Raw genomic sequence first — 72,089 nt, forward strand, 5'->3', positions numbered from 1 at the left:
GCAATATCCGAACGTTTAAAATACGGGGTATAACAAATAACTTCAAAGGAAAACATAGAATAGGATCATAAATCTCATAAAGCGTCAATTCATACACTTTGGAGCCTGTAGAAATAGGGTTATCATCAATGAATAAAATAGAGAAAATCAAGAAGTAGCTCGACATTCTCATATTAACTTTGAAATCATAAGTTTGGGATTCTTAAATATAAAATCATCGTCATCATGATCATCATAGAAATATTCTCATCTTTGACATCATCATTATCATTGTAAAAACATATCCATCGTTGTTGTCATAAGAGCTTACAAAATCGTAAATCTCTGGTTTGGAAAATACGGACATTTTGGAAAGCATTTATGGATTATCAAAAAAGGAGTCATGCCCTTGAATCATGAACTTCTAACTTTTAGAAACAAGGAGGTTATGGAAACATTTATGGAATCATAACATAGGAATCATGCCTTTAAAAGAAAAGGGAATAACCTTAACATACCTGGAAGATAATTTCTCGACTTCCAACTTACTTCCTATCTTGCAATTCACTTAAGATCATTTGTAGCCTCGTAATCTACATATACAACCATTCATATTATTGTTAGGCTCATCGTCATACACTCGTCTTAAGCCCTTAATTTAAATCCATCTAGAATCTGCCAAAATTCCAGCAGCATCTCCCCTGTTTATATGTCTAGCGCGAAATCATAATATCAACAACCAATCAACAACAACAATACCAACATCATCAACACCATTGTCCATACCAATACATTTCCTAAAACATCCCACACGATGTTTTCCAAATTTCTCAACTAACCAACTTACTATACAATTATTTAACGGCTTTATCTCCATAAATAAGCCTTAAAAAATACCAAAAGCGAAAGATTCATACATTTTTCTTGTCAAAATGATAATATCTTCAAGATTCCACCTTGAATCCAAGCTAAATTCAACGCAAAATAATACCGTGATCACAACTACGCACTATCTGAGACTTGATTAGCTAAAATCACTCAATTCTCTCAACCTTTTATGACCAAAATACCCCTATATGTGCTAAGCTCCCAATCTGATTTTTTTGATGAAAAAAATGGGGTTTTTCCCCTTTTATAAGGTTCAAATTCGGGTCCGGGGTCACTGTAGCATTTTACTGTAGCAGGTCGGTACTATAGCAGTACTGTAGCACGCGTTTCTACTCTATCAGCCTGACTTGTAACGTTCATGATTCACTACTCCGACATCTTATCGATGAGCGATTTGTTGCGTTGAAAACTAGACTCGACGAATTTCATTTTAGGCTTTTGAAACACTTTAAAACTCCTAATATACCTGGATATATACTCCTCCAAAATTGACCCAAAATGTTATCCTTAATTCTGTCAACTTTTTCCAAATTTTAGACAAACTTATTTTCTTTGATTTGCTTGGTCTTGAAATCTTCCAAAACTCACCCTATATGATATTTATCATTTATTATACTGGATAATGGTAATGTTCTTGTGTTTTCAAGATTGTCCTTCCCGGTTACGACTCACGAGATCATAATTCGTCCTTTACTTCGTTGTTACGTACTTTCCATGGCTTGTACCTTCCAAAACTTCATGCGACGTCTCCTATACTCCATTACTACGGTGAAGTACGTGGAATGCTCTTGCTCTGAAAGTGCAGGGTGTAACAGTCTCCTCATACCAAGTCCCTCAACCGGTATTCTTCAATCCGGCAAGCCAAGCACACGTACCGGCCCCACCGGATGGACAAACCACCACTATCCCGTTTAACTATCTCACCCACCAAGTGTTCTTCTTCACTCCCAACATCCCAAACGAATCCTCCCTAGGGCAAAAGGAGTTGGATCATTACGAGGAAATGGAAAAGACTTGGAGAGCTAAACAAGACCGACGTGAAAGAGACAATGAGGAGTTGTTGGAAAACTCTAATAGGTCCGCAAGAAAGGCCACAGGCCTGAGGTTCGACCACTTGTGCATGCACCCAGATTTGGACCTGCCAGAAGTGTTCAAAATCCAAAAATTTAATATGTTCAACGGGACACGAAATCCAAAGCACACCTCCGGTCATACCGTGACCAATTGGCCCGAGTAAAGAAGAATGAACCCTTAATCATGATACTATTCAGTTGTAGCCTGACCGGTGAGGCAGCTGAATGACTCGCCACATAAGACATACACCAATGGCTCCTTTGGGAAAACCTAGCGGAAACCTTCATGGAAAGATTTCGATTCAATATCGAGACCGTGATAGACCGCTACTACCTCGACAAGATCAGGCAAAAGTCACCAGAAAACTATAGAGAATTCGCCAGCAGATGGAGAGCTGAAGCAGTTTGTGTGCTGCCGCTAATATGTGAGGGAGAGCAAGTCTCCATGTTCATCAGGTAACAGGAGCCGGATTTCTATAATAGGATGTTGTCCATTTCCGGGAGACCGTTCTTTGAGTTGGTAAATATGGGAGAGGCCAAAGAAGATGGTCACAAATCTGAAAAGAACGTCGGTATCTTCAACAAAGCGTCTGGGCAGGTCGTTGTGGAATTATTTCACAAAAAGAAAGAGGATGTGGCGAGCATATCCCATATTTTGAACCAAAACCAAAAAGGACCACCATCTTCTTACCAAACTCCACCCCTCCTGAATTACTCTGCCCCTCCATACAGCCCAATACCAGCGTATCATGGATAGCCAGTCTTCACTACTACTATACCGGCATACGCAGCTCCACCCAGTGTCTGTGTGTCTGCTCCTGCATATCAACCCCCACCACAACAAACATACCAACCACCACCCCAGCAAAACTACCTCCCACCGCCAAACAACCCCTCACAAGCCTATCAACCCCAAAATTACCAAAATCAACCACCACCCCTAGCATATAAAGCTCCACGTCCAGCTTTAGAGAAAAGGCCATTAAGAGAATTCACGATGCTTCTCGAACCAAGGGCTTGACTCTTTGAGAGACTACTAACTGTAGGATTGATTCAAAAAGTCCAACCAAAGCCAGCACAGCCCGAAAGCAAATTCTACATGGCCGATCAGACTTGTGCCTACCATTCAAGAGGGAATAGGCACAGCACGGAGGATTGCATAAACCTGAAACACAAAATCCAGGATCTGATTGACAAAAGAGAAATCATCCTGGAAAATGCAGCTCCCAACGTAAGCACGAACCCGCTGCCAAATCATGGAAATAGCGGGGTCCACATGATAGAGAAGGATGAAGACTGGGAAGCTTGCAGAGCATTGTCTCCCAAAATTATCGAGTCTCTTAAATAGATAGTTGCTTCCCTCGCACTCCATGAACGACCCAAATTCAAAGTCTTGGTCCCCAGTCCGGAAGGTGACAAGGCTATACCAATGTTCAGGACTTTGGTTCCAGTGCCCGTGGTAGCCAAGTGGCACAACGGATTGTACCTGACCCCAAAAAAACAATCATTGTGCAGGCGGCTATGACCCAAGGCATGACTCGCTCAGGAAAATGTTACACTCCTGAAGAATTGTCCCATAATGCCATAAGGAAGGAAAACACCCAGAAAAGGGCGATAACCGAAGGAGAGGCCAAAGATTTCTGGTAGTGCTTGCAACCAAAAGATTAACCCATTGTTGAGCATTTGAAGAAGACGCCGGTGCAAATCTCGATGTTGTCATTGCTGGCTAGCTCACGCTCACACAGGCATGCTCTCATTAAGGTATTGGATGACGCACATATACTGGCGGGTACAAGTAGTGAAGATTTAGCCGGGCTAGTAGCTCATATCATTGGGGAACATAAAATTTGCTTCTCCAAGAAAGAGTTTCCCGTCGAAAGGACCTCTCACAACAGAGACCTCCATGTCACCCTAGAATGTCGTGACAAGGCCATAGGAAGGGTACTTGTGGATAATGGATCGGACCTCAACATTAACCACCTTAACACAGCTTGGCTGTGACATAGGCAAAGTTCGCCAAAGAAGGATGAATGTCAAGGGATTTGATGGATCCCTAAGTGATTCTTTGGGGTAGATAGACCTAAAAAAAAGTCGGACCTGCATCCTTTACAGCAGAATTTCAGGTCATGGCGATTATTGCCAATTACAACATGCTCTTAGGAAGACCCTGGATCCATTCTGCCGGTGCGGTACCATCAATTCTTCACCAGGACATAAAATTTGAATGGCAGGGACAAGAAATTATGGTCGAAGCTAAGAAGGTTGTCCAGAAGCATCCTTACAACAATATACCAGTAATCGAAGGGAGTCCCAAAACACCAAAATTCCACGTGGTGGAATACGTCAAGGCCACCCATTCAGGAGGGGAGGTCGATAATCCAATGCGGGCAGTCTATAGAATGATCGCCTCCACAATGCTGAGAAATGGTTCTGAAGCGGGAAAAAGCCAAGGAAGGGACCATGAAGGGATAACAGAGCCTGTCCCAATCCCGAAAGAAAATTACCGCTTCGGTCCAGGATATGCTCCTAGCGAGGGCGAGCTCGCGAAGGCTATCAATAGAGAATTCAGAACAAGGAATCTACCACAGCCAATTCTGGGGATGCACCAGTCATTTCCCAATAACAAGCCAATGCTGAACAGAGGAGAAGTTGATTGGGGTCTCGAGTTGTAGTTTCAAGAAGAGGGGTGCTACGTAATCACGTAGAAAAGACAGGAGGCGCCTAGGGTATGCAAGTTAAGGCTAGAAGAGTGCATGAAGAGGAAACTAAGGTGATCAACCTCGACAGCGAAGAGGATGTCAAAGAAACGCGGATCAGTGCTCATTTGGGAGCTTTACAAAAGGAAAAGCTCATAGCCATGTTAAAGGAGTATGTGGATATCTTCGCCTGGTCATACGTAGATATAACGGGGCTGAGCACCGAAATAGTGGTCCACATATTGCCCATCAGGGACTGTTTTGTCCTGATCAAACAATAATCGCAAACATTTATGCCAGACATGAGTATCGGGATAAAGGATGAAGTAGAGAAGCAGATCCAATCTGGAATAGTGGAAGTGACGTCCTACCCACTTGGGTAGCTAACATAGTGTCCGTACCTAAAAATGATGGAAAGATTCGAATCTGTGTGGACTATCGGGACCTCAACCGGGCCAGTCCGAAGGATAACTTTCCTCTCCCAAACATCCACATTCTAATAGACAACTGCGCCAAGCACGAGCTGCAGTCATTCAAGGATTGTTTATCCTGGTGCCATCAAATACTCATGAACGAAGAAGACATTGAGAAGATAGCCTTTATCACCCTTTGGGGAGTCTACCATTACAGGGTAATGATGTTTGGCCTCAAAAACGCTGGTGCCATATAAATGAGAGCTATGACCACCCTATTCCATGATATGATGCATCGAGAGATTGAAGTCTATGTGGATGATGTCATTATAAAATCAAGGGAAAGCTCAGAACATATCCTGCACCTGCGTAAGTTCTTTGACAGGCTCGCAAGTTCAATCTGAGGCTGAACCCTGCAAAATGTGCATTTGGAGTGCCCACTGAAAAGTTATTAGGATTCATAGTCAGTTGCAGGGGTATTGAACTAGATCCTAACAAAATCAAAGCGATTCAGGAGTTACCGTCGCCCAAGACCAAGAAAGAAGTCAAGAGTTTCTTGGGAAGGTTAAACTGCATTGGGCGGTTCATAGCCCAGTCAACTGTGATTATGAAGCCAATCCTTAAATTGCTCAAAAAAACGCTTCCACGAATTGGATGGAGGAATGCCAAGAGGCATTCGACAAAATCAAAAGATATCTTTCGAATCCTACCATCTTAGTGCCGCCCAGGCAAGGAAGTCCCCTGTTACTGTACCTGTCAGCATCAAAAAATGCTTTTAGGTGCATGCTCGCCCAGTATGATAAAAAGGGCAAAAATGAGCATGCCATCAACTACCTAAGTAAGAAGTTTACATCCTGCGAGTCACGATATACGCTCGTGGAGAAAACCTGTTATGCTCTGACTTGGATCGCTCAAAAGCTAAGGCATTACCTATTGGCGCTCACCACTCACCTTATATCTAGAATGGATCCGTTGAGATACATTTTTCGGCAACCAATGCCCGTGGGAAAGTTGGCTAAATGGCAGATGCTACTAAGTGAATTCGACATCATATACGTAGCGCAAAAGGCAATCAAAGGACAAGCCCTGGCTGACTTGCTGGCAAAAAGCCCCGTCAATGACGAGCATGAACCTTTACGGACTTTCTTCCCAGATAAGGAAGTAATGGCTATGGAAGAAGATGTGACAGAACCATACTCAGGATGGAGACCGTTCTTCGATGGAGCAGTCAATTACACAGTATCCGGCATCGGGGAGGTGTTAATATTAGAAATAGGACAACACTATCCGATGGTCGCAAAGCTCAACTTCAGGTGTACCAACAACATGGCAGAATATAAAGCATGTGTCCTCAGCCTCAGGATGGCATTAGATATGAACATACAAGAGTTGTTGGTATTCGGGGACTCCGATTTACTCATAAATCAAGTGAAAGTGAATTGGGCAAACCAAAACGATACAATACTCCCATATGTAAATCTAGTGCAAAGATTATACGGGAGATTCAAGGATATTGATTTTAAGCATACTTTGAGGGCTCAAAATGAGTTTGCAGATGCATTGGCTATGATAGCCTCCATGATCTAGATCCCGAGAGTGCCCATATTGACCCTCTGGAGATCATGTTAAGAGAATAACAGGCTCACAACACCCACGTCGAGGCCAAGCCAGATGGCTAACCCTGGTATGCCAACATCAAGGCATACCTAGAGAAGGAAGAATACCCCCAGAGAATTCAGCAAATTAGAAGAAGACCATCAGGAGGTTGGCAATGGTTTCTTCCTGAACAAAGAAGTATTGTACAAAAGGACACCTAGCCTCGGGTTACTCGGGTGCATGGACGCAAAGAGGCTACAAAATTACTGAAAGAAAAGCACGCAGGGGCATATGGACCCCACATGAATGGATTTGTGCTCGCAAAGAAAATCTTAAGGACAGGATATTATTGGATGACCATGGAGCATGACTCTTGTAAATTCGTACAGAAGTGCCATCAGTGCCAAATACGCGGGGATCTAATCAAGGTTCACCCTACATAATTACATGTGATGAGCTCACCTTGGCCGTTCGTGGCCTGGGGGATGGACATCATAGGACCTATTGAGCCTCCGGCCTCCAATGGACATTGTTTCATTTCTGTTGCCATCGACTATTTTACCAAATGGGTAGAAGCAATTCGCACAAGTCAATAACCAAGGGAGTCGTGGCTGACTTCGTCAAAAACAAACTGATATGTCATCTTTGTGTATCGAAATCCGTCATCATAGATAATGGTGTCAATCTGAATAGCCATTTGATGAAGGACATCTGTGAACAACTCAAAATAACCCACAGGAACTCTACCGCTTACCGACCACAGATGAATGGAGCCATAGAGGCTGCCAACAAAAACATCAAGAGGATCCTGAGGAAAATGATCGACAACTACAGGAATTGGCACGAGCAGCTGCCTTATGCTTTGTTAGGGTATAGAACAACAACCTGAACCTCTATCGGGGCAACCCCGTACCTCCTTGTTTATGGTACAGAAGCAGTCATACCCGCAGAGGTAGAGATCCCTTTACTCATAATCATCCAAGAGGCAGAGCTGAATGATATAGAATGGGTCAAAAACTGCTACGAGCAGTTGGCTACGATAGATGAAAACAGAATGGTAGCGGTATGCCATGGACAGCTGTACAGACAAAAAATGTCTCGATCCTTAAACAAGCGGGTCAGAGCCCGACTCTTTCAAATTGAACAACTTGTACTCAAGCGATTCTTCCCTCACCAAGAAGAATACAAAGGAAAACTTACGCCAAACTGGCAAGGACCATACATGGTCAGAAAAGTTCTATCAGGAGGAGCCGTAGTCCGAGCTGAGATGGACGGACTAGAGTTGCCCAAAGCCATCAATACGGACGCGCTTACGATATATTACATTTAGGATTCCATTTTCCTGTAATCGCTACATTATTTCCATGTAATCATATCTTTTGCTTGTAATCGTATCTTGTAATAGAATAGGAAAAACAAATCTGCAATGTAGTGAACTATGCAATGACCTGACTTCCACAGTGGGATACGTAGGCAGTCCATATCGGACCCGATCACCTTATTAGTAAAAACAAAAACTAAGTTACTTTGTTTTCGAACCAGGTTCAACCTGAATTCCTGCTGCGACAGGAAACGTAGGCGCTTTCGAGCTCGGTCGTCATAACAGAAAAAACCTAAGAAACCCTTAGGGAAACCTCAGAGACAATAAAGCGGGAGGAATTAAGAAAATCAAGCTAAAAGGACTGGCACAAGTGTCAGCCAGCGTCAACCCTACACTGGAGGCAGAATTTTTTAGAGAGTCTCAAAAAATCCTACTAGAAACAATCGACAAAGAAAACGGCAAAACAAAGCCATACACTGGGGCATAATTTTTTAGGGAACCTAAAAAATTCCTGCATAACAAGACAAAGCAAGGGTCACTCAGAATAGATCCGGAAAATTAGGGTCAAATTTTTGAAAAAGATCTCAAAAGTCCTATCAGTTCAGAGAATCAGCAATCATACCTCTCGGGAGAGTCGGAAGACCTCGTTCAAAGACACATGTCATTACAAAAGATTTTTCAAAATATATATATAAAACGACACGCACTTTATAAATTTTACTTTAGATTTTAAAAATATACCCATTAGTATAAGTACGCTCTAAAACCATCTCTCAAAATACCAAGCCCAAGAGGATTCGAAAGAGCATCAAGAAGAGCCGCTAGACTGGAAGACAACGACACTAATTAGCCTCTTAGGAAACTCATAATTTTTCTGTGGATGCAGGTTTGTAACAGGGCAACAGAGCCGTCGTCAACTGGCTCACTCTCAACTGAGGCGAAAGCAAACCCAATCACGAAAGTCATGAAAAAGAATGAACTACAAAGACATATCTGACCACAAGGGTCATACAAAGAATGAGCAACCAAGACATATCAGGCCAAAAAGGTCACAATGAATAAGCAAAAAGACTTATTCGACCAAGAGGGTTCTGACAAAGATAAAGGGGCATATTCGACCACGAGGGTCACAGCCCACACTACGGACGAAAGAAAGATTATCCAGCCAAAAAGGCCATATCTGTCATCCCCATCATATTTTTCCTGCTGCCCAAAAGGTCATTGCACGTTTACTTTCTCGTTGCCAAAAGGGTCATTCATTCATATAAACTGCCAAGAGGGCCATTGCACGTTTACTTTCCTGCTGCCGAGAGGGCCATTTATACAAACTGCCGAGAGTGCCATGGCACGTTTACTTTCCTGCTGCCGAAAGGGCCATTCATACAAATTACCGAGAGGGCCATTCATTCGTACAAATTGCCAAGAGGGCCATTGCACTTTTACTTTCATGCTGCCGAGAGGGACATTCATATAAACTGCCAAGAGGGCCATTACACGTTTATTTTTCTGTTGCCGAGAGGGTCATTCATACAAACTTCCAAGAGGGCCACTGCACGTTTATTTTGCTGCTGCCGAGAGGTCCATTCATAAAAATATCATGAAAATATCTGCAATAATATCGAATTTCAGAAGCAGGTGCACAACCTCCAAAAAGGAGCCAGCTTGTTGAACCAGATCCAGACAAATTGCGGAGCAAACATGGAACTTTTTATTAAGCAACCGATCAAGATAGGGTGCTCATGAGAGTTAAGATCTCCAGTTAGGAATTAGAAGCCATTCAATCTCATACTAAGCCACAATTTGTCTATTTTATTAAAACCGCGATCGGTCAGCTATACACCAGGAAATCTGAAAGTATTCCCGCAAAAGGGACATACGATTCTCCAGCGAGTCCAACTATATGTGGCCTGATTCCAAGAGACTAGGGATAAGTAGGCGGGCTCAAAACTAGAGAGTCAACCGCACTCTAAACACCGGGAATCTCGGGACTTTGCGGCAAAATCACTTGAAAGTCTTCAATTGAGTCAAACTACAGGTGGCCTGAATTCTCGTATAGCCCGAGATATGTAGAAAACCCAGAAGCCAAAGTCCGGCCGCATATGTGAATTGCATCAAATGAAAGGGTAAGATGAGTCGGCTCTGTCAAAAATTAGAGTTTGTCGAATTTCGTTGATCAGGTGACACCTAATTTTTGACCTCCTGTAATTTATTTTAATTACTCAGAGTCCTTGGATGACAAACAAAATAAGTCGTGCATCTTAGAGGGTCTAAATAATTTTTATATAATATTTCACCCCTTTAAATTAATGAAGAGATTTTCAGGACATGATGAATTGTGTGAAAATTAGTTGATATTTTATGATATTTATGGAATATTTGGTTTGAATTAATCAAAAGCAAAACAATTTTTGAATAATTATTTACTTAATTGATTAAATAAAAAATCAGATTAGTGAATAATTTATTCTATTTATTGTGCAAGGTAATTTGAATAATTAAAAGAATTGACCATTTTACCCCTCAGACTCTGATTCTGTGTGTTTGCATAGTTGTTTAATTAATAAATTATCTTCATAATTAATTTGGTTAATTATTGGGCCATATCTGCTATGGTTTTAACAAGTCGTGTTTTAGATTAATTGAGTCCTAATTGGTTAATAATTGTCTTTTTTAGGATATTTATCCTCGACCCTCCATATATATATATATATATATACACACAGCATGTATATACAAATATACATTGTCAAAAGACCCATGAGTTTTTTCTTTTTAAAAAGGACCAGGCCCAGTCCATAATGGACCAGACCCGGTCCATCAAGCATTTTAACGGGGGGGGGGGGGGGGGGGTACATATATCCCCTCCATCATTTATTTTTCAGACCCTAGGGGTCTTGTATGCAAAAGAGGGAAAGGGGAGGCAGCTAGGGAAAAACCCTAGCGCCGCCTCCACCACTACACCCCACCCCCGCATGTCCTCATCGTGTCCCATCACATGTGGCGTGTATAATCAGAGGAAAGGACGAAGCATCAATGGCTTCGTCCTTTTCTCCATGAAATTTGGCCAAACAACCCTTAAGGTACAAACTTTCCATTTCTTTACATTTTTCGGCGATTACAGTGGTATAAAGTGAAAGGAACCATTGATTTTGTGTTTTTTCTTTAAATCTGGACCGTGTATGTTGGTTTCGGGTGAAGACTTGTGGAAAATCCACAAGTCTCACATCGTTGTTGTTGGTTTTGAGATAAGTTCTGGGGTTCTATAAATAGAGAGGTTGAACACCTAAAAAAGCTTGAACTTTGAGTTTATTACTCGAGATTTAAGTTTCATCAGTGTTGTTAAGCTTAAACTGAAAAGTTCGAGTCGTTCCTAGTTCTAACATTTTATTTCTTTTTCTATTGCCTGGTATTTGGTGGCTAAGTTTGATTTTGGAAGCACAAGAAGGCATCCAAGTCCATTCTTGCCCCCGATTGCACTTAAAAAAGGAAACCACTTATTAGTTTATTGCTTTCATTTAAATTCCTGTCTATTGTAACACCTCAGACCTTTATCTTAAGCCTTGACCATGATCCAGACTTAGAAAACCAACTAAAAAATGTGAGAATTGAAAATTTCTCTTCAGCTGTCAGATGGGGATTTACGCCCCAGAATACCGACCGTAAACCAGTATACGGCCCGTATTTCAAGTCGTAAAGTGATACCCCAAATCACTGTGCATCCTGAAATTTGGCATGTGAAATTTTATATTGTTAAATACAGATCGAATTTTGAAATACGGCCCGTAAAGTGGGATCGTATTTGAGAAGGAAACTTAAAGCGGTATTTCTATTTAAAGCATGTTAAAATACGGTCCAGGTTTACGAACCGTAAATTAGTTTACGGACCATATTTTGGCCTGTATTTCCCAACCCACACCAGAACCTATAAATACCAGCCTTCAGTTATTTTATTTCATTTTTCATAATTCTAAGCCTTAGAGACGAAGTGTTCTTCTCCCAACAATCCAAAACAATAAGCTAAGTCATTCCAAACTCCTCCAAATCAATTCTATCATATATGCTCTTAATCTAATCATGAAATCATGTTCTTAACATAGGGTTTTCAAGAAAACCCAATTAAAGAGCATAAAGAGCAAAACCTTGGAATTCTTTTTCCAAGACTAGATTACTATTCAAGTTTGAAGCAATTCCAGGTATGTTAAGCATACTATCTACATAAGGAACATTGTTTAATCATCCTCATAACTCGATTATCATAATTCTCAGAAATCCAGCCAGTTCATGATTTTGCCCTAGTTCTTGATTTTCGTAACATAGAGTTAGCTCAGTTTTCTGATTATGTTCATACTTGTTATGCATGCTATGGACCCTAGCTTAATCTAAAAGACTTGTAATTCAATCTATGAGTCTCAGAATGCAATCTAAGCCATCAGTCGGGTTACAGAGCCAGTAGTCAGTTTTACACCTGTTGCTTCATGTTTGATTGGGCCTAAGGCCATAGTTGTGATTCATATGCATATGTAATTATTTTGGTCCTGAGGCCATAGCTTTGAGATCTCATTATTTATTGGGCCTGAGGCCACAGTTACATGATATTTGCACAGGTAGTTTCTATACAGATCAGCTCATGAGATGAGCATTCAGTTTTATTATGCTTTATTGTTCAAATCCTTTATTATTGCTTCAGTTGCTTATCATACTTGTACAATTCAAATATACTAACGTCCTTATGCATGGGCCTGCACTTCACGATGCAGAGTCTGACTTTCAAGAGGATACAGCAGTCACTTAGCTTCCAGCGCTTGAGTACATCAGCTAGTTGGTGAGCCCCTCTCATCCAGGGCTTCCCGTCTATTCCTAGTTTTTCGAGTATTAGTTAGTTCATTAGTAATTAAGGCATTTCAAGGTCTTGTCCTAACCTAGTCATTATTTTAGTATTTTTATCATAGAGGCTTCATAGACACAAACTTTAGTCAGTTATGTTGGTTTTGCCTCACAACATTTATTTTCGCATTCATTATTATATTTGAGTTAGAGGATTCTCTTGCTTCCATGATATAACTGTTAGATTCAGTAGCCATGGGTTCGCTCGGTCATAAAAGTCAGGCACCGAGTGCCGTGTCTCTCCCAAGACATGGTTCGGGGCGTTACAAAGCTTGGTATACGAGCAGCTAGGTTCCGTGTCATAGGAATCTATGAAACCGTGTCCAGTGGGGTCTCCTTTATATGTATGATGGCCACATGCATATAAATAGCTGACCACCAGGACACATTAAGGAAGTCTCACTTCTTTGTATTCTAGATCATGTAACTAGAGCTATAACTTCATGATGTCTTCTTAATTCTTGCGTTTATGTAATTTCAAACGATTATGGCTCCAAAGAGAAAGACTACCAATAGTTTAAGGGCAGCTTCCAATGCTGCTTGTCGCGAGGCTATCCGAGCAAATTCTGATTAGACGTCTATGCCAGAGACTACTCGTACTGCTCCAGCTCTGACAGAGATTCTGGCTCCTCAGACCGAAATAACTAACGTGGATGTCGGGAGTGCTATTGCAATGCGCACACAGTTAGTGGCTGCTCAGGCCTAGTGTCAGGAAGCCGGGTCTAACTTTGGAAATCATGAAGAATCCTCTAGGGCTAAAGAGTTCTTGAGAATGAAGCCCCCAGTCTTCTTTGGGACAAAGAAGGAAGAGGACCCTCAAGATTTCATTGATGGTCTTCAGAAGATTTATAGAATGATGACTGTGACGGAGATAGAAGCAGCTATGTTTGTAGCTCACCAGCTGCAAGGAGTAGCAAATGCCTGGTACGAGACTTGGGAATTATCCCGAGGTAATAACGCTTCTGATGCCACATAGGATGAGTTCATAGAGGCTTTCCTGGACCATTTTATGCCTATTGAGGTTCGAGAAGCCAGAGCTGAGCAGTTCTTGAAGCTCAAACAGAATGGGAGGACTGTTCAGGATTACTACTTGGAGTTTATGAGTCTGGCAAAATATGCTATTGAGCTTGTTCCTAACATGATGGCCAGAGTAAAGAGATTTGTCACTGGTCTTGATTCTCACTTATATGATGGGATGAATATTGCAGCCCAGAATGGAGGTATGACTATCGTCAAGATATTGAAATTTGTACAAGGAAATGAAACAAGGCCGAAAGAGGAGGAAGCTATGCAGAAAGAGAAAGACAAAGAGTTTAATAAGAGGGTTACGTCAACCGAGCAGTTCAGCGACAATAGTGGAAAGAACAGAAAATTCTTCAACAACAGGTCATCTGGACCCGTTCCTTCATCAGCCAGTGCTTCAACTCCTAAGTTCAGAGAGAAGCTTTCGAGCGTCAGGCTCCTAATCTAAAGGAAATTCGAGCAGTCATGGCTTCCACCCAGTTTTTAATACTTGTGGGAAGAGACGTTCAGGGACATGCCATTCGGGCATGGATGGTAGCTTTGGATGTAGCCAGTCAGGTCACTTTTTGAGAGATTGTCCATTTGCTAAGCAGGGTACAGGTGGGACCATAACTCAATCCACCAATTCGGTTGCAAATAAGAACACTCAGGCTCAGTCTGGTAGAGCCCCAGCGAGATCGGGGGATGCAGGTGGTGGTCCAAACCGCTTGTATGCAATAGGTGCTCGACAGGATGCTGAGGGTCGTGCCGATGTTTTCACAAGTACTATCACCATTTTCAGTTACGATATTTTTGCACTTATGGACCCAGGATCCACCCTTTCTTATGTAACCCCTTTTATTGCTAAAACATTTGGAGTCAAATCAGAACCATTGTCCAAACCTTTTGAAGTGTCTAACCCTGTTGGTGAGGCAATTCTAGCCAGATATGTGTATAGGGGTTGTCCGGTGAGAGTGTACCACAAGTTGACAATAACAGACCTTCACTAGGTAGAAATGGTAGACTTTGACGTTATCATGGGGATTGACTGGCTATACTTTTATTATGCGTCAGTTTGTTGTCCGACCAAAACAATCAAATTTGAATTCCCAAATGAGCCAGCCTTAGTTTGGTCTGGTGATTTAGTAGCACCCAGAGGTCAATTTATCTCTTATCTGAAGGCCCGAAAGATGATTTCCAAAGGCTATATCTATCATCTAGTCCGGGTTAGGGATGCAGATATCCAAACCTTGACTCTTCAGTCAGTTCCAGTAGTCAGTGAGTTTTCAGAAGTCTTTCCAGAGGATCTTCCGGGAATCCCTCCTAATTGGGAAATAGAGTTCGGAATTGATCTACTTCCTGGCACTAGGCCTATCTCAATTCCGCCATATAGAATGGCTCCAGCAGAACTCAAAGAACTTAAGGGTAAGTTAAAAGACCTCCTAGATAAGGGATTCATCCGCCCCAGTGTTTCTCCATGGGGCGCACCAGTTCTATTTGTTCGAAAGAAAGATGGTTCCATACGTATGTGTATAGACTATCGCTAGCTCAATAAAGTCACTATCAAGAACAGATATCCTCTTCCTAGAATAGATGACTTATTTGACCAACTTCAGGATGCCCAGTTTTATTCTAAGATAGACCTCAGATCTGGTTACCATTAGTTTAAGGTCAAGGAAAAAGATATTCCTAAGACAACTTTTAGGCCCAGATATGGACACTATGAGTTTTGTGTCATGTCTTTGGGGTTGAGGAATGCGCCAGCAGCCTTCATGGATCTTATGAACAGAGTGTTTAAGTCGTATCTCGATCTCATCGTGATTGTCTTCATCGAGTCAAATCATGTTCAGCACCTCAGAGTAGTATTGCAGACACTTAAGGACCGTGAGTTATTCACAAAACTTTTCAAGTGTGAATTTTGGCTCAAATCCGTGGCATTATTAGGCCATGTTATTTTCGGAGAGGGTATGCGGGTTGATAACACTAACATTGATGCGGTCAGGAGTTGGCCCAGACCTATTTCTGTTTCAGATATTCGTAGTTTCTTGGGTCTGGCCAGTTACTACAGGCGTTTTGTAGAGGGATTTTCCTCCATCTCAGCTCTGTTGACTAGATTGACTCAGAAGAAGTCTAAGTTTCAGTGGTGAGATGCTTGTGAGCGCAGTTTCGAGAAGCTGAAAACAAGGTTGATTTCAGCTCCGATTTTAACCTTGCCGGAACAGACGGAGGGGTTCGTAGTTTATTGTGATGCTTCGGGCGTGGGTATCGATTGTGTCTTAATGCAGCATGGTAAGGTTGTAGCTTATGCATCTCTCCAGCTCAAGGTTCACGAGAAGAATTATCAGACTCATGACCTAGAGTTGGCAGTTGTAGTTTTTGCACTTAAAATATGGCGTCATTATTTCTATGGAGTGCATGTGGATATTTTCATAGATCATAAAATCCTGCAGTATATTTTCAAGAAAAACGAGTTGAATCTTAGGCAGAGAAGATGGCTCGAGTTGCTTAAGAACTATGACGTGGATATTCTTTATCATCCAGGGAAGGCGAATGTTGTAGCCGATGCTCTCAATCGGCGTTCCATGGGAAGTTTAGCTCAAGTTGATGCAGATAAGAAAATTATGACTAAGGAAGTCCACCATTTGGCTAGTCTTAGGGCTCGACTATTGGACTCCGAGGATGGCGGTGTGGTTGTTCAGAATAGATCCCTTTCCTCCTTAGTCGTTGAAGTTAAAGAGAAGCAGTATAAAGATCCCCACTTGTTGCAGCTGAAAGAGGGGATTCACAAGCATAAGACCATGACTTTCGAACACGGGGGAGATGACGGAACCTTAAGAAATCGAGGTAGATTATATGTTCCAGATGTAGATGGGCTCAGAGAGAGAATTATGTCTGAAGCTCACCACTCCAGGTATTATATTTACCCATGTTCCACAAAGACGTATCCCGATCTTAAAGAGATTTATTGGTGGAATGACATAAAGAAGAATGTAGCAGATTTTGTGGCTAAGTGTCCAAATTGTCAGCAAGTGAAAGCCGAACACCAGAGGCGCCTGGTGGCTTGGCTCATAATATTAGTATTCCTGTCTAGAAGTGGGAGATGATAAATATAGATTTCGTAGCAGGTTTACCTCGTTCAGCTAGGAGGCATGATTCAATTTGGGTGATTGTGGACAGACTTACAAAGTCAGTGCACTTCTTACCAGTTTAGACCACAGATACAGCGGAGGACCATACCAAGTTGTATCTTCGCGAAATAGTCAGACTTCATGGGACTCCAGTGTCCATCATTTTAGATCGTGGTTCTCAATTCATAGCAAAATTTTGGAAATCCTTTCAGAAAGGATTGGGTTCAAAGGTTAACCTTAGTACAGCTTTTCACCCTCAGACAGATGGCCTGGCAGAGCGCACTATTCAGACCCTTGAGGATATGTTAAGGGCATGTGTCCTTGATTTCAAAGGTAATTGGGATGATCACCTATCTCTTATTGAGTTTGCTTACGACAACAGTTACCATGCTAGTATCGAGATGGCACCGTTTGAAGCTCTTTATGGGCGGAGGTGTAGATCACCGATTGGTTGGTTCAAAGTTGGTAAAGTAGAGTTGTTGGGACCATATTTGAAGACGGCCCAGAGTCGCCAGAAGTCTTACACAGATGTGAGACGGACAGATTTAGTGTTTGAAGTTAATGATTGGGTATTTCTCAAAGTCTCGCCTATGAAGGGTGTCATGAGGTCTGGTAAGAAGGGGAAACTTAGTCCCCGCTATATTGGACCATACAGAATTTTGCAAAAGATTGGTCTAGTAGCTTATGAGCTTGAATTGCCACAAGACTTGGTTGCCGTACACCTAGTATTTCATGTGTCCATGTTGAGAAAGTGTGTGGGAGACCCCTCGCTGGTTATCCCGACTGATGACATAGCAGTCAATGATAGTTTGACTTACGAAGAAGTCCCAGTGAAAATCCTTGATCGTCAGGTTTGAAGTTGAGAACTAAAGAGGTAGCCTCAGCAAAGGTCTTGTGGAGAATTCAGAAAGTTGAAGAGGCTACATGGGAAGCCGAAGAATACATGAAGTCCAGATATCCCTATCTCTTTGAAGAATCAGCAGGAGCAGGTAAAGGTATCGTACTTCCCCTCTCAGATCCTTCCTTCTATAGTTTCCATTATCAGTATTTAGCCTGTCAAACAGTCAGTTTAACAGTTACTCAGTTCAACAGATGATTCAGTCCAGCCCCTCTCAGTCTAGTTTTCATGTGCTCATGACAGTTAGTGTGCACATGTCTTAGCAATCCCTTTTGACCAAAATCCATTATTCGAGGATGAATAATTCCAAGAGGGAGATATTGTAACACCTCAGATCTTTAACTTAAGCCTTGACCATGATCCCAGACTTAGAAAACCAAATAAAGAATATGAGAATTGAAAATTTATCTTCAGCTATCGGATGGGGATTTACGCCCCAGAATACGGACCATAAACCAGTATAAGGCCCATATTTCAAGTCGTAAAGTGATACCCCAAATCACTATGCATTCTGGAATTTGGCATGTGGAATTTTATATTTTTAAATACGGACCGTATTTTGAAATACGGCCCGTAAAGTGGGATCGTATTTAAGAAGGAAACTTAAAGAAGTATTTCTGTTTGAAGCATGTTGAAATATGGTCCGGGTTTACGGACCATAAATCAGTTTACGGATCGTATTCTGGCCCGTATTTCCCAACCCACACCAGAACCTATAAATACCAGCCTTTAGTTATTTTATTTCGTTTTTCATAATTTCAAGCCTTAGAAACGAAGTGTTCTTCTCCCAACAATCCAAAACAACAAGGTAAGTCATTCCAAACTCTTCCAAATCAATTTTATCATATATGTTCTTAATCTAATCATGAAACCATGTTCTTAACATAGGTTTTTGAAGAAAACCCAATTAAAGAGCATAAAGAGCAAAACCTTGGAATTCTTTTTCCAAGACCAGATTACTATTCAAGTTTGAGAGCAATTCTAGGTATGTTAAGCATATTATCTACATGAGGAACATTATTTAATTAGCCTCATAACTCAATTATCATAATTCTTAGAAATCCAGCCAGTTCATGATTTTGTCCTAGTTCTTGATTTTCATAACCTAGGGTTAGAGCTCAGTTTTCTGATTATGTTCATACTTGTTATGCATGCTATGGACCCTGACTTAATCTAAAAGACTTGTAATTCAATTTACAAGTCTCAAAATGTAGTCTAAGTCATCAGTCAGGTTACAGATCCAGCAGTCAGTTTTACACTTGTTGCTTCATGTTTGATTGGGCCTAAGACCATAGTTATGATTCATATGCATATGTAATTATTTTGAGCCTGAGACCATAGCTTTGAGATCTCATTATTTATTGGGCCTAAGGCCATAGTTACATGATATTTGCACATGTGGTTTCTATACAGATCAGCTCATGAGATGAGCATTCAGTTTCATTATGCTTTATTGTTCAAATCCCTTATTATTGCATCATTTGCTTATCATACTTGTACAATTAAATGTACTAACGTCTTTATGCATGCGCTTGCACTTCGCGGTGCAGAGTATGACTTTCAGAAGGATACAACAGCCGCTTAGCTTCCAGCGCTTGAGTACATCAGTTGCTTACTTCCAGCGCTTGATTACATCAGTCGCTTACTTCCAGCGCTTGAGTACATCAGCTAGTTGGTGAGCCCCTTTCATCCAGGGCTTCCCGTCTATTCCTAGTTTTTCGAGTATTAGTTATTTCATTAGTATTTGAGGCATGTTAGGGTCTTGTCCTGACCTAGTTATTCTTTAAGTATTTTGATCATCGAGGTTTCATAGACACAAACTTTAGTCAATTATGTTGGGTTAGCCTCACAACATTTATTTTCGCATTCATTATTATATTTGAGTTAGAGCATTCTCTTGCTTCCATGATATAACTGTTAGATTCAGCAGCCATGGGTTCGCTCGGTCATAGACAGTCAGGCACCGAGTGTTGTGTTGCGCCCAGGCCATGGTTCGGGGCTTGACAATATTAACGATAGTTTGATATGATTAAGTGTTCTATGTGTAGTTTACAATGTAGCTCAGTACTGGTATGCTTAATTGATGTGTGAACAATGATTTCTGTGCTTTAGTTATGAATAAGGGTTTATTAAGTAACGTGCTTGGTTTAATTCTTGTTTGTTCTATTTAGTGGTATGCTTGGCTTAAAGGTTAGTTCAAGGGTTAAAGGTCTATTAAGTAAGGTGCTTGGTTTAGTTCTGATTATTCTATTTGATATGTTTGGCTTATAGGTTGGTTCAAAGGTTGAAGGTTTATTAAGTGTTGTTCTTAGTCTGATTCCCCTATTTGGGAATCTGCTTGGTTTAAAGGTTGTTTAAGGGTTTACAGGTTTATTAAGTAAGGTGCTTGGTTTAATTCTGTTTATTCCATTTAATAGTATACTTGGCTAAAAGGCAGGTTTAAAGATTTATATTTTATTCCATATTAGTAATGTGCTTAGTTGGATGTCTTGCAATGGTTTTGGAGGGGCCTGAACTATGATGAAGATGTTCACTAATTCTACACTTATCTGATTGCTCTTAATTGTAAAAATTATTAGGACCTGTTTGAATGGATCTCTGGGTGGAATTTGTGGAATAAGAATGTACTTGGGATGGTTTGAAGGGTTTTTGACACTGTTAAATAAACTAAACTCAGGGCAATCCTGAGATGGTCCTTATCTTGTCCAAAATGGTCAATCAATTAGTAAAATAGGTTTGTTAAGTGGTCATGATAGCTATACTTGCTTTAACTTAGTAATGAGGTGCCAAATCCTAAAAAAATGGTACTAAGAAAGAACTTTAAGGATTGGCATGTTAATATAAAACATGTGTGTTTGTAAGTCTGTTTTGTTTTTACATTTGTAGAAGTGTCCATGTTTTTGCTATGTGTAGAAAAATCATCTTTACAAGAATGGAATCACATAACTTTTAACAATTAAGAAGATAAAAGAAGAAAAGGGGAATAGTGGGAAAACCTTGGAAGGAGTCTGTCTAGGTTGTCTTTGGTGAAGCTGCCTGGTACTGCCTTTTTAGGATGTTATGGATTGAATTTCTTTGAATGAACAAGTAGTGTAAGGTCAAGAAGATGAGTGATGGTGATGGTTAGGGTCTGTAAGTTAAAAATGGTTTTGTATTTGAGCCTGTCTTGCTCATCATATGTGATTTGGTCCTAAAAGAAGGACATTTATGCTCTGAGATGTTGTTTAGTATAAAAGGATAAAGTTATTTCATAGTTAGACTTTGGGTTGAGGTTTCCTTTGAATATTAGTCTGTGTCATTGCCATTTAAATACTTCTGTTGGGTCTGTCTTAGTGATCATGCTTGTAACTTGGCCACAAAATGTTTAAAGTTTGGATGAAGTTCAATAAGTCAACTATGATTGTTCTGTGATAGTGTTAGGTTTTCTAAACCTCCCTATGGCCCTTAATGTTGTCACTGGAGTATGAGGATGAGGCTATGGGATGGGGGAAAGGTCTTATAAGAGTAAAAGGTGAGTCTGGGCATGAACTGGAGGTAGTGACCAGTGGAACCCAAGATCTTTTTTTACTGAAAGGAGACTCGGGAAAAGGAGATAAGGAGGTGATGACCCCACCCTGTCCTGTTTCCCTTTTGAGCACCCTGAGACTGCCTTCTCATTCCTGTGACCTTCTCCTCATGGTCCTGGGATACACAAGGATCTCAGGTGGATTAGGAAGACATAAAGAGTCAAATGATCTGTTGTTAGTACCTGTAAAATCTAAGTCCTGTTTGTTTTCACTATGTCTCCTAAAGAGGTTTTTAAATCTGGGGAATTTGTCTGTCTGGGTTATGATTGTTTGAATTAGGTGTTTCTTAGGAGGTAAGATTGGTCTGTGTGTATAGGGTGGTCCAAGTCCATATCATAGGAAACTGAGTACCAATCTTGTTGTTTGATATTTGCTTCTACTATTGATCATGTTCCTTCTAATTTTCCTCAACTCGTGCACCTATGATTTGCACTTAGGAACCTGTTCCCTTTGTTTGTTGTTGTTGTTGTTGTAATTTGTCTTCTTTATGGTGATGATTGAGTCTTTTGATTATCAGAACCTGATTATTCTATAAACTTATCTCTCTTTCCTCTTTTTTCTTTGAAAAGGTTTGCGTAGATCAAACAGTTGAAGAGCCATTACTGGAAACTAAAATTGTGTCTTTCAAAGATTTTTTTGACTAATTGCTTACATAATATGTCTCCTGAAATCACTTTTCCTTTACTAAAGGTCTTAATAGTACATCTAGGGGTGAACTGACATTTATCCTAATTAGCTAATATGTTTGTTATATGCCTTTACTTGTAAAAAGGGAGGTGAGTCTAAAACTACTAAGTCTAAATGTATGCTCTAAGTCACAAGTCCCTTCCAAGTTTTTTCTTTATCTAGAATAAGTTAATGTAGTGTCCAAGGTCTCAAACTGCCTGTTATGTCTTCCCTAGGCCCTTTTGTACCTCTGATTTGAGATTCTAATGGTTTGCTCACCTGGTTAGTGTCTTTATTGGCTTGTTTGGCATCAGGCCTCTGTGATAATGCTCTGTCTGTGTATTGAACCACCATTTGCTTGCTAATTTGGTTGTGTCGATCCTTAGGGTTGGTTTGAATGAGGCTTATGGCATGGCTTGACCTGTAAGGAGTATAGACCCACCTGTGGTGAGACTGGGAAGCCAAGGGAACCTGAATAACTTGTAGTGGTTGAACCTGATCCATGCTATGACTTGAATTAGTTTAGTTATGATTTGGGAGTTCAAGAAATGGTCATAACCCTAGTCTAAGATGATTTTATCGGCTTAGTTGAACATGTATATTTTAAAAGCCCTTTTGGATTGGATTCTGGGTTGTGAATAAAAATATTCAAACCTCTATGTGGTCACAAGGGGGCTGGAAGTGAACCAAAGCCACATGACCTAAGAAAAGCCTTTTAGAGGGGCCTTGGGAAAGAAGAAACGGAAGACCAGGCCCAACCTGGCTCATGACATTTTTGCTTTAGATAAAAGGCCCCATGGCACTTCTATGTCCTGTAGGGCTGTGTGTTTGTTGCTAAGAACCTTGGAATCACATGGACCCAGCTCCTAGACCAAATGAGGCTCTCTGATTAGAGATAAGTGTACTGATAGAAGTGATTGATGACTTGACCAAATGAGGAATAAGTGTGCATATGTATTGAAGATTAGATACAAAAGGGAAGGGATTAGTATAAGGATGAAACTGGGATGCCAATTTGCCTTGACCATTGTCTTGTTTGCCTGTTCCTAGAGTGCACAAATTGCCTTTAGATGACACCAGGTGGTGTACATAAAAACTCAGATGTATGAGGGCCTTAGTATTGCTTCTCTCCCTGCCATGTCCACACAGATTGATTTGCTCTATATGCATTCTCATTAGAAAGATGTCAACTGTTTTAGTTTATTTCATGGTGGTGTAGTTTAGTATTGGTCTGCCTTCTCTGTGTGTCATAGTTTGTGTGTGTCTCCCCAGGGTTATATGTTTGGATTTCGTATCCTTGGTCACTCTTGTACACTGTAGCCTAGTATTATCTCTCCATGATCATGTTGTTTTCTTCCTTGTCCCATTTATGTTACACTGGTGGGACTACAGTTGTGTCATCCCCCATGATTGCATATTTTGGCCTTTGTCTCCTTGTTCATCTCAGCTTGCCTTGAGTCCCTTTCATGAGTGTGTGTTTGTTCCTGTTTTTGCTATTTCAAGTCCCGAGATTTTACTTGATTGTCTATGTTTCTTTATTTGCATCATGTTTGTAAACATGGACAATTATGTTATGTTTTATCCTAGAATCTGCCTATGTTCCTGTGGTTACATTGGTGTGGGATAAGGTAATTTGGGGTAGGGACTTGGTCTTAGCTTTCCCCCGGTGACCAGCCATGCTTGGGGTTCGTGAAACCCCTTGGAACTTGTGCGGCATCGAGAATATGGGGGCGACGACTCTCCCTTCCTCTTGGTAACCAAATACCTGCTAGTAGGGCTTGTGGTATACATGATATACACCTACATAGTTGCCTTACTTCATTGACTTATAAATTTGCTTGATACATACATACATACTTGATACATGACTTCTTTTTTGTAAATATAATCGTGATATGTTCATAAAATTATAGACTAACCAGGTTCGGTATTCCTTTTCCCCTTCACCACATGACCACTCGGGGCGGGAACAGCCTGCCTATTGGGCCTCAGGCCCAATAAGGAAATTATTTCTCCGAAGACATTGAGTCCGCGAAGATAAAATTAAATAGCTTGGCGCGCAGAAGGCCCAGCCATGGGTGAAAATGGCCAGCTAGGGGCTTGGTAAGCCCCTAGTCTTTCCATTTCCTTTATTTGTTTTCTTGTTTTTCCTTCATCTTTGAGCTTTGTGTGTATTTGTAAAAGAACTTGTAAAAACTCATGTCATAGTGGAATCCTTATCGTATGAACTAGTAGTATTAGGATAACAGTGCTTATGCCGTTTAGATTGACTCTAAGTCCCAAAAAAACGTTTTCAAAAATCCGGATTTAGCTTAATGATTTTGACAAGACTTAAATAGATAATTAGCTAAACTATTTGACACGGTTTAGTTTCAAACAAGAACAAAAGAATAATTCAAAACCACAAATGTTGCAACGTTGTTAAAGAAAAACGGACTGAGTTTTTAAAACCAAAGCATACATTCTTTCTAAAAAATTAAACCACATTTTATTCAAAGTAAAGCCAGGTATTTTTTTGACACGGTTTAAGTTTAAAAGGACATTTTCAAAACCATAAGCATTACAATTTTATGGATTGAGTTTTTTTTAATCAAAGCACATTTCTGATAAAAATCAAACCAGGTTTTTCTTTAAAAAAAATAATAAGGCCAAAGATAAATGTGTTTTGATCACATGAAATCTAGCAAAATATTGGGCCAAAAGCCCGCTGGTTTTAGAAAATAGGGCTAGAACTGGCCAGGTTCAGCGAAAAATAAAGGGAATTTTGGGCCAAAGCCCACTCATGGATAAAAGGGTAGTGATATAGACATCTCAAATTTTTATGTACAAAGTTCATTTGGGTCAAGCCCAGAAAACGGACAGACCTCTTTAAAAAATGAAGAATTATAATTTTGGATATAAAGCCCAATCCGAAACCAAGTTCATGACTTATAACAAAAAGATGTATTTCCTAAAACAAAAACGAGTTCTTGGATAAAGCTTTCTAAACGTATTAAGTGGATTGATCCAAACCAAGTATGAGTTAAGCATGGACAAAATTGTACACTGAAATTATTTTATCTGGATATTATAAATTCGAATCTATGTACCCTATATATAAAGTTCAATTTTTTTCTCAAAATGATTGCAAGTGACAAGATTTGTGTGAGAATAAACACTAAATAGACAGTTCATGCAAATACTCATACATTGTAATTCGAAGGTCAACCATATAGTACAGATCCTTAATACTGGGGTGCCTAACACCTTCCCCAGGGGATCATCAGAACCCTTACCTAGAACTCTGGATTACGAAAGATTTTTCACTGTGTTTGAATAAACCCTTCAAATTTGGTTTTCCTAATTTCCTAAAATTAGGTGGCGACTCTTTTCAAAATAAAGTCCAAAAGAGCACCAACGAGTTCGTAGTAGCTTTTATGCATTAACCCGCGTAAAAAGCAAACCGTTACAATACTTGCTCAATCATTGATGAGCGCTGTAAGTTCAGTTTTGATATGTCAATATTCACTTCGATTGAATCCTCTTCAGACCAAACAATCTGAATATTATAGAATTCAACTTATCATATGAGAGGACATTTTCTTACTCAGATTGATTATCAAAACAACAAAGAAGTGAATTGTCACGACCTATTTTAGGATCGCGCGGGTACCTACCAGTCCCACCTTGGTAGGCGAACCCTTAACCCAAAACCAAACTCATTAACAATCATAAAACAAGGTTCATGTACCTTCAAGTTATGACATGAACAAAAAAATGTGGAAGTAAACTCACTTATATAAACAAAACGAAAGTATTTACAACAACTTTTGTACAAACTGACTCATTTTCCCATAACCTAGTCTAGACTAGTACAAGAGCGACTAATTTGGAGACAAAGTACAATAAATATAAAAGACTTAACCTCCATCTAGGAATAAGATGATGGAGGTCTTCAAGATAGGCATCGCACATCTCCCGGAAACTCTAAATCATAACCTGCACAACTCTACACCTCGAGAGGGATGTAGCAAGAGTAGTATCAGTACAACACTAGTATTGGTAAGCATCATAGCCGACAAGGGTTAGAATAACATAACGGTAATAAAATCCACAAATAAACATAGTGGGTGATCTTAAGTCTAGTAGGTGATCTTAAGTCAATTCATGAATATAACCTTCCATTCGTCCCAAACAACTATAAAGCCTTATTCCATTAACGTTCTTTTAGTAATCAATTTCCTTAACTTTCATCATTCCTCACGTTCTAACCCATCTAGTATACAAATTAGGTAACCATATTCAAAATAATGTAACATTACGACTACTATCAGGGCCAACCCTACGCCAATACCGCAAGTAAAGCTATCATTTATTGGGTTCGTAATTTGTTTTCAGGAAAACTCTCTCGTCATTCTAATATTCGTCACTCACCCAAACCTAGAAAGCCATACGCACCCATATTAAGGTCATCTAGCACCACACTTACCCAATCCAAGAGCACAGCCTATGGTTATAGCAACTAAACCCAATTGTGCCAAGTTCAAGAATAATCATCCAAGACCCAAGTATAACTACAGCATCCGGTCCTCATTTAACAACATACGAGGATGCCAATACGATCCATATCAATACAACTAAACCCCACACATAAGCAAGATAACCTAATGTAATAGAAATGTATGCAAATGTAAATGCTCGTACATATGTACTCCGACGATGGAACATCACATCATCGACAGTACAACCCATGGGGGACCGCGAAGTCCATGCACCAGTAACTCCGTACACAACCCATAGATGACTCAATATCCAATATGTCTCATAAGATAAGTGTTTCCATATCAGTCACTTCGCACACGGCCCAGAGATGACTCAATATACAATATGTCTATGAAGAATACCGGTCACTCCTCACACAGCCCAGAGATGACTCGTATCAATATGTCTCAATGCATCTATATCTCCTTCTCATTTCCCACCATTAGTACCATGCCAAGGCAATATCTTTATATCATGAAAATGAGTATGAATACAATGCAAGTGTAATATCAATAAACCAAATCAATCCCAAACAGTACCACACATGGGCACACAAGTAATATCATCAATAAGGCTACACAATAAGACACAACAGATTCACTATCCTTATCTCAATATCAACAAATATGGTACCATAATATCATAATCGGGGTATATAACTAATCACCAATATCCAATATCTCAATGTGGCGACGAGCCAACAAGTACATAGAACAAATAGGACAACGACGCAACGGGGTGGATTGCCCCCAAATCGTACAACAAGGCCTAACCTAAGGCAATATCCATCCCAAACTTCATACCTGAAGGCTTACATGCATTCTCTGACAATAGCATCTAAACATACGCTTCGCTAATCGAAGTCTCACTATAAGGTAATGTTATATCCCGCATTTTTGCGCATTTGGAAAATTTGGAATAATCTTGAGGCCATGTTTGTATTTTATTTAATACATGTGTGATATTCATGGAAATTATTGATGTGGAAATACGGACGAAGGCCAAGGGCAAAATTGAAATTTCAGAAATTTGTTTCGGGAATTACAAATTATGATCCTTAATTAATTGGGCTCAAAAAAAAATAAGAGAATTAAGGTCCAAATCACAAAGGGTGGCCGGCCATGAGGCCTAGCCCAAGCCCACAATTAAATTCATCCATGTGACAAATAATTAAAAGGGCTCATTATAAATTTAATTCATTAGAACATTCAAGACCAAAAAAATAAAACAACTTGAGAGCCTCTCCATAAGCCATTCGGCCGAGCAAGGTGAAGAGAAAAAAAAATTCCAAGTTCATCAATCTTGATCCAAAAATCTCTTTCTTCTTGAATTCTTAATAAGTTCAAGACGCTCTTCGACGTGATATAATTAGTTAAGCGAAAGAGCTACGTTTGCGGCAAGTTGAAATTTGAAGAAAAAGGTAAGAATTCTATTCTTTTATGTTATGGAAGGAGTGTATATGTTATAATGATTAAAATTGAATGATAATTATGGAATTGTGATGTGTGTGTACTTGGCCGTGTGGGTGTGTGAAAGTGTAGGTGGCCGTGTGCTATGGGGTAGGGTAAGGAAGATGAATTGAAGTTCATTTAGTTTATTGGTTGTGTCGTTGTGGCATTTATGACGTGAAATTACGGCTTAACGACTTAAGTCGGCGTTGAAATTGCATGTATGTTGTTATGGGAAATTATGTGTTTTAATATAGTTTTTATGTAATTATGAAAGTAAAGGTCTAAAGTGTGAATTAATGTTGTTGTTAATGACCTTGGAAGAAGACAATGCGATTTTGTGGTTTCGTTGCATTTGTAGAAGTTTTGGATGGATTATGGTTCGGTGGAACTTTTGTATATTTTGTAGAATAAAGTGAAATGTTTCCGAATTGTATTTGAATGGTCTTGAATTAGTAAATGAATATGAAAACGTTGATATTGGATTGAAGGTGTGAAGTTAGAATAGAAGTTGTTGCATTATGTAGAAGGAAAGACTATTTATTTATGTTAGAATGTGTTTTGTAGTGATTGTTGATGTTGTTGGCATTGTTGTGGGTGTTGTTGTTGATATTATGGCCGAGTGAATTCTCGGGGATGTTGAATTTATAGGGGAAATGCTGCCCAAATTTTTGTAGACAAGAATGATTTAAGATTGAGTCACTAAAGCTTATGATTTACATTTGGTAATTGTGACCATTTGTAGATTCTGGAGTAAACGGGATTTGAGCTTAAGCGAGCGTAAGACGCACATAAGGTATGTAAAGCTACCCCTTTCCTTCTTTTGGCATGTCCTAGATATACTAGGTTGAGATTTGAGCCGCGGGGACAATTCTGTTCATGGAAATCCGAGTTTGATTTTGGGTACTATTCATTCAATGTAATTGAACTATAATTCTTATGTTTTGTTGGAAAACTGTTCAAACATCCATAACTTGCGCAAACGTGATAGAATCGCTCTGAAACTTTTATGGATGACTCCATAGAGTCTAATGTTCGTAATTTATGTCCGCCACCTCGACTTGACCCGAGGTGGGCCCACTGGTTCCGAGACTTCCCTTGTTTGTCCTATTTGATTTATTCCTATGTGATATCAAAAGGGATTTTTGTCTATGACTTTAGCTATCAAGGAATGATGTTTTAATCGCTCCATTATATTTTGATATACGCTTTGAACTACAAATACGACTTCAGGGGTACTTTTGTGAGACAAACCTCGTACTGTTCAGTTGTTCGATTTAATCTACATAATTTGTCGTCGTATTATTACATCGAGTCCCCATAAATGTTTTGTATGTAAATTGCATTAGTTTCTCACTACTCTGCTCGTGCACATTATTATGATATCGTTCGCCGGATCCCGGGCCGGTTTTGTGATCGTGCGTATTATGACATATTCGGCAGTGTGATGTGTTACGGTTCCCGAGACCTCGCCATAGGGCCGGGTACCGTTTATGGAGTTATGTTGTGATATGGCTTATGACATGTTTTGATGATATGATATGTTGTGATGATGTGTTATGTTAGGGGTTGTACGGAGATTTGAAACCTTCTGGAGTATGCTGTGTTGTGGCACCAGCGTCGGAGTGGTGACCACGTTCCTGAGCCTTATGCATGATTTGTTTTATTTTGCACTAAGTACATATGTTATCAGCACAGGTTTTGGTATACTGATTCGGTATTCTCTTTCTGTATCTTTCACTTTAGTTGTGGTTTGGGTTTCTGTACTCTATGCTTTACATACTCAGTACATCTTTCGTACTGACCCCCTTTCTTCGGGGGCTGCGTTTCATGCCCGCAGGTACAGACATATGTGCAGGAGACCCGCCAGTGTAGGCTACATATTCTGCTATCTTGGATTGCTCCCTTTGATCCGGAGCTCATCTTTTGGTATATATCTTTTGTACATATGCCTCTGTATATTTTACTATTGGGGTACGGCGGGGCCCTGTCCCGTCATATGTTTCTGTTATGGTTGGTAGAGGCCTGTAGACATTTATGTGGGTCATGGGTCATGTTTGTCCGATTATGTTATGGTTTGTGTCTTAAGCGATCCTGTTTACTATTATGGCCATAACGGCCCACATGTTTGTATATGTATGTGTACGTTTGGGCGATGTGTATTCCGCCAGCTTACCGGTTTTGGTATGATATTTCTGTATAAGTGACCGCTTAAGATGACGTTTGCTTTTCAGTATTTGCTCAAACTAATGTATGTAAAATTTGAATAAGTCTGTGATATGTCGATCTGGTAAGTAAGTCCGTCTGGGTGTCCAGCTAGGGCACCAGTCACGGCCCACGGGGCTGGGTCGTGACAGGTAATCATCAATCTACAACTATACCAGTGATACACAAGAACCACCATTTCTTATCTGTTATCGATCTAAGATATCCATCCCAATCTCTGAATCCTATACATGCATTCTCTGCTTCATCTAGCACGCATATATGAAAGTCTAATCGGAATCTACCAAGAGAGGGAAGTCGTAACCTATCTCGAGGCCGAGCGGGTGCCACGAATATCCCATTGATCTTCAATTTCGCATTCCCGAATCGAAATCCGCAACAGAGGGCCTTGGAATGTCAAGAGACCCCAAAAAGAAAGAATTAATACTCTAAGAGAGTTATAAAAGTTTTCGGACTTAGCAAGGAAGGATTGGAAATAAATTCTCAACTATATTACCTAAGCATTTATTGCTTAGTAATCCTTTTTTCATAGAAAACCCATATTTAATGCTAGTCACTTAGAGTTACTAGCTCATTTAAGTCACCAATTGTAACCCTTTCCTTAGAAATCTTGAATTCAAGAATTAAGGCTAAAACTCATTTACAAAGTAGAGGAAATATTAGCAATTTAGGTTGGTTAGCCTTTCTAGACTAAGTGTATGAGATCATTTCAAGAATGTTCATAAACTAAGTGTAGGAATCCATTTTATCCACCTAAACTTGCATATTTTGCATCTTCCATTTTTATTAGCTATTAGAAGATGAACCTTAAGGACAACTCAACAATGGCAAGGGAAACAAATTAGTAGAGTTAGAAGGGTTACCTTCTCTAAGAAGACTTGAGTTTAGTCTTCAAAATGTCCCTAGAGGCGGTTGATATTTAGGGTTTTAAGAGAAATGAGGTCAAATCCCGAAATGGGGTTTTAAATAGGGTCAAAACTGCTCGTCGACCGCCACATCAGTCAAGGTGCCGCTATAACGGTATCGCTTCAGCAATATCACTATCGCTGGGGCGGTCCTTTGCATTTGCATACCTCCACTAAGGCGGAGCACATTGCCGCTATCACGTTAACGCCACTAGTTCATCCAATCGCTAAAGCGATCATCTGGGGCCCGATGGCCTAAACTCAATATTTAACTTCTGATCGTACATCGGGTCCAGTTAAGATAGAGATTTACCAAATACACGTGATAAATCGCACAAGATTATGGAGCCCAGGCCGCGAATTTTCCGGGATTACGGTAACAATTTGGTCGTTACATAAATAGAAGCCACAGTTTGATGAGTAAATTCTGCACTAATTGGCATGGTACTTGTATGAGCGAAAACTTACAGTTTTTTGGCTTAAAAGGTGCTTGGGTCCTTGTATGCAATTGGTTTCAAGAAAACCAAAAGTATACTGGAGAATTGATTCGAAGATTATTGATCATGAAACCTTTATCCACGTCATAGGCACAGTGTTTTAATTCCAGACCAGCACCAAACATTTCACTTACTATTTCAAGTGAAATTGAAATACGAAAGGAAATCAAGTTGTATGCTATTTCACTTAACATTTCAAGTTGTATCACTTACTATCCCTTTCACAAGCACAGTGTTTCTATGAAATAGAAATAAAAAAAGGAACACACAAAATAAGAAAGAAATTCTTTGGATATTGTACAAGCTTACCGAGATCAAATTGTATTTCAAAACTCAAGAGTAATCACTTCAGCGCTTCTGCTGAACATGTTAGAAACTTTTATCGAAGTTACATATCTAGATAAGAACTATTCTCATACTTAAGTGAAAAGGTATTCAAAATATAAATTTACAGGAAAATTACAGCTTTAAACTAATCCATGTATCCCGAAGCTATTCTAGTTATTGTACATCAACATTATCGTCCAATAGAATTTAGCTTAAGTATTCACATAGGAAAAGATTTAAATATATAGGGAAACTAAGAACTACTGACCGTCTTCCGTCCTTCTTACTGTCGAAATAGTCAAGAGCCTAACAATCCAATAAGAGGTAAAGGTAGAAAGAACGAAAAAGTCAATCTAAGGGAGGGAGGAAGAATAGCAAAATAGAAGTAAATAATAGGATAGCCAGTAGATAATGTGTGTAAGAAATATTGTAATACTATCGAAAACAACAGTTTCATCAAATCTTTAGAGACTTTTCGCCTTCCCGAAGCACTTGTTCAGAGGAGCTGTTGGTTTTTGCGCTTTCTTTAAACAGGTGACGGGTTTTCTTACGACTTGGGGCTATTATGATAATAACTTCAAATAAATGGAAGAATAGGAGGGGGAAAAATTGAGAAAAAAGATAAATAAGAATCCTAAACCCCGTCTCTCCTCCCCACTTCATCTCTTTCTTTTACCTTTCTTCACCAAAACTTGTCTACAATTGCTTACTATTTGATTTATTTTCAATGAAAGAGGAAAGAGAAAGAGAAAAATAAGTCTTAACTGTGTTATTTCTTTATTTTCAATGATCGCACAGAGTAAATAAACCAAATTATACACGGATAACCATATATCAAAGTTTTGCTTTTGTTTTTTGTTTCACAAGTCAAAGAAAATCTAAATAGAAAACAGTCGCTTCCAAGAAAATAACAGTGCACTATTTAGCCAACCATTGAGGTGCAACGCACAAAGAACTGATACTTTCGAAATTGTTGATGATGGACTCTTGATAAATCAAGCAACATCAAAGTATGTGGAGCGCAGGAGCAGATAATTACTAGTTTGATCTTTTTGTACTCAAATTACTCTGCCGAAGCCTAATTTCACTCTTAAGGCATATATTGTAAAAGACAAATGAAAATTAATTAACAAACTGACGGGAAAAAAACTTTCACCAGAATTCGCATGCTTTGATCCAGTATCCACCAGAGCACGATGTCAAAAAAAAAAGATTAAATACAGGAACACATATGGAATAAAACACCAACCCAAAAATGAAGAATTTGTACTGGATATATCTCGAGGATGATAAACTTCTTCTCTGACATTATTCAAGAAGCCAGCGAATAGAAGTTCGAATGTTCAACTTTCCCCCACAGGCGCTTTTAACGAAATCTGAATAATACTTTAAAGTTACGGTGCTAACTTATCGAGCAAACACATAGTATATAAATGGAAAAGAAAAATTAGTGTCATTATCTATGCATAAAACATTAGATGAAAAATTCATTAAGTAAAACATATTCAAGATTCATCAAATCACACAAAATGGACGACAAAATAACCAAAAGATCCAAACATTATGTGTACACACCAACCTAAATTAAGGAAATTAATAATATAAGATACAGAGATACATTTGTTAAGTTTAAATTGCAGATGTTATTTTCAGTTTTTCCCCCCTTTTTTGCCATTATTTCTTAACAGAAGTCACAAATTCCACTATTAGGACAAACAATGTGAAAGCCAAGTAGAAAGAAAGAAGAATGAACATGAGGAAAAATTTACAGTGGAATCCCATGGACAAATTAGTTGTTGCTTCGACGATTGTTGCAGAGGGATCGATAGATACATTTATTAAGTTTAAATTGCATATTTTCAGTTTTTCCCCCCTCTTTGCCATTATTTCTTAACAGAACTCACAAATTCCACTATTAGGACAAACAATGTGAACGCCAAGTAGAAAGAAAGAAGAATGAACATGAGGAAAAAGTTGCAGTGGAATCCCATGGACAAATTAGTTGTTGCTTCGACGATTGTTGCAGAGGGATCGATAAACCAATATAAGGCCTACTGGGAAAATATAGAAGAGGAATTTAATACAGAGATACATCAGGGCTCAGATCAACCAAACATGGAGACTTGTATGTACCTTCAGATATTCTGCACGCCTTTCTCTCATGGTGATTTCTTCTCTACATTGAATGCAACTGGATTTGAAGTTCTGTTTCATAGGGGTGTTGAGTTGAATGTGTTTCCTTTGTTGATTGTTGTTTGTTGACTTATTCTGAATTTAGCGACACTTGAACTGAAGCGGGAAAGATTTTGATTTGAAACGGGTTGGTGAGAATTTGGGGAGACGTTTCGATTCATTATTTTGATGAAGTTGTAACTGAACAGGAACTGTTTTTTTCAGATATAATAAGTGAGTTCTTTTGTAGTTAAAATAGAGGTTAAAGCCCAAAAAAAATGACAAAATAGATAAATCATTTTCCTTGTCAATGAGAGTTGTCACGTGGTGGGGCTAGTGTCTTGCTTTATATTATTATATAGATTAAGTATCAAGGTACTAAAATTTAATTCTACAAATTTAAACAGCGAAAGCAAAAATTCACTACTTTCAAGTTGAGCAAGACTTTTACACTTAAAATAAACAACACCCATTAATTATCAAGAGGCAATGAACCGACTTCATTCTTCTGTTCCGTTACAAATGACTTGAATTTATGGTCAATAAAATAGAGATAAATACGTAATCAAATGCTCAAGAGGTAGAAGACCTGATATAAATAAAAAGATGCTAATCCCCTTGATATGGATACAATGCGTTGATAGAAGTTCCTATTTGCCAGTCGAAATACTTTTTTGGAGTTCTGCCCAGAGATCCAGCCATAGCTAATGTCTGGTCCAAGAGATTTCCAAGCATTTGAGCTTCTCTCTCAAATATTTATTTGGACAATGGTGAACTTGGCATGCTCTTTCTTCGAATATGTTGGCAAGAAACCTTCTTGTGAGTTGCTGGTAAAAAATAATTAGATTTTGCTTTTATAAATAGTGTTAAAACGTTATATCTTGCAATTAAAGTGGTTAATTATGAGGAGGCTTTTGCCTTTCTTTTTAGCCGGTAGTGTGCATTTCTCTACAACATTAATTATATTTATTATTCAAAGTTGAAAAGATCTCCAAAATACTAATTAGGAACTTTAAAGGTTGAGTATTACTATTAGAGTATGAAAACAAGTTTAATACATTGAAAACTCTGTAGTAAGTTGAATGCATCCGGCCAGTTTTTGGTCTATTTATCTCATTTCATTTTAATAAAATATTATTAGTAATTTAATGTAAATTTAATTTTTACTGACAGATCAAAGCCTCTATTGTTAGGTCTATTATGAAGTAAGAATTCAAGAGAAAAGTAAAGAAGGGAGAAACGTTTTCTACAATAATTAAGATAAAAGTTTTTTTTTTTCTAATTCACTGGTACTATTAATGCCAAGAGGGTCTATACATGAACACAATTAACATGTACATTGTATATTAACGTAAGAACAACAATTCAACTCCCAAAAGAAGTTAATCTAGAAATTATGATCATTAATAGCAAATGCCTAATATTAATACGTACTATGAACGTGATATATAGATTAACTTCTTCTTTTTATTTTGTTTATTTTTTAAAGGGTATATTTACATATTTGTACCAAACATTATTTGAAGCGGGCGTTTATTAGAAGGGTAAAAATGTCGTTTAATTTTTAATGGACATTTTGGTAATTTAACTTTTCGACTTAGGGTCTTTCCACTTTTAGAATAGTACGATGATATGATGATTTAGAAGTCAACTTTTTCTATGAACATAATTTCATTTCATGCTTAATTACAATCAAGCCAAGAAAGAGCGACAACTATACTTCTTCAAAATGCTTTAGTAGCCAAGGGAAATGAAAGGTTACAAAAAGAAACCCCAAAAGGGTGAAAGCTGTGCAGAAAACAAAAAATTGTTAGAAGGTTAATTATACTTTGCTATAACATATATAGAGACATTAAACTTAGATGGGGTGAGTTATATGAAGAAACTAGGTTCTGATAAGTTAATATTATGGCTCATTTGATCTTGTCTCTGTTCTTGTTCTTTTTCTTCCTCTTCATCCTCTGTTTCCCAAAGAAAATGTGCATAGGAGGCCAACACATAACTGCATTCATAAAAAAAAATACTTTTAAGTTGGTTTCATATATACTTCACTTAACCTAAACTAATACACTATCTAAAAATCAGAAATTAGCGGCATACAAAATTTGTAGCTAAATAGAAAAATTAGTCCCTAATATTAAAAAAAAAGTCTCTAATCTTATTTAGCGAAGGATTAACGATAAATCATCAAAAATTTATGTTAGTTACGAGCTATTAGAAACAGATTAGAGATAAATTCTGTAGCTAGTTCCAAATTTTTATACAGTGATAGGTTACGTAATTGAATTTAACTTCTATATATTGATAGGATAAGTGAATTGTTATACTATTATCTCACTTAAAAAATAACTACAAGCAATAATTATCCATAAAAAGTTGGATTAATTATTTGGAAAAAAAAATATGGCAGCTAGGTTTTAGAATATACAAAATGAGTCGTTTGGTTCCAAGGATATGGGCTAACAATTTCGAAATAAAATATGAGATTATTTTATCTATTTTATGCTGGTATAAGCAATTCCGATATTGGTTATACTTGTGGTATTATTCTTATACCATACTCAATGTGGATAGCACTTCCAGTTCACTAATCCCAGAATAAAATAACAAAATGACAAAGATGCCCATCTCCAAAACTCATTCCTTTAACAAAGTCAAGGTCAAAATTGAGAAAGTTTATTCAAACTTATCTAGTGTAAAACCAAATACATATTTTATATTAGACTCACTATATATTTCATTTTTAGTTCAATGAACCAAACATCTACAAATAAAAGTATATTCACTAAATAATCTCGTCATTATTTAGTTCTCACATTACAATTCCCATATTTTAATTCTATAGTATAACTTGTTCATAAATCAGACGACAGTTATTTACACTGAAAGTACTACGAATATATAGGTAAAAATTAGTTAATCCCTTCATGTCATAAATTAAGGATTATTCTTACCAATCGTCAGGAGCAGCTTTAACAGCTTTCTCAAAGTAGTTTTGAGCACGAGGGGCGTCTTTATGGGATCTCCAAATTAAATCAGCATATAATGAAAGTACATTTCCATCACTTGGATTTGCCAAAACTGCTCTCCCACAATATTCTTCTGCTTTCACTAAGTTTCCCATGACCTGTTTGGTTTTCAATTTACAAAATCAACAACTCTTAGAAACAGAGTACGTGGACATCTCCGCATGCTTTCATTTTTGCAATTTATATAATACTTTACTTCTAAAATCTTTTAAATTATTATAAACCATTTACCAAGTTAAAACCTACGGATAAATCTTTTTATAGTACAAAACCGATATGCACAAATGAAAGGAACTTCTAATCTTCTATGGTCAAGTTACTCAGAACGTACTTCAGCCAAAAAAAAAAAGAAGCGACAAAAAGATTTAGTGCCCTTTATTTCATTTTATACGACTTTATTCTTGTTTTAGTCCATTCTACATAAAATAGTATTCTCTCTGTTCCAAATTATGTGATATTCTTTTTTTTTTCCTGATCATTCTCAAGAAAATGACTTTTTCTATATTAATAACAATTTAATTTTAGAATACTCATTCAACCCTTAATAAGATAATTTATAATCATACAAATGATAAAGACTTAATATTGATCGCAAGATTCAAAACACTATCACATAATTTGAGGCAAATAGAGTAAACTTTTTATGTATTTGACAACTATTTAATGGAATTCTCTTATAACCGTAGAATATTGTAATAACATAGATTTATAAGATTACAAGTTCTAAGAATACTTTTGATATGTACCATAACTTTTTTCTATATTCTTAAACTTTGTGTAATTCACTCAAACATTGCAAACTAAAAATAATACTAGCATTAGTTTAACTTGTTAAAACACAAGTTTCTGCATCTACGTTGGTAGAAAATAAAAAAAATGTAAGTTTATATTAGTACCTCTTTCAAGAATCTTGCATAATTTCCAAGAAGCAGTGAATTCCCAGGATTAGCTTGAATCATCTTTTTGTAATACAAATCAGTACTATCACTCCCATGATTTGAATCCCACTCAAAACCACCATCACCATTTCCACCATTAGAATCATCACCACCTCCACCACCACATTTCTTTCCTCTACCGTCTCCACCACTTCCACCGCCGTCAACCACCAGCTCCACCACCCTCGTGTGTTTCTCTTCCTCAACTTCACGCCCCTCACCCGTTTCCAACCGATAATTCGGAAACAACATCAATCCATTATTCAGCCTTACCTGCTGAAGACATTTATTTCTAACGGTTTAAGTTTTTGGATAATCAGATGTTACATTAAATTTAATATATAGCATCAAAATAGGCAGCAATGGTTTTAGGAAGCTTACTTATACATCCTCTGAGGTGACCTAATAATAGAAAAAACAATTACACTAAGTTAACACTATATACAACTTAAATTTGGCATGAGACTTAGGCCACATGGGAGCGGCGTGTTGAAAACATAATCAAACCTCATGCAAAGATGAATAAGGATAGCACATGAAGGGGTACTATGTCAAAGACATAATTAAGCATATGGAAAAGAATTCTTGCCTGTACGTGAGAGGGCGTGTTGAAGACAAAATTATAAAAAGAATAATTAAGGTCAAAAAAATGAAAGGGTGTACCAAAAACACAATTAAGTAAATAAAAATATGCTCTCTCAAATAGAAATGAGATTATCTAACTGTTCATGAACACTACCTTATCTTCTTTCTCCTCTTCATATGTTTCTTCATCAACTGTGATAGGAAGTATGTTGTGCATGGCCATGCAACAAGTACTGTTTGAAGATGATGGTCTATTGAACAGTTTAAGATCAGTCTCAGACAAAGCTCTGGACATCTTTTGTACTGAATCTAGTGATGAGCTTGAGAGTGATGTAGATGATCTTGACAAGTATTTTGGTCCTGGGGATAATTGTGGTAGCCATGAATAATATTGCTTCAATAATGGACTTGAAGAGCTACGAAGAAGCATCATTAATTTAATTATTCTCTTGTTGATCAGAGAATACTTGAGAATAATTTTATGAGTCTCAGTTCAACCAAGTTGGAGCAGAGGTAGCAGCGTTTGTTTGACCTTTTATAGAGGAGGCAATATTTATATTGTGTTGTGTGTGTGACAATTTATATTTTAATTAACCCACCTACCCTTGCAATTTTTGTGTTCAAGATGTTAAAGTTATAAAAAAAATTGCTATAGATAACAATTTTTTTAGTTAAGATAATTAAACATTAAAAACTATTTTGAGTTTCCAAGTACTTATAGTGCCAAAGTTTTAAGTTTCGCATGAACTACTTTTCAAAATGCAGTTTATATACAAATACAACTTTAATTTTCAAATAGTTTTTTTTTTTTAAAGTGTCCAAGTATATCCTTTTAACTTGAAAATATTGTCCAAAACGCATACTAATTGGTAGAAATGAAATAGGTAATCACTCTTAGTGCTGTTATTATTTGAAATATAGTCAGCATTTACAAATATTAAAAATTTAGCCACTTTAAATTTAACCGACCTCCACTTGTACTTTGCACAAGTTATATAATGACAGAGTTGTTGTGATGGCTTAATTCTACTCGGCTACACTTGATTCTTGAAATGACTTAAATTGTACTATTATCATTAAAAAACAAAAGTAATCAATGAACTTGTAATGGGATATGAGTACTCAAAATCGATTTTGACTAGCTTCATTCTGATTCACGAAAATATGATGAGAAACATGATTTCATTAAAAAAAATATTCTTTTTTAATTTTATAATATTAATGAGAAATTTATATAAGAGATCCTTTTTTAGCGTTTTATTTACCCTACGACAAATAGGAGGAGGTACAACAAAGAACAAACATATCTGAAGCTTGCTCTATCAGGTTAAATAAATTTTAAATGCATCACAAAAATGGTCATTGTTTAAACGGTCATCCTACAATTTACAGTGTTGCACGTTACCCAATTAATTTGTCGTCATTCCCGTACTTGGTTTACATAGGGCCGTTGTTTTTATTTGTGGGACCCATATCCAAAATGGCCATGCGAATCTGGACCCACAAATGCAACTTGAATGTACTTTAACGATCCTAATTTCTCTAGTCACGTCACACTTCTCAATTGCCAAAAAGGATAACGATAACAATAAGGTACCCGGTGTAATCTAGGAGTTTGGGGAGAGTGACGTGTACACAGTTTTACTCCTATCTTATGAAGGTACAAATAATATTTTCGATAGATCCTCAATTTAAGTAAAGCACATAAGAAATCAAGTATGTAAAGCAAAGTACAGTAGCGAAAGAGCAAAGCTAAAACAATGGAGAAGAGAACAGTAACAACAATAAATATTCCCTCCCTCCATTTTTTACTTGTTCAAGGATTGACTTTTCACACCCCTTAACGAGTCATAAATAAAATAACACTTCTACTCTATCACCCCTAATCATTACTAGGTCATTTACTAATTGAAATCAATTCAACTGACTTTAAAAGTTGTGCAGCCATTAACGATTCCTTAAAGTTTTCAACTCAATAATTAATAATAAAGATAAAATAGATTTAAAATTGTAAATTATCTTGTAATTTTTTAAATCGAAAAAATAAAAATAAACATCTATTTTTTGTATAAAATACAAGTAAAAATGAACTAAGAGAGTAATATAATAATTGAAGCAAAGGAAACAACCTACAATATCAAAATGGAAGAATAAGATAGAGAAGAGTAATACTTGTCAGCATATTGAGAGTGAAGAGCATATTATTAAAAGCAAACGAAAAGGACCTCAGCGTCGGTTTATTTACGGGAATGCTACTCCTAAAGTTTTACTGGCTGGGCTTAGCTTTCGGGTGGCCCGATGGAGCCCACAAGATTGTTGTTTAAAAGTAGTGGTGGAGCCCATGGGTTTATTAACGGTGAGTTGCAAGAGTGTTAGTCAATTCAAATCAAGACATGGCCATCAATACTAGAATTGGCAGTTGGCGGCACTATGTGAAATTGGGAATTATGAGATTGACTATTTTTGGACGTGCTTGAGGGCTAGATGGTAAACATTAGCAGCGCATTGGCATGATTTTAGGCGCCGCCTATTTTCATAGGCGGATCTACGTGAAAGGGTTAGAGTACACGTGCACTCTCACCCTTCGAAAATAATTATGTATATATATGCATATATATCTTAAGAAATTAGTATATATTTATTTGTGCACTCTAACAAACGAAAGTGTTTTTGGGACACGTTGATTGCAACTGCTGCTTCCCTTATATGTTACCCCGGATCGAACTTGAATGTCACTTTCAATTATGTTTTTGAGCCCATTTTTAGAAAAATAATAAGCGTTAAATGAGTTCGCCCATATTCGAACCTGCACTGTCACTACATGTTGCATAACCTTAGGCTTTGAGCTATCTCTTTCATTAGCGTCACTATATTAAATTTTATTTATTACACATATTTGACTTATATATTTGTATTTTCGTCACTGCTACGATATTAGTGACCGGTCCGACACGGTATTATCCCTCAGTTGTGATTAAAAAATTTATTGGCGTTTATGTTAAGATAATAGTACTCATGCCGTCTTAAAATCCTGGATCCGCCTTTGCCTATTCCCTTTGGCTACATAATTGTGTGGCTTCAGAGAATTTAAAATCTTTAGAGCGCGGCTCTCTAAGCATTCCCGAGTGATTTGAAAAAAGTAATTTTACTTGGCATAGCTTGCTATGTTACATATTTATGGAACATAGTTATACAATTAAGTTTTTAACAATTAAGTTTAGTAGCTTACTATACTTTTTAACAATTAAGTTTAGTAGCTATAATATTATATTTATACAACTTATAGCTACCGACTTTTCTACCAATTAACTTACCACTCCCCACAGCCCTATATTTTAGCTACACACTTTCTCTCTCCCCCTTTTTCCTAAATATACACGTTTCTAACTCCTCATCTCTCCTAATTTCGTGCTTTTCAAATCAGTTTCTGATTTCTTTCACTTCCTTTTTTTACTCTGTATTAACTGCTCATTAATTTCAACCTTTTACCCCTAAAATTGAACTCTATTTCCTAAAATATGTAAGATTCTCTGTTATTTTGCGGTTTAAACGACGAATATATATTTGAATTAATCTGTTGAATATCGAATTCAAGTTGAGTTCATAATTGAGGTAACAACGTTTTCACTGCAACTTTTTTATTTTTCTGAAATTTTGAAAAATATAGTCAAAATATATGAAAAATATATCTGAAATATAGTCAACAGAAATCAGAATAAGTAATATTGAACATATTAATCAAAATATAATTAAAAAATATAGTCATATTGAGTTCATAATTGAGGTAGCAACGTTTTCACTGCAACTTTTTTTTATTCTGAAATTTTTCTAAATATAGTCAAAATATATGAAAAATATATCTTAAATATAGTCAACAGAAACCAGAATGAGTAATATTGAACATAATAATCAAAATACAATTAAAAATATAGCCAAAATATATATGAAAAACAACTAAAAATTTCAGAAAAATAAAAAAAGTTGCAATTACACGGTGAAACGTGTAACTCAGTTGATGAACAAATCAAGCTTTGCATGATTTATGGAACATTAAAAAGAGATTTTTTTAGTTATATTTTGGGAAAAAATATGAAGAGAGTTTTTGAATTCAAATTTTATGTGAATGATTAGATGTTGAATGAGATATGTGATTAGATATGGAAGAGAATGAGATTTGCGTGATTTATGGAATATTAAAAACAGATTTCTGTTTAGTTTTGAAAAAAAAAAATTTTCCTTAAATAGAGGAATTATTTGCTCACAGTTCCGTGTATTTAATCTATATTTTGGCTATATTTATGCGACGTGTCCATGACCTAAATATAGAAAAAACTAGCTACGAATTATAAATAATGAACTTGTAATTATAGCTTGTTAGAAACAGCTAAAAGATAATTATTTGTGAAAATTTTACTCGCAAAAATAGGATCATTCAATATTATTGCTGTTTACTTTTTGTCTCCGTTTTGACGAAGTTGGACATAAATAGTTTCAATTCTATACATCTTTAAATTGTTCACGATTTGTAAGACTTGTCTTGTTCATAAGTGCTAACGGCGGATGACTATGGGTACAATCTTCATTCTATATATCTGGAGTTACTTTAAAGATGAAGGAGCAAATTTGGGTACAACTGTCAAACTTTTTGTACTATTCTTTTGCGGCTATGATTGAAACTTTGCTAGCATGACATGAGAGACCAGTTCAATAGTAAAATGTCTGTATGCAAAATTTGGACTAAGAGCCTGTCTGGATTGGCTTATAAGTTGCTGAGCTATTTTTAGTTTTTTTTTAGTATTTAGCTGGCTAACTTAAAGTTACTTTGTGTTTAAAATAAGCCTAAAAAAATAATTAGGTCCATTTGACTTAATTTATCTAAAACAGCTTATAAGCTGAAAATAGCTTATAAGTCAAAAAAAAATAAGTTGGACCTCAACTTTTTATTTATTTATTTATAAGTTGTTTTCAGCTTATAAGCTGCTTTTTTTAAGCCCATCCAAACAAGCTCTAAGAGAATGTCGAAAAGCAAATAGTCTTATTTCTTACACTTTTTCAATTAGAGAAGAACATAACTTTTCCTCTTTCGTTATTATTCTGAAGTTTGTTTTGAGAGTTCAACATTTGAATGAAATGCTTGCTAGACCTTGTTTTGAACTGTTCCTATAACAGGTAACAACTCATCGTGAAGAAAGATCACTTCGTAACATCTATATATAGCTTGAACTCTTTAAAAATGTAGACATATGCATATCGAATCTTTAATTAAAATGCATTTATGAAAGATCCAACGCATGTACGGTAATATTTTTGAAGAATCCGAGCAACGCAATATAAATTTGCTCCCGTGATATATAGAACTCATTTTAAATATTTTGAAGTCAATAAGTACATGGGCGGAGTTGATGTGTTGTACGTTATAGGTTCGGCCTGTATATAGAAATAATTAATTTAGAATCCAATAACATAGAAAGACTAAAATCCCAAAATCATATTTTCAAATAGTAACCCAGTGGTCAAAAGTCTACAAATCGAATCATTATGGCCTCATGCCGTAGTTGCCGAATTCAATTTGCACCACACAAAAATACAAAAGAAAGCAATACGATGTAACCATAAGAAGGTTGTGAGTGTTCATGAACTTAAAATCTTATTGTTGATTCTTCATGGACCACTTTTAAGAGAAGAATGCTTCTTTCCAAATTTGTGATGATAAATTTGTGTGAATAAAATTAATTTGTAGAGGATATGTTAAATATTAAAATATTTTTATTAAAATTAAGACGTTTGAATCTGATTACACATCTGAATATTAAAACGTGTGTTTAGATTTAGATATTTCAATCTGAATCATCTGAACTTCAACTATATTAACGGATATGTATGTATGTGCCTGAACTTCAACTACATATGACTGAAGTTCAAACTTTATATATCGCGTGTCTAAAATTATTCCAAAATGGGTAAACAATAAAAAATTATAAACTTAGGATATAGATTTAAAATCAACAATCAGATTTAGATTTAAAATCTTATAGTTGATTCTTTCTGGACCACTTTTAAGAGGAGAATGCTTATTTCCAAGTTCGTGATAACAAATTTGTGTGAACAAAATTATTTTGTGGAGGCACATATCAAATATCAGCCTCAAAGGAGCACTTTTAATTCCCAATTGCAAACAAATTACAGTCACATTGGAACCTGAAGACAATATGTAGACCATTTTCAGTTCTCTTTTTGATTTGCCAATCAAATTTCATCACGTTGAATTCTCCAATCAGAGTAGATTAAATTTTAATAATGGATTATGGATGGGACCTAGTCCATGTGCCCATTTTAACTTTTTCTTTCGATGTTTATAAAGAGATCTTACGATTAGGATTTGTCTGTATAATAATATCTTGAACTAATAAGAGAGATAATTAGCTTAGCAATAAGAAATTGCGGCCTTCTTTTAATGTAAGGGCATTGATTTGCTATCTTTTATCTTTTTCTGGAGAGAAGATAAGCGACATCCCCGTTAAGAGAAAAAAATGTTTATCTTTTTCTATTTTCTATGTTCGACTCTTGTGGATATGATCGTTACAGAGAGAATTGACAGAAGAAAATGAGATAACCTGTCTATAAGAAAATCTTGGATGGATAGAGAAATAAACAAAAAAAAAATTCGCAAGGCAGAGGTTTAGATTCGCAAGGCGGAGTTTTGCATCCTCAGGTATAATTTTGAATGCAAAACTCTCCCTGTAGGTAGAGGCTTTTTTTTTTTTTTAATGCAAAACTCTGCCTGCAGTAGAGTTTTATTTTGAATGCAAAACTCTCCCTTAAGGCAGAGTTCAAAACTCTACCTGAGGCTGAGGCCTAACTTTGGCCCGAATAGGCCTAGCTTTACTACAAAACTCTGTCTTGCGATTTTATTTTATTTTTGGATTGAGCTAGGGTTCGAACATCAAACCTCATGATATTAGGCGAAGGGCAAAAACTGAAAACCACCAATTTGAGGGACAAAAATTAAAGATCACCCCAAAATAAGGGCATTCCTGCGAGTTGGCCCATCTATTTCAACAATAATGGGCGTTTGAGTTCAGTTTTGGGCTACCATCTTATTTTGTAGGGAAAAGGACACTATGTGTCCGATGGCCCAAAGTAATGCTATATTTGGCCAATATTTGGGCCTAATACCCCCAGGAGTCTGCTCGGCCCAAAATAATCCCAAAAAATGACCAGTTGGCCCAAAATAATGCCAAGGTTGGCTGGCCCAACAGCCCAGGCTGCTACAGCATATATACATATGCTGGATTATATATACACTTTATATACAAGAATTATACATTTTATATACATATGCTAGAATTAATCATACATTTATTTTACATAAATTATATGTTAATTATACATTTATTATACACATATTATGCAATAATGATATGATTTTTTTTTACATATGCATACATACGGAGTATTATATACCACAATGATACGGTTTCTATTATATATTTTTTATACGTATGGTACACTTTCTATACAAGACTGATACAGTTTATATACGCATGCTGAAATTATATATACACTTTCTATACAAAAAATACATATTATATTTTCTATTCTATATAGGGCAGTTGTACTGTGCTGATACACATTATATACACAAATGATACATATTATATACAAAAATGGTACATAACTAGTGATTCATATTTTATACAGTTTCTATACATTACAGATAAGTACTTATACATATTTTATACATAAATGACACATATTATATATAAAAATCGCCTCAAACATTTTTTTGTATGGGTTTTTATTTGAAAATTGTCTTATTTAAATTTTGGTTAATGGATGGGATTAGTTTAATGGGTATAATTTAGGTTTGGAAAAAATTGGGTTAGATGGTGGGATTATTTATGGCCGACCGGCCATATATGTCCTTTTCCCTATTTTGTATCATCGTTCACTAACCACCATTAGGGTGATTTATCCAAATAGCTAGGTTGATTATGTGGTACTGTTTAAGTTTTAATCCCATTTGAATAAGTTTTACAAGATAATTCGGGTCAGAAGTTGGCCATAAATTCTGACGAATTGTCACAAACTCTAACTGATGGAAAAAGTTTGCGTTTTGTCATAAATTCTGACGGATCGTCATAATTTTAATACAAATTGTGTTATTATTTTGATAGAAATTGTTCATAAATCCCGAAGGTCACAAAGCTAGTTTTGATGGATGGGAAAACTTACCTTGTCACAAGTCCTGAATCATCATAACTTTAGTACAAATTGTTGCATACCGTTGAAATTTTCATGAATCCTGATGGATCATCACAACTTTTAATAGATGGAAAAAACTTGCATTATCACATTTTGTGAATCGTCATAACTTTAGTACAAATTGAGTTGTAGCTTTGATACAAATTTTACCAAATCCTGACGGGTCACAATAATTTGTCTGGATTATTCAATTAATAAGAATACTCAAAATCCCCAGTCGTGAAAAGCATCTATCAGCATAAGAGCACGCGACTTAAGTAGGCTAAAAAGTAACATTTGGAACCAAAATAGTGGGCAAAAAAAAAAAAAGAGTAACAAAACTAGGTTCTGCGCACGAAATTCGTGCGCAATAGGACCAAACTGCAAATTTTTAGTAAAGTCCTATTGCGCACAAATTTTGTGCGCAATAGGGGTTAGATAAAAATCCCAGCCCCTTTGTTCATTGGCCAATGTTTTTAAAATTCACGTTTTTTCCGTACTTTGACCGAAGATTAGTCATGTTTCAAAATGCCGGAATATCAATATTTTAGATAGAACTTAATATTTTTTTTTTGCTTACAATAATGTCGGCTCATTACATCAAGTATACCTATACGTTTGGATCGTCGTTTTAGGGGTTGTAAAGGGCCCCGAAGTAAGTTTTGTTTGTTTGAAAACTTGTTATTTTTAGGTTTAAGTGTCATATTTTGTAGGGTTTTGATTAATTTATGACGTCGCACGAGTTATTATTAATCGAGAATAAAGACGAAGATAACTAGTTATCATTAAGAAAATAATACCCAAAAATATATATAATATTAACATAAAATGTACATTTTATTTACAAATACACATTCCTAGGTCCCACATGTGGGAGCCTTTAGAGTACGGCTAGGCCTAAGGCCAACCCCACTACCCTCGCCATCATCTCCATCCCCCTTCTTCCTCCTAATCCGTGGGTGCTCTATGTGATACTCATCTTTCCTTCTCTTCCTTGCGACATGCTTCTTCCGAGGCTTCTGTGCGCTATATGCGACATGAAGCTCAGGAACAGTAGACGGCTCTATCTCATCAGGACTCGAGTATACAGGCGCAGAAGGACGAACCTGAAATAATATATAAACAATTTAATTTAGATTTATCATAAACTAAACATGAAATAACATGTAAACAATTAATTAATAAATTGTTTTATTGTAAAAATCAAACCTGTGTGTCGACGGCCTCCCGTATAAGTATAAATTATTTGATGTCGACACACAGGTTTGATTTTTTCAATAAAATAATTTATTAATTAATTGTTTATATGTTATTTCATGTTTAGTTTAAGATAAATCTAAATTAAATTGTTTATATGTTATTTCAGGTTCGTTCTTTTGCGCCTGTATACTCGAGTCCTGATGAGATAGACCCGTCTACTGTTGCTGAGCTTCATGTCGCATATACCGCACAGAAGCCCCGGAAGAAGCATGTCGCAAGGAACGGAAGGAAAGATGATCATCACATAGAGCACCCACGGATTAGGAGGAAGAAGGGGGATAGAGATGATGGTGAGGATGGTTGGGGTGGTGGGGTTGGCCTTAGGCCTAGCCGTACTCTAAAGGCTCCCACATGTGGGACCTAGGGATGTGTATTTGTGTATTTGTAAATAAAATGTACATTTTATGTTAATATTATATATATTTTTGGGTATTTTTTTCTTAATGATAATTAGTTATCTTCGTCTTTATTGTCGATTAATAATAACTCGTGCGACGTCATAAATTAATCAAAACCCTATAAAATATGACACTTAAACCTAAAAATAACAAGTTTCCAAACAAACAAAACTTACTTCGGGGCACTTTACAACCCCTAAAACGACAATCCAAACGTATATGTATACTTGATGTAATGAGCCGACATTATTGTAAGAAAAAAAATATTAAGTTCTATATAAAATATTGATATTCCGGCATTTTGAAACATGACTAATCTTCGGTCAAAGTACGGAAAAAACGTGAATTTTAAAAACATTGGCCAATGAACAAAGGGGCTGGGATTTTTATCTAACCCCTATTGCGCACAAAATTCGTGCGCAATAGGACTTTACTAAAAATTTGCAGTTTGGTCCTATTGCGCACGAATTTCGTGCGCAGAACCTAGTTTTGTTACTGTTTTTTTTTTTTTTTTGGCCACTATTTTGGTTCCAAATGTTACTTTTTAGCCTACTTAAGTCGCGGGCTCTCAGCATAATGACACAATAAGCTCTCGTCTCAAATACAAAATTAAACAAGTTGTCACCAAGTAAAAATTCGTTCTTTGTTTAAAATTTTCAAACTATGTTCTCATTATTTTTTGATTTTTTCAAATGGATTCTCATTTTTCTGCACTAATTCCTTTGACATCCGCGTTAAGAGAAAAAAGAATGTTTTGTAAGAAATTATGAGAACTTTCGTATGGATTCTCATTTTTCCGCACTAATTCCCTAAGTTTTTTCCTATTTTACCTAGAAATATTTTTGTTTAAAGTTTATCTCCGCATTAAAGACAAACTAAACTTTGAATATTTTTGTAACATTGGCTATAGCTTATGGACTGTCCAAAAAGTGGCTATTTGCCGGGTGTTTTCTAGAATTTTTAGCCAACGGTTCAAAACTATTCAAAGTTTAATTTCTTTTTAATGGGGAGATGAAATTAAAGAAAACTATTTCTAGGTAAAATAGGAAAAAACTCCAGCACATTGTGGTGAAGTTCAACGCCTTAAAAGTGAAATTTCAACATCGTGTGCTGGAGAGCGATCCTGAAATTTCAAATGTGCGGTTAAAATTAACTCCAAGAAAAAATCTTGGAGTTTGACCCTTTACTAATTCAAACTCAAGTAAAAGTATTTGGAGTTTGAGTTGTCTTCTTCTTGAACTACAGGACAATGTCATGGAGTTCTGGAATTTCACTTGTACCATTTTGAAAACTTTTCGGAGTTCCACTTGCACCATTTCTAACTCAAAAAATTGGAGCCTATATGCACCATTTTGAACTCAAGAGAAACTTTTCAGAGTTTCATTTGCGCCATTTCAAACTCAAAACGTATTTTATGGGTGGTATCTGCCGAGTTCCAAATGTACAAAGAAACCATAATGGGATAATTTATGACTGGTACTTGAGAAAATAATCAGAAATGTACAAAGAAATATATAATGGGGGTAATTTCATGGATGACACATGAGAGAATATGAGGTTATTTCATGTATTATCTATATAAAATTCTGGAGTTTTAAATGTGATGTTCAAGCTCCAAGAAAAGTTCATGAATTTTGAACATGTATGAAGTCGAACTCCATAAAAAGATGTTAGAATTTGATTCAAAACTTTATGAAAATTTCCTTAATTTGAACTATGTAGTACAAGCTCTAAGAATACGCATAAAAGATAAAGAAGCGACTCTCAGCCGCTTTCAAATAGAAGATAAGACAAAAAAATATATATAACTGAAAACTAGCTAAATATTAAATAATTTCGAAACACTGATTGAACGAAAAAAAAAAAAAGCAAACCAAAAAGTTGCTACCTCATGCCATCTTTACAAAGTTGAAGGGGTGACGCGAGGAAAAATTTGTCATAATTATTGAAATTTTTACACTATACAGCAGCTTAACAAAATTCATAATAAAAATAACTCTAATTTTCATCTTTTACAAAATTTTGTCAATATACAGTGTATAACTAATGAATACTTTGTGTATAATCAAGATTTATTAGAGTAATAGTAATAAATTAATTATAAATTTATTATTTATTTGTTATATATACTGAGGATAAATCGGTAACTGCCACAATGTATTACAACTAGGCGGATGAAAACTTATTTAGCCGGTTGACTAGAAATTATTAAGATGATCCTATAATTATAGCTAAGGAGTAAACTATTAAAGCAACTTATATGGCTCAAATCTGTTGATTTCTATACAATATCTCCGGCTGGTCATTGGTGTACTAAGTTAAATTTTTGGTAAAAGTTTCGCGGGATATCCAATTTCGATGTCATTCTTTGATATGCATTCAAATTTTTAAAACTGTATGTTTATCCACTTCAGAATAATTTAGACCTGTGATTAGGGCTGTACAGACCAAACCGATAAATCGCACCAAATCGACAAACATAACCAAATCGGGAAAAAAACCCGACTAGTGGTTTGGTGTTAGAAAAAAAAAAAACTCGACCATTATAGGGGTTGGTTTGGCTTTAACTAAAAAAAGCCAAACCGAACCCAAACCGACTTGATTATATGTATACTACTTTTTCATTATTTTATACATAAAAATATTTAAAAGAATGTAATTTATTAATATTTTCTTAAATTTTTGCATAATTTCTGTATTTTCACATTCATATTTGGACTTAATTTTGTGAAAGAGAAAATGACATAGGGTACTTACTTAATACTCTTTATTACAAAATGTATGGATAGTTTTCTTTAAGCCTGGAATACTGTATGGAAGTTGTTACAATGTTGTTGTAGTTGTATTAATTTTCTAGAAACCTAATATAAACTTTATCTACGAAAAATGTGAATGAAATTCTAAATCTTGAGTGAGATACACATTTCATACCATTCTCATACATAAATTTTTTAGCGTAATGTTTAAGTCTTGATCGAGATATATACATTTCATACATTTTTCATACACAAAATTTGAGCGAACTTTTTAAGCCTTGAGCAAGATATACACATTTCATACACAAAAATTTGAGCGATTATTTTAAGTCTTGAATGTTGTATCAAAGTTGTATACAATGTTGTTGTAGTTGTATTAATTTTACAGAAATCTAACATGAAATTTATACACGAAAATGTGAGCGAAATTTTAAGCCTTGAGCAAGATACAAATTTCATAGTGTTACACAATTTTCAGCGGATTTTTTAAGCCTTGAAGTAGATATACACATTTCATACATTTTTCATACCGTTTTCATACACTAAATTTTGAGCGAACTTTTTAAGCCTTGAGCGAGATATACACATTTCATACAACTTTCATACATAAAGTTTTGAGTGAAAAAAAATATTTTAAAAAAACAAATAATTTTTTAAAAAATATTTTTAAAAAAAAAAATAAAAAATAATTTTTTTAAAATATATTTTTTTTGTTTTAAAAAAGCATGTTTTGTATAGGGTTTGTAATGTTATGTTTTGTAAATAGAAAATTATCATCACGTTTCGTAAATATTTCTCCTTAATATGTATATATACGTACTTTACCCTTTGTGAAATGGTCCATATTTGAAGCCCATACAAAGAATACACATAAAGACTAATAAGAAACTAAATGAAAAAGAGATGAAAACATATGTAATGTAACAAAAGAAACCCTACGGCTACAATACATTTTCTTCTAAAATCAGAAACCTCTTTCCCATTCTCATTTTTCATTTTTTCCCCTCTTCTCTTTCCTCTCAAATCAGCAACCCGGCAAGGCTCCAGTTAGTGTTGTTCCTCTTGGTGTTTTAAAATAGAATCAGATCAAATTTGAACCCAGATTACCTGAATGGAAGGAGGTTGCCATCAATGAATTAGGTGTAGAGATTGAGAACAAGACTATTCTGCACTTTGAGAAGGTGTTTTTGCCAAATGTTGAGTTCTTGGGGTAGTTGCAGAGAGCTCATATTAATTAGTTACTTTTTGAATCTCCATAAGGTCACTGGCCAAGTTTTTTGCTTCAAGTTTATTATATAGCATGATATTATATTTATCCAAATAACCTGGATGATTTAAAAAATGTTTTGATATGAATATTCTATATGTAAAGAAAGTAGTTTTGAGGGGGCAGTTTGCAAATTATCAAACAGATGTTGTATGGTGCTTCTCATTAAATATAATGAAAAACCCGAGAAATACGAGAAAAATCGATATTGAAAAACCCGACTTTTATTGGTTTGGTTAATAGATTTAATAATCCGACACAAATGGTTTGGTTTGGTATTTGAAAAATCTGAACCAACCTGGTCCATGTACACCCCTACCTGTGATGTTTGAAGTTCGACTTGAGTACAAAGACTAACTTTCGACGAAATATCTGAAGTTCATATGGCTGAAGTTCATATTAAAATGACTGAATTTAGCTACACAACGCTAAAATTCAGGCAAAAACAACTGAATTTTAGCTAGCGTTTGGCCATGGATTCCCAAAAAGATTTTGAAAAAATTGATTTGGGTGAAGTTTTTCAAGTTCTGAAATTTTGTTTGGCCATAGTTTTTTAAAACATATTTCACTTTTTGTTTTGAAAAACATGAAATACTACTTATACCCATAAGTTCTAAAAATTATCAAGAATACCCAACCATACAAAACATACATAGTTGCTAATCCCAAATTATGCAGAAAATGATATTTTAATAACAATTGCTAATAACACTTGCTAGCTACTACAATTCAAATTATAATACAAAAATAGATTTTTATCTTCGCAATGGATTTCTACAGTTAATCGGGCAATTTTCCCTAGGGTTTCTTCTTCTATTGTTTGGGCACAGCTTAGATCATTCACTTTATAGAAGAGACTGCTTTAATTGTGAAAACATGATAGATACGACTTCAATTGAGGAGCATGGTAGATAGAAGTAGTTGAATCATAAATAGATAGGGCTATTTTATAAAATACAAAAGTTTGGGGTAGCTTTTAAAAGTTTTGAAAAGGCCAAAACATAGATCTTGGCCCAAAAATAGGTTTGAGCCAGAATTGCGCTATTTGCAGGATTGCCCTTCGTTGGGGGTGGTCTTTAATTTTTTCCCCTCAAATTGATGGTCTTTAATTTTTTCCCTTCGCTAAAAATCCCTTGGTTTCAAGTTCGAAAACCCGCACAGTAAAAAATTAGAAAAATATTCCTTAAGGTAGAGTTTTGGGCAAACCTCTGCCTTAAGGCAAAATCCTGCCTTGTGAATCCAAACCTCTGTCTTGTGAAATTTTTTTTTTTTTTTTTTTTTTTTTTTTGGAGTTTGGATCCAGAACCTTTGGATATTAGGCGAAGGACAAAAACTAAAGACCATCAATTTGAGGGGCAAAAATTAAAGACCACCCCAAAAGAAGGGAAATCCGTGCGAAAAATGTCAGAATTTGGGATTTGAAGATTAATTTTCAAAATGTGTCAAAATTTTATGGCCAAACAAATATTTAAAAACAAATCTTTTCAATATACTTTCAAAATCTATGACCTAACGGGAGCTTAGTCATGAAACTTTTGACATTTTATCCAAGGTTAGTTCGAAATGTGTGGATATGTATGATTTAAATGATCCCTTCTGCCCTTTTTTTTGTCCTTAGCAAATACTTAAGTTTAGAGGGAATGAGAAAAGTTCACTTTTTCCCCTTAGAAACTACAAATTGAAATGAAGAGAGACTGATCCATCTATCATCTTCTAATTGAGTCGTATTTCCTTATTCTTTAAAAAGTTTTATACATATTTTCTAAAATAGAACGGAATTTTTTTCCAACTACTTGAATTTGTAATTAAATGTTAATACTATTTTATTATATTAAAATTAATTGAAATATATTCAACTGCCGTCTTTTCATATTTCAAGTTGCTATTTTATCACACTCCTTTAACAAACATGATATTACAATTATTTTAATATTTTTTTTTAAAATTACTTATATCAATTAAAATGAGGTGGAGATAGTAGTGATTGACAAAGAAACTTCGTTGTTTGGTCGTCCAAACAAAATATAAAACACCTCTAGCTAAATAAGAAGGTTAGGTAATATGCAACTTACTTCAATAATTTTTTTATAGCGACTATAATTAGGTATAAGTTAGATAATTTAAGTAGGCGCTTGGCCATAAGAATTATTCACTTTATTTCGGAATTTTTTTTCACTTTTTTCACTTTTCAGCGTTTGGCCATAAGAATTCCGAATACAACTTGAAGTTGTATTCCGGAATTCCAAAAACTCCAAAAACTTGTTTTTAAAAAAAAATCACTTTTTTCACTTTTTTACAACTACATTTAACCAAAAACTATAATTTCAAAAACTATGGTCAAACATAACTCCAACTCCAACTCCAACTCCAAAATTCCAAATTTTTTTTTTTTTTTTTTTTTTTGATTTCTATGGACAAACGGGGGCCTAATTTTCAATAGAAAAACAGATTAACAGCGTGTTATTATCTTGAATCTGTGATCTGTCTGATGTAAGTATTACTTATTAAGACAGTTCGGATAAGTACGAAATCATATATAATTATAAGTAGATTTGGCCTCTTATCATGAAAAGGAATTTGTAAATATTGTACGTGTAGCTTTTGCAGAGACCTATTAAATAATCATGTTTAGCACGCATACATTAAAAATTAGTACTGCATTTTAATCATTCGATGTTGATTAACACACCTGTTGTGAGCTTGTAGCAATATTTATTTATAATTTTCCATGCACACAAATTAAGCTACAAGTGTCCATCCAAGTGTTTGTTATCTGGTGAAAAAAAAGCGTTTGTTATCGCTTCATCTAGATTATCTATATTTTTAATAAAAGTAAAATAATGATTATCTGACTTTTAGAGAAAGCTGATAAAATCTTTAATAGGATATAATAAGTCTATTATCAGTCGTAATTAACAGTAATTATTTCTAGAAGTGCAACATGCTTTTATCTAAAGAACACTATGACTACTATTGAGATCGAATGTGACCGGACCAGTTTGTCCACTGGTCCGGTCACATCGGTGTGCCGGTAAAACCCTAAGTCAGTAAAACACTAAGTCGGTAGGAACCCTATCCTAGTATAATTGTAATAGTTATTTATGGTGAATTTGAAATTATGGTAAAATAGGATGTTTATTTATTTTAGAATAGGGTTACCTTATTAGACTAGGGAAATGAGGACCTTACTTGTATAGAAGGAGGTCATTATAATGAATGAGAGGTAGAAAGAATTCTTCCATTATTCTTGTCTCTTTAAATTCTCGTCCCTATCTCGATTTTAACATAGTATCAGAGCAAGCCAAAGGTCCTGGGATCGAATCTCACCGGCACCCATTACCAAAAAGAATTTCCGCGTGCTGGACCATGAAAAAAATCAACCCACACGTTAGGGGCGTGTTGAAAATATAATTAAATATTAAAAGTGAAATCAGACCCGCATGTCAAGGGGCGTGTTGAGAATATAACTAAATGTTAAAAGCGCGATCTCTCTAGCAGCTTAAGCTTTTAGATGAGATAGTCAAACATTCCAACATGGTATAAGATCCACGTTAGAAAGAACACAAAAATCCTAAAACAATGGTAGGTGACGGAGAAACCGACGATAAAAACAAAGGAATCACTGGTGAAGAAAACAAAACCCAAAGAAAAACAATCTCTCCTTATGACATTACGTCGAATGATAACCCTGGAATTGTGGTGACACGAGTCCAATTGAAGGGTGAAAATTACAAAGAATGGTTTAGATCCATGAGGACAACCCTAAGAGCAAGGAATAAATTCGCCTTCGTTGACGGTACAATCAAGAAGCCGGATGAAGAGTCGCCAGACTTGGAAGATTGGTGGACTATAAGTTCACTATTGGTGTTGTGGATTCGCCACACCATATAACCAACGCTTCGCTCAACGATTTCACATAAAGAGGAAGAGGAAGAATTATGGACCAGCATCCGAGAGTGTTTCGCCGTTATCAACGGCCCTCGGATGCAACACCTAAAGGCGAAACTCGCGGAGAGCAAATAGAAGGGAAGGACCATAGTGGATTACTATGGAAAACTCACTAAGTTGGTCTGGAGGGGGTTGGAGAATTGGCAAATCACGAACAAATTTCGACTTGCAAGTGCGGAAAGTGCACGTGCAATCTAGGGACGGCCCTAGAAACCCAACATCTTTTCCTCATGGGCTTGGATGAAGCAATGTATGGAACGGTGAGGTCGAACATACTGGCCAAGAACCGTTTCCATCATTAAACAAGGTCTATTTGAAGTTGGTGCAAGAAGAGTATACGAAAGGAATAGCACGAAAAACAAAGGACCAGAGTGAAACCATGACTTTTGTTGTACAAGGGAGAAACCCTCACCGTGACCAAGGTGAAGGGAAGAACGATGGTGTATTCTGCACACATTGCAAGAGATTCGGACACGTTATGGACTAATGTTTTTGACTCATTGCCTATCCGAACTGGTGGTCGGGAAATTAAAAAGGAGACGAAAAAATCGGAGGAAGTGGACGAGGACAACAACAATAGAGGGGTGGAAAAGGATCCAATCGTGGAAGAGGGAACTACCTGGCTAATGTTGTAGTGTCCAAAGAAGGAACTCAGGCAGAGATAGGACCGGTGAACACATGAGGGACAAGACCTCACAATTTAAGTGAAGAGATCTGAAAGACCGTAATTCACATGTTGAATTCACAAGGAATAAACCTACATGACAAGATGGATGGTAAGACCGAAAACTCATCATGTATTATTGACACCGGAGCTACCAGCCATGTGATAGGTAATCCGGAGGAACTTAGCGATCAGCGGGACATTCTTGAGCGTTCAGTTGGGCTTCTAGATGAAAGTAGCTCGATGGCCACGACAAAAGGAACAACCATGTTAAATAATAGGATTTGGTTAAAGAATGTCCTTTACATTTCGGATTTAACATGTAATTTAAATTTTGTGTCACAACTTGTTGATCATTTAGATTGTAATGTAAAATTTAACCAAATTATGTGTGCTATACAGGACCTCACCACAAAGAAGCTACTTGGAACGGGTGGGCGTCGACGTGGACTTTACTATTTCTAGAATATACCGCGAATACGAGCTATGAAGGCGGAGGCAGTCGATTGGTTTGATGTTTGACACAAACGATTAGGTCATCCTTCAACACAAGTAACGATGTCCATTATAGCGTTAGGCTTAAAGGATAATAGTACTAGATTAGATAGAGATTGTGATGTATGCCAAAGGGCAAACCAAACAAGAAGTGTTTTTCCTTTAAGTTATAATATAGCTTCTGAGATTTTTGATATGATTCATTGTGATTTATAAGGACCACATAGAACCCCTTTTTCTTATGGTGCTTCATATTTTTTTATGGTTGTGAATGATCGTTCACGAGTCGTGTGGATTTTCCTTTTAGTCGATAAGAAAGAAGTGTCCCAAACCTTGAAAATTTTCTTCGCCCTAATTGATAGGCAGTTTGGTAAGAGGGTGAAGATCGTTAGAAGTGATAATGGAACCGAGTTCACGTGTATGAAGACTTACTTCGTCGAACATGGAATTTTTTTCCAAACATCTTGCACAGGGACACCACAACAGAATGAAAGAGTTGAAAGAAAATACCGTCATATTCTTAATATGGTGCGGGCATTGAGATTTCAGGGTCATCTTCCGATCAAATTCTGGGGAGAATGCATCTTGACTGCGGGGTACTTGATCAATAGAACACCATCTTCGATTTTGAATAGGAAAAGCCCTATGAAATTTTATACTGTGAGGAGCCTCGTTATGATCATTTAAAGGTACTAGGGTCATTATGAATGCCCATACAAAAGGAAGAACGAGAGACAAGTTTGAAAGTTGGAGGCGTATGCATGTCTGCTTGGGATATCCCTATAGACAGAAAGGTTGGAGATTGTATGACTTAGAAAATGATGAATATTTAGTCTCGAGAGATGTGAACTTTTACGATACTAAGTTCCTCTTTGCTATAGGATCTGGTAACTTAGTCGACAACATAAAAGTGATCCAGGACGAAACGGGGGAAGAAAGGAACCAACACAACTTTGAAAAAAACCAGACTGATAATGTAGGTACGGACTGGACGAAGTACAGACACCAAATACCGAACCTACGGATCGACCAGGATTAGACCGGACAAATGCCGTTCCAAATAGAGAAAATACGAAAGAAGTACAAAAGGAAAGTATCCGGACCGATGATATTCCACCCGAGGGATAATTAGTTTGGGGTAAACGTCAAAAGCATGAATCTATTCGGTTGGGCGACTACGTCATCGAAAATTTTTGGAAAGAAAGTCCATCAACGTGTCCCTTGATCCTCAGCAACCTTCAGGCGCGCCTTATCCTTTAGCTCACTATATATCTTGGGATAATTTTTCCTTGCAACACTAAAGTGTCCTGGCAGTAATCACCACAGGAACCGAGCCAAAAACCTGGCAACAATCACCACAGGAACCGAGCCAAAAACCTTTTCAGAGGCAATGAAAAAGGAACATTGGAGGAAGGCCATGCAGCAAGACATCCAAGCATTGGAGGACAATGGAACGTGGACATTAGAAACATTGCCACGGAATAAGAAAGCACTCAGATGTAGATAGGTATACAAGATCAAGTACAACTCTAACGGCACAAGCGAGAGATATAAAGCTCGGTTGGTCATTTTTTAAAATAAACAGGAGAAAAGAATTTATTACAATGATTCTTTTGCTTCGATTGCTAAGGTAGTAGCCGTTCGGACCTTCCTCACAGTTGCGGTTGCGTAAAATTGGGAGTTGCATCATATGGATGTTTATACTGCGTTCTTGTATGGCGACCTAACGGAGGAATTTTATATAAAATTGCCACCGGGATTTCGTGTTCCTGCTCCGGGAAAAGTATGTCGATTTTGAAAATCTTTGTATGGTTTGAAACAAGTCCCATGGTGTTGGTTTGCAAAATTGTCAAGTTCTTTGATGAAATATGATTTCAAACAATCGTACTCAGACTACTGTCTCTTCACGATGCACTGGGAAAGTGTGCAACTTAACGTCTTAGTCTATGTGGATGATTTGATTATCTCCGACAACAATCTTAGTGCCATTGAACGATTCAAAGACTACCTACGTGCATGTTTTCATATGAAGGATTTGGGCCCTCTGAAGTACTTTCTGGGAGCTGAAGTACTTGCACGTAGACCAACTAGGTTATTTCTCTGTCAACGAAAATATGTCTTGGATATAATCTTTGAGTCCTGTTTACTGGGAGCTAAACCAATCAATATTCCTATGGAACAGAATCGTGGTTTGGCGCTTGCTAAATGAGCCTTATTGGGAGATCCAAAACCATACAGACGTCTGATCGGTAGACTAATATACCTCAGTTTTACGAGACCTGAGTTGTCGTATTGCGTGCATGCTTTGTCTCAATTAATGCAGCAACCGAAGGAAGCACACTGGAACGCGGCTCTCCGAGTGGTGCACTAGTTGAAGAAGAACATAGGACAAGGCATTGCGATGAGAAGAGATTGTGATCTCCAGTTGTATGGATAGTGTGATTCAGACTGGGTTGGATGTCCATTGACTCGAAAATCACTTGCCGATTGGTTTATCTCCCTAAAAAAATTCACCCTTATCATGGAACATCAAGAAGCAACATATTGTCTCTCGTTCATCAGCAGAAGTGGATATCGATCATTGGCAATGACGTTCTGTGAGTTGAAATGGCTAAAGAGAATTTTCCATAATTTGGGAGTTGAACATAAATCTCTGGTGCATATATATACTGTGATAATCTAGCAGTATTGTTTATTGTGCGAAATTCAGTATTTCATGAACAGACTAAACACATTGAAGTCGACTATCACTATGTCCGGGATGTGCTGCAGTCCGGAATCATACTTCCCAGTCATGTGTCTACCAGTGGTTAGAGGTGTTCATGGTCCGGTTTGACTCGGTTTTTGGCTAAAACCAAACCAAACCAATCAAGGCGGTTTTTTTTAATATTCAGACCAAACCAAACCATTATAGTATAAATTCTATCGGTTTCGGTTTTGTCGGTTTTATCGGTTTGGTTTGGTTTTTCCGGGTTGTAATAATATATTTTATAATGCAAAAAAATTGACAAACTTATTTACAAACTTGCACTTTTGAGTAGTTGTAGTTTCCATCTGAAAAAAAGTATCCAAAAATCTAAATAAATAGAGAAATTCAAAATCATTAGATAAAAACTAAATCAACAGAAAAAATCTAAATCAGTGGAGAAAATCTAAAATAACAGAGAAATAAAATAAAAAACACATACAAGATGAAAGACTAGAGAAGCAATTCATTCAAGTAAAACTTCAAAGACACAAAAATAATTACACAAACAAAAAGTAGGGAACATACAAAAAGTAACCAAAAAATAAAAGGGAAGAAAAGGTTACAGACTTACAGGGATTAAAGCTTCTTGTACTATCGCGGTGCACACAGAATAATTGTGGTTTATGATGTAACCGACCAAGAGAGCTTCAACAATGTCAAGCAATGGTTGAGTGAAATAGACCGATATGCAAGTGATAATGTGAACAAACTTCTTGTTGGAAATAAGTGTGATCTCACAGCACAGAAGGTAGTTTCCACAGAGACAGCTCAGGCTTTTGCTGATGAAATTGGCATACCTTTCATGGAAACAAGTGCAAAAGGTGCCACTAATGTAGAACAGGCTTTCATGGCTATGGCTGCTTCAATCAAGAACAGAATGGCAAGCCAACCGGCAAGAGCGGTTGCTGTTCATCTTGAAAGGACGAAGCTCTGTTGCCTTGATGATGATTCTGATGTGGAGTTGTGGTGAAGCTGGCACGCAACAACACAAAGTACCACTTAACAAGCCTAGCCACAACAGACAAGAATGGACATCATGAAAAAGAGAAAAAAGGAACAAAAGATAGTGCATGGTGCACTCACAAAACACAACTTCTTTTTAGAATATTTAGCATGTGTTTGTATTAAAAAAAAAAAAAGATTACCAAAAAGTAGAATAAGAAAATTCAGCAGAGAAACCTCTTAACAGACAAATGTAATCATGGAGAGTTTATTTATGTTAACTATTCAGTAAGAGATTTTTATTTTACTTTAACTGTATTGGCTTGGGGAACATGGGCTAGACTTTTCTCTTGGAATGGTCCTAAATTATGAAGAAGTTAAAAAATAGATAAAGTTTAATTAACATATATAAATATTAACATATATAAATATATATAATATTTTAAATATGTACATATTTATCGGTTCGGTTCGGTTTAGTTCGGTTTTTTTATGAGTAACACCAAACCAAACCAAATGTTATCGGTTTTTAAAAATCTAAAACCAAACCAAACCAAACCGAGCCGGTTTTCGGTTTATTAAATCGGTTTGACTTGGTTTATCGGTTCGGATCGGTTTTTCGGTCTCGTTTGAACACCCCTACCAATGGTTAATTGGCTGATGTGTTTACAAAGGCTTTCGGCAAATCGCAGCATCACTATTTACTTGGCAAGGTTGGCATTCTAGACCCTCATGCTCCAACTTGAGGGGGGTATTGAGACCGAATGTGACCAGACCAATTTGTCTGGTCACGTTTGTATGTCGGTAAAACCTTAAGTCGGTGAGAACCCTATCCTAGTTTAATTGTAACAGTTATTTGTGATGAATTTGTAATTATGGTAAAATAGGATGTTTATTTCTTTTAGAATAGGGTTACCTTAATAGACTAGGGAAAGGAGGACCTTACTTGTATATAAGGAGGTTATTATAATGAATGAGAGGTAGAAAGCATTCTCCCATTATTCTTGTCTCTCTAAGTTCTTGTCCCCATCTCGATTTTAACAACTACCTTGTAAACAATTCTAAAATTCAAAAAAGTAAAACTATTCAAAAATTGTTATTCAAAAAGTCTTCAAATTAGTAAAATTAGCGACATAAAATAACAAGTTAGATAAGGAATCAATCTTTTATTTTGCAGTTGGTGGTCGGTGCTCTCTTCTCTCTCCTAAACCTATGCAAACCCTAACCTAATTTTCAAATGTCATCGCAAGATGTTGATCGGGGGCTGGCCAACCATTATCTCTTGCCTCTAGTTCTTAGTTCCCACCACTTCACCACCCTTCATCTTCCATTAACACCGAGAAGCAGAACCAAAAACCTACAAAATACCCTAACCCTTCAAACCTTAGCCATTCAAACAATGAAATTACAAAAAACTACGTTGATTTAATCAAGATCAAAGAAGATTTAGTTGCATAAGGAGTTCTTGAGGTTGAACCAATCCCTCTAAAGCCAGTGGAGATTGTGGATGTCGAACATATGGTTGAATGGACAGAAGATGAAGTGCAACGTATGAATATTATAGAAAACTTCAATATGCAATTGTTGGTAAGTTCTCCTATGGATGGTCTGATTTGGAGGAATTACGTTCGCAGATCCTACTACAATGTGGATTGAAAGGAGATTGTCGTATTGGTTTATTTCGCAATAGACATATTCTAATAAGAATTGAATTGTTTGAAGATTGGCTAAAGATTATAGCAAAATCTGTTTACTATATAAAATCAAAGGATGGTGGTGTGTATCAGATGAGGACATTGTTATATGATACTAAGTTTAAAGTTGATGAAGAGACAACAATGGCCATGGCTTGGATTTCTTTTCCGAATTTACTACCAACATTCTTTGTGAAGAATGCCTTGTTTTCACTGGCCTCAACAGTGGGCAAGCCTTTGCATTTAGATATGGCTGCCATTAATAAGACCAGGCCTAATTGTACTAGAGTCAAAGTCTTACTTGATCTTAGTACTAAACTGCCAAAGGTTGTTAACATGAAGATTATAGATGAAAATAATGGGAAGTCTCGATTGGTTAAGGTGCAAATCCCACATGATATTTTGCCAAACTATTGTAAAAAGTGGAAGCTATAAGGTCATGATGAAGAAGGATGTAAAATTCTACATCCTGAACTTAGAAGAACTGTAGTTGAGGAGGCAGAAGTGGAAGGTGAAACTGAGGTTCAAAAACCAGTAGAAATAGGAATTACAAGAGGCCAACAACAATTCTTTCTAGTGGGAAAGTAGTTGGAGATCCAAGCAATTGGAATACTGTGAAGGATATGAGAGTTTCTACAATGGATAAGAATCCTAAAACATTTGTAGATGGTAAGCCAATAAATGGGAATGTTGCAGAAGTTAAGGTGGCCAATGCTTTTGAGGTTCTCTTTGAGGAAGGAGAGGTTAGTGAGGTTTCTAAGAGGGTGAATTCAGGAGGTAATAAGGAGGAGGTAGTGGGCTATCCTAGCATTATTGGGGAGATAGAATTGAAAAAAAAAATGGTCCTTCAACTATTAAGGATCAGGAGAACAAACAATAGGAGATTATTAATAAGGTGTTAGATGATAGAGGGAAGGATGAGGGTGATATAACTGTTGATAACATGGTTAATATGGTAAGGGATGCTGATACTATTATCAATAACATGGTCTCAAAGGTGATTCAAAATGAAAAAGGGATAGGTGATGTGGATAAGGATATGAGTAACATTTCCAAAGAAGTTGCATAAGTTGTAGATGGTGTTCTTTTGGCTGCTAAATCTCCATCAAAATGGGGTGATAGAGTAAAAGGGGAGATAAAACGGGAAGATGGTCTCAAAGTGGAGGTAGAGAAGAAGGAAATAGGATATGATGATAATGGATTTGAAAGGGATATGAGTGATACAGAAGATCCAGGAGGAGGTATGCTAAGTTATGAAGATGGCAAGGATATACAACCTACTCCTCTGTCTGATCTAGAGATGGCAAAATCTACAGCTATTGTCATTAGCTCTGGCATAATTCAACCTTTGGCTATTCTTAGCAATGACCTGTGAAGAGGCTTATTGATATAGTAGCTCATAAAGTAGTGGCAGCAGGAAGTAGCTCAAATGCAGGAAAAGAGAATGTTCTATGTAACATGGAAGACTTAGAGGAATCTGTGGATCAGAAACTTGAACAAGTGAGCATTGAGGCTAGTGTTTCTCCTAAGTCAAAGTGTAAAAGTATGAAGAAAGGCAAAAAGGATAATGCTACTAAGATACAACAACCAACCAGGGTTGTGCCAAAGAGAGCTACAACAAATAAGATTTCTTTTAAATGATTGTTAAATCCTTTATTTGGAATATAAGATAGTGAGGACACAACAAGCTTTTCATAGGCTTCAAATGTTACATAAGCATTATAAGTTCTTATTTATAGCTTTGTTGGAACCTTTTCAACAAGCTAAGTATATACAGAAATATCAAAGGAGGCTAGGAATGAAGACTACAGGACCAAATTGTAATGGGAAGATTTGGTTCTTTGTGAATGAGGAAATTTATATGGAAATCCTCTTAGATAACCCTCATGAAATCACTTTGAAGTTATTTGTTCATGAGAAAAACAGATTCTTGATAACTACTTTGGTGTATGCTAAGTGTGATGAAATTGAGAGATTGCAGTTGTGGGACAGTATACATCATCTTGATGATAATAAATATGCACCATGGTTGGTTGGAGGAGATTTTAATATTGTTCTAAATGAGGATGAGAAGATAGGTGGAAATCCTATAATTCCACAAGATTATGAGGATTTTGCATTTTGTATCCATTCATGTGAACTATTGGAAACTACTTTTAAAGGGAGTCCTTTTACTTGGTGGAATGAAAGGGCAGGTGATGATTGTATCTTTGAAAGGTTGGATCGAGTTGTCATTAACTCACTGTTGCAGCAACGATTTGGTAACATAGAAGTGGAGCATTTGTCCAGGATTGGATCAGATCATGCCCGTCTCCTCATTACTCTTGGAACTGATGCTCCAAACTTTACCAAACATTTTAGGTTCTTGAAATTTTGCATAGAACACCCCTTCTTTTTGGATACTGTTAAAGCAAATTGGCCCGAGAAGAGTGATAGTAATCCTTTTTTAAGCTTTAAAAAGAAGATTAAGCAGATGAAAGGAGCCTTGTCAGTATGGACTAAGGAAGCTTTTGGTGACATTTTCAAGCAGGTCATCATTATGGAGGATATTGTGAGAATTAAAGGGCAACTCTTTAAAGAAAATCCTACAGGGGAGAATAGAATTGTCCTACGAGTGGCACAATCCTTTTACTAATTTAGAGCATACCAATCTCAGAACTGAAACTGGTCAATGCAGAAATGAAGAAGTATCTGCATTATGAAGAAGAATTTTGGAGGCAAAAATCTGGTTATACCTGGTTTACAAAAGGTGATTGGAATACAACATTCGAGGCTGCAAATTAAGAGGATTCAACAATCAGATGGAGTATGGTAGACACTGAAGAAAATATAGCAAATAGGGCAGTCAACTTCTTTCATAATCAGTTTGCGCAAGAGGGATCTAATTCTGACTTTAGCATGCTCAAGCACATTCCTAGATTGGTGTCTGATGAATGCAATGGTCAGTTGTGGGGTTTGCCTACATTTGAAGAAGTAAAAAGAGCAGTATTTGAGCTTAAGGGTGACAGTGCTTGTGGTCCAGATAGACTTTCAGGTACATTCTATCATGCATGTTGGGATGTAGTAGGTATGGATGTCTTTAGGTTGGTCAAGGCATTTTATGAAGGGCATACACTTCCTAAATCAATTACTCATACTAATCTTGTACTTTTTCCAAAAAAACCACTTGTTCAAAGTTTTGCTGATCTCAGGCCTATCAGCTTGAGCAATTTTATCAATAAGGTGATTTCAAGAGTGGTATATGGGAGGCTTGATAGTATTTTACCACAACTGATATCCAGTAATCAATCAGGTTTTGTTAAAGGAAGAAGTATTATTGAAAATGTATTGCTTACACAAGAAATACTGACTGATATTAGGAAGAGAGGAAGACCTGCAAATGTTGTTATAAATTTGAATATGGACAAGACATATGATATAGTGTCATGGCTATATTTGACTAAGTTTCTAGAGAAAATGGGCTTGACAGGAGAATTTGTGGATCAGATTTGGAGATTGTTGGCCAACAATTAGTATTATGTATTGTTGAATGGTCAATCTTTTGGCTTCTTTCATTCTACTAAAGGAGTAAAGCAAGGTGATCCACTGTCACCTGCTTTATTTGTGCTAGCTGCAGAAATTTTGTCAAGAAGCCTTAACTCTTTATTTAATGAGGAGCAATACAGAAGCTATGGAATGCCAAAGTGGAGTGCTAATTTGAATCACTTGGCCTATGTTGATGATACCATCATTTTTGCTTCTGCTGATAAGGTTTCTTTGGAGATGATTATGTCTGGATTGAAGGAATATGAGAAGGTGTCAGGGCAGTTCAATAGGGACAAAATTTCTTTCTATATGCATCATAATACAACAACTTCTTTGTTTCAAGAGGCTGAAAACATTACTGGATTTTCTAGAGGTGTATTTCCTTTTAAATACCTTGGGTTTCCCATCTTTCATTCAAGGAAAAAGAAAGTGTATTCTAATGATCTTATAAAAAATGTGAAAGACAAGCTGCAGAACTGGAAAGGAAGATTGATGTCTTTTGGAGGGAAGGCAGTGCTCATTAATAGTGTATTACAAATCATGCCATTGTATCTTTTGTCTGCTATGGCACCTACCAAGTATACACTCAATGAGTTACACAAGATCATTTCTAGATTTTATTGGAGTAACAAAGAGGAAGGGAGAAGTAGACACTGGTCTGCTTGGTTAAAATTATGTGTTCCTAAACATAGAGTTGGCCTGGGGTGTATATCTTTATTTGATGTGTCTAATGCCTTGTTTGCAAAGTTGTGGTGGAGGTTTAGAACATGAGGGACTATATGGGCCACTTATATGTGGAATAATTATTGTAAAAGGGAGATTCCAACTCTGGTACAATGGAAAGGAGGCTCACAGCTTTGGAAAAACATGTTGGAGGCCAAAGATGCGAGCAGGATATATGGTAGGAACCAAGAGATGGTTCGGCTAACTTTTGGTATGATAATTGGACAAAACTAGGTCCATTGGCTGAACTCATGCCTTCAAACTTCCCTATAGATGACATTATACAAGAGGTGAAGGATGTGATGATTAATGATAAGTGAAATTTTCAGAAACTACAACAAATTGTACCTGAAGATGTAGTAGAGCATATTACAAGAAAATGTTAGAGAGATGAAGGTTATAATACCATAGACAAGGATTGGTGGTTACCTACTAGTAGTGGCCAGTTTACAGTGGGGAGTGCATGGGAGAAACTAAGGTAGAGAGGAGAGTATAATTGGTTCTTTGAGAAAATATGGATAAAGGGGCTACACTTCAAAATTGCTTTCTTCCTATGGAGAGTATGGAAACTGAAACTACCTATGGATGATATGCTAGCTAGAATAGGGATTTCTATTATTTCAATATGCAGGTGCTGCTCATAACCACAACAAGAACGTGTAATTCTTACAAGTGACTATGCAGCTGGAGTGTGGAAAGTGTTTGCAGATGCAGCTGGTATGCAAGGTTCTTTTGTTCAAATTAAGCAAACTGTCAAGAAATGGTGGGATACTGAATGTTCAACCAAATTGAAGCCTCTATATCAAGTAACTCCAACTATCATTATGTGGTAATTGTGAAAGAGAAGAAATGCAATGCTTTATGGAGAAAAGATGTCCAGACATAAGGTCTTATATGAGATTAACTTGAACCTAATTCAATTTGCAAAGACAAGATATCCATGGATAAAGAACTTGGCCAATTCTTGGCCTCACCTTATGCAACAGTTGGAAGGTTGCAGGCCACACATTACATGTACTATGGTGCAATGGTGTAGTCCTGATCAGGGATGGTATAAATGTAACAGTGATGGGGCCTCTAAAGGAAATCTTGGTCCTAGGAGGATTGAAGATACCACCTGTTTAGTGGTTGAAGCTAAAACCATGTATGATGGCATATTGTGTACAGAAGCAGCTTTTACCATTTTATTTAGAGACATATTCTCTTGGTCTTTTAAAGTTTATAGAAGGAGAATGGGATGTCCCGTGGAGTGTATGTATGGAGGTGCACAATATAAGAGAATGGAGGAGAAAAGGAACAATACAGATAGGCGATGTTATGAGGGAAGGCAACCAGCTGGCAGATTTTTTAACTAACCATTCTTTTGATTTTGCAGGTCAGATAAGCTTTAGTTCAATCATTAAACTACTAGTAGCAGCAAGAAGACTTGTCAATATAGACAAGATGCATCTGCCTTGTTTTAGATTCAAAACTGTGTATGCGAGGGAACCAGACTGAGTGCACAAGATAACACAAAAATATGCAGCCTTTGAAGCTGCAACACAGGGAGAATACAAGATAGACAATGTAGTTATTTGAAGTTATAATACAAATAAGAGGAAGCTGGAGTTTTGACAAGAGCTGAAGTATCAACACTGATTTTAGCAGTCTGTAAGCCTAGCACTATGTAACTTCTATCCAATGTGTGGTATTAACTTTATGTTCAATCTGTTGGAAGAGGTAGTATAGTGGTGGAGATTATGGACTGTTGAAAGACATACTGAAAGAAGGATATTATAGATAGATAAAGAGCTGGCCAAGCCTGAACTTACACAATTTCAAGTTAGAAGAAGCCTTCTGTTGGTTACTGATTTCATAGCACCTGGTGAGAGCTTGGAGGTTGCTTAAGTGAAATCAAGCCACAACTTGGATATGTGATGCTATAGTTTAGGCTAGTCCACTTGCTAGTTATTCTGTTTTTCATGTTAGAGGCACTTTTGGCCTTTTATTATCTTATTTTCTGTACAGACTTGTTTTGATTAATAAACCACAATTAGCACCATGCTGGTTGTTTTACTTAAAAAAAAAATCTTATGATTCTACTAGTTCAAGCCCTAATTTCAGATCCAGGACAATCAAGGTACAAATAATTAGATATTCAATTATTACATCATGCAATGGACAAACAAATTTCGTTTTGCGCTTCGCCCCTTCCGATGTGAGATTCTCAAACTTCAAGCATGGGTCAACAAGTTTCTTTACTTATAGGCCAAACCTATCGACAGACACATGTGGTCGTCCACTTCTTTCACTTGAGCACCTAAAGTGTCCCTTGTTCCATTTAGGCACCCGAGGTAGGGTTTCAGTGTGTCATTCAGATATTTTTTGCTGACATGGCAACTTGGGTGAATTACACACTAAACAGGCGCGTGAGGAAGTTAAATTTTACGATTTTTTTTAATCTTTTCTTCTTCCTTCTCTCTCCTTCTCTCCTTCCGACAAGTTTTATTTATTTATTTTTAAATTACTTTTTCCTTCTTCTTTTTCATTAGTACAGTAGTACTTACGAAAGCTTTAGTTCCATTTTTTTGCCTTTTCTTTTTCTTCTTTTCTCTTTGCCTACTTTTCAGACTCAGTTTTGTCACTATTTGAAGTTTGTTTCCAAAAATAGGACTAATGTGTTTAGCTAAGGTGAATCAAATTCTTTGCTACAAGAAAGAGGTGACGAAGGACAAAGAATCATGGCTGGATTGAAGAAGTTTTCAGAACTTGTTGCTGGACCCAAATATGGATGAACTTTGTAAAGTACTGGAAAGTATTAATTGTAACCCAAAAAATCTTCATGATTCATAAAGTTATGCTCTCAACTTGAATAATGTAGATGACTGTGTGTGATGAACTTTTGCATAATTTTTCATCTGGATTTGCTGTTTTTTATTTGGAATTGCTTGCTTGATAAATTAATCATTGTTGAAAACGAAATGAATCTGTAAGAAAATTAGGAGAGAAAATCTAGTAGAAATTTTGATAGTGATAGAGAAGATGGACGATAGAGAAAAGAAAGAAAAAAATATGGAGGAAGAGGGTGAGGTTGGGGGCAACAGAGGTGGAGGACAGAGGGGTTAGGTGGGTGGGGTGAAAATAGGTTTTTTTTTTTTTGCTCCTTTTTTTAATTTACTAAATAGTTTTAAAATAATATTCTACTCATATTTTATTCTTTAATAATTATTTTTAATATATATGCCACATGTCTTCACTTAATTCGTTGTTTTGACACGTCATTAGCGAGTGTATTACACTCATTCTATATACTTGACTGATAGTACAAAAAGTATCTAAGTGGAACAGGAAGTGTCGACCTGAAGTGTCTAAATGGAATAAGAGACACTTTAGGTGCTTAAGTGAAAGAAATGGACGACCACAAGCGTCTGTCAATGAGTTTGACCTTACTTATAGTAAGGTGCCTTGATATGATGTCAGCATAGAGTCTAAGTCAAATTTAAAATTTATAAATTCGAGATTCTAGTATATTTAAGTTATTGAATTTTAAATTAATGATTTATATATATATATATATATATATATAATATTAAAAGGTTTAACCAATAGATCAGTTATTAAATTCGACCAAGCCTGTAATGTACACACTAACTCTGCCTCATGGGCATACTCACTTCATATTACATGCTTCTTCTTCCGATTCGGATTATCTTATTTTTAATATTTTTGCACGCATCTTAAGAACAATATTTACTAACCTATATATTTTCTCTATTTTTTTGACAATTTTTTTGATGAATCAATATAAATTACTTTAGTGGTTCACCCTCATTCCAAAATTTGTGCGTACTTTACCATTGTGCCGAATGCGTAATATTTCATGTTGTTTTCAAAGCACGTACCGTTTCCTAGGAGGCTTGATAAAAGCTGTTTCAGAAATTGGGCTTATTATCTTATTTAAGTTTGGCAAAAGTTATAGATAGCCCCTCTAAAATTTGCCGCATTTTTCTCTGGGGTATCTAAATCGAAGTTTGTACTTATTGGGTACTTAAACCAGTCCAAATTTAATCCTATTGGATACCTTTTTCACAATAATCAGCAAAATTAAGAGAGTATATTACACTCTCCATGATTTGGCAACTTTATCAGATGAAAACGTGACACGTGGCGGTGAGGTCCATCATAATAATTAAAAAATATATTATACACCCCCCAAATTTTCATCTCCTTCGCCCCCTTCCCCCCCCCCCCCCCCCCCCTCCCTCACTTGCAAAATTGTAAACTTAGCCAGCCGCCACCATCTCCGTCCGATCACCACCTTCGTGTGACCGCCGCCAACCACCGAAAAAAACACCCATTACTTTCCTCCACCGGTCATTGCCCATCCTTTCTCCATCTTTATCTTCTTCCTCTTTTCACAAAAATAAAACCACCATTTTTTCTCAACCCATAAACCACCATTAAACCACCTCCGTCACACCACCCCATCGCCAGCTTCATCTCCTCCACAAAACAGACCCCTCAACCACCCAACCACCTCACCGCCCTGTTTTTCCATCCAAACACCACATTTAAATACATGAACTGCTTGGGAAAATCAAAAGCATACATATGATACAATATAGATCCAACAGATCTAAACATAAATGATTCAATACAGTAAAAACACAAACCATAAGCTAAAAAT

At 36.6% G+C, this 72,089-nt stretch overlaps 2 protein-coding genes across 3 annotated transcripts; one reads left to right on the forward strand and one right to left on the reverse strand.

Moving 5' to 3' along the window:
- Positions 1 to 35,926: 35,926 nt before the first annotated feature.
- Positions 35,927 to 39,292, reverse strand: LOC132603172 (uncharacterized). Of its 2 annotated transcripts, none has more exons than XM_060316100.1 (4): positions 38,913 to 39,292; positions 38,132 to 38,446; positions 37,161 to 37,333; positions 35,927 to 36,208 (listed from the first exon to the last, which is right to left on the reverse strand). In XM_060316100.1, exons 1-4 carry the CDS (start codon positions 39,189 to 39,191, stop codon positions 36,079 to 36,081), a joined length of 897 nt encoding a protein of 298 aa, XP_060172083.1. In that variant the 5' UTR covers positions 39,192 to 39,292; the 3' UTR covers positions 35,927 to 36,078. The 2 variants fall into 2 exon arrangements, with proteins under 2 accessions (XP_060172083.1, XP_060172082.1); XM_060316099.1 differs by having other exon boundaries at positions 38,132 to 38,449; positions 38,913 to 39,291.
- A 26,691-nt stretch (positions 39,293 to 65,983) lies between these two features.
- Positions 65,984 to 66,688, forward strand: LOC132601294 (uncharacterized). The gene has a single exon (XM_060314396.1). It carries the CDS (start codon positions 65,984 to 65,986, stop codon positions 66,686 to 66,688), a length of 705 nt encoding a protein of 234 aa, XP_060170379.1.
- Positions 66,689 to 72,089: the final 5,401 nt, after the last annotated feature.

This window comes from Lycium barbarum, chromosome 7, assembly GCF_019175385.1.
Source record: "Lycium barbarum isolate Lr01 chromosome 7, ASM1917538v2, whole genome shotgun sequence".
In the NCBI taxonomy this organism is placed as follows: Eukaryota; Viridiplantae; Streptophyta; class Magnoliopsida; order Solanales; family Solanaceae; genus Lycium; species Lycium barbarum.

Coding starts and splice junctions, on each gene's coding strand:
- LOC132603172 (XM_060316099.1), bottom strand. CDS start 39,191: ATGATGCTTCTTCGTAGCTCTTCAAGTCCATTATTGAAGCAATATTAT. Junction 38,450..38,912: donor AAGAGGAGAAAGAAGATAAG/GTAGTGTTCATG, acceptor AAATGTCTTCAG/CAGGTAAGGCTGAATAATGG. Junction 37,334..38,131: donor ATGCAAGATTCTTGAAAGAG/GTACTAATATAA, acceptor AAAACCAAACAG/GTCATGGGAAACTTAGTGAA.
- LOC132601294 (XM_060314396.1), top strand. CDS start 65,984: ATGGTAGACACTGAAGAAAATATAGCAAATAGGGCAGTCAACTTCTTT.